Consider the following 72,089-nt stretch of genomic DNA (forward strand, 5'->3'; position numbering starts at 1 on the left):
CTATTCCTCTTAACCCATGGATGACCCCTGGTCTTCTAAAGAGTTGGAGAAGAAAAAATAATCTCTGGAAAGCTCTTAAGTCAGCAAAGCCATCTTTGAATGCTGCACGTCTTCAGCAATTCAAACTCTACAGGAATGTTTTCAATTCTTTATGCCGGAAGGCTAAATTCCTTTATTATTCTAAAAAATTCTTGGATTGTGGGAAAGATATTCGAAAAGCCTGGAAAATGATCAATTTTGTCCTCAAACATTCTTTTCCAGCTCCTTATATCCCTCAAAGTCTTTTTGTTGGGGGTTGGGATATTGAAGAATTTTTTTCTGTTTAAGAAGCATTTATATTATATTTTCCCAATATTGGGAAAACCACTGCTTCTTCAGTAAGGTCTTCACAGTCACAACCAGATTACAAATCTTATCTTGGTCCGCCTTGTCTGAAATCGATGGTGTTATATCCGGCTTCTGATGCTGAAGTAGCCAGGATTGTAAATAGCTTGAAGGGTTCTTCGTCGTCTGGCCCTGACTATATTCCAACTATGGTAGTTAAGTTCATTCTTCCCTCAATTATTTCTCCATTGACAAAGCTTATAAATCTTTCTTTTGAAAATGAGATTTTCCCCAGTTCTCTTAAGCGAGCTAAAGTATTTGTTTTATATAAAGGTGGACCAAGAAGTGACCCAGCCAATTATCATCCTATATCTTTGCTGTCTGTTTTTAGCAAAATTTTTGAAAAGACCATGCTTTCCCGCTACTTGCTTTTCTAGAGGCTAAAAGATTTTTTCATGATTTTCAGTTTGGCTTCCGAGCTAAACATTCTACGGAGCATGCGTGTGTAGCTCTTTTAAATTTTCTCCACACCGCGCTTGACTCTGGTTTGATTCCTGCAGCTATATTCCTAGATGTCCGTAAGGCTTTTGACTCTTTAACTCATGAGATTCTGCTGTATAAGCTATCACACAATGGTGTAAGAGGACAGGCTCATGTTTGGTTTGATTCCTATTTGTCAGGTAGAACTATCTCCGTAGATTCCCTTTCCCACTTTTCGTCTGAAGTTGAGTTTGGTGTTCCTCAAGGTTCTGTTCTTGGACCGTTTTTGTTTTTGATTTATGTTAATGACCTTTTAGTTGCGGTTATGAATAAAAAACCTACAGTTTTCTGTCGCCTATTTCATCCTGAACCTTTGAATGCTAAAAAAATCCATCATTTTCGCAGGATGTGGACACTCTCGTTGCTTTCGCTGATGACAGTACCATTGATACTGTAGTGGGAAATGAGTCTGAGATGCTTCCGAAATTAATTGATGTTTTTAAGAGAGTTATTCTTTGGTTTTATGCAAATTGCCTTGCCCTAAATGTTGCCAAGTCAAGTTTTTTAATTTTTTCTCGTATATCTCTGGTGTACCCTGACTTAACTAATATTCATCTTTCAAGAGGCTCTCTCAGTAGACCTAAGGATCGATGTGTCCGATTTCTCGGTATTCTTCTAGATGAAAACCTTTCATTCAAACATCATGTTTGACTAATTAATATGAAGATCTCAAGGAGTCTAGGAATTTTGAGGAAGCTAAAACACATTTTTCCTGGGTCAGTTTTAAAAATTCTGTTCCATTGCTTAGTTCAGTCCTACGTCTCTTATTGCCCTACAATATGGATGTCAACTTTCTCTTCTTTTTTAAAACCACTTTCTAAGTTATATGATAAGGCAAGAAGGCTTATACGGGAAACAATTTGTTCTACAACTAACCCAACTAGCCTATTACTTGATTTGCAGTCTCTCTACACTCTTTCGTGCGCGTCTTTCACTTTTCATCAAATTCATGGTGATGTTCCCACAGCCCTTCAAACTACTCCTTCTTTCGTCACTAATAGGTCTTTGCATCATCTTCGCAGTACAAGGAATATTAATATTTTATTTACTCCATTGGTTAGTTCTGACTCCAATCCATTAACTGCTTGTCATATCGTTTGGAATAGCCTACCTGAGTCAGCTCAAGAATGTCACTCGTTGGGTACTTTCAAAAGAATCCTAAGAAATTTTTTAATATCTTGATTTTTCATGTTTAAATATATTTTTGTTAATTTTTATTATTATTATTTGGGGGGGGGGGGGTTGACACTAGCCTGGGTTGGAAAAATTTGTTGTGAGGGGTTTTGAGTTTGTTTAATATTTTTTTCGTGGTTTGGTTTCAAATATATATTTGGAATTTGGTTTATTTTATTGGATTGTCCTACATCCTTTTTTTTGTGGGGGGGGGGGGGGGGTCAAAAAATCTCTTTTTGTTTGTGTCTTTTAATTATTTTTTTTTCTCTCTTCTTTGTTTTGTTTTGTTTTGTGTGTGTGTGTGTGTGTGTGTGTTGAGTCTTTGAAAGGTTGAAATGCAATGCATTATATTGAAAATACTTGTATTTGTTTCATTTTTGTTTCTCCCCTGCTTTTTTCCTGGCCATAGAGCCTTACGGGGGAGTTTATATTGAAGTGTATTTTGTTTTGTTTACTAATTGAATAAATAAATTGATTGATTGATTAATCTGTCTTTTGAAAATAGACATTTTTCAAAAGACACGAACAAAATTGTCTAACGGAACCTGAAGTGCTATCTCTGACATTTCCGTTGATTCTTTATTCCCGTTACTTTCAGATGTAAAATTTAGAATATTATCGAATGGGTTTGGTTGTCCCCTCCCTGAATAATTCACATTTGGAAAAACCACCCCTGGAAAATTCCTCCCCCCTCAAAAAACATTTTCTTTTCCTGCTGATAATTCCCCCGCGTTAAATAACACCCAGCAGAAATTTCACAGTCGCGGAATATGCTCCCCCAAACATATTCCCCTCAGCTATTTTCGGATATTCATAAAAATAGAAGCTGAAATTTCTACTCAACTTTTTATGTCAGAAGCAATGCTATAGCGTTACCTAAGTAAAGAGCCATAAGGGTTAAATGAATTAATACTTATTTATTTTTCAAGGGGCACTTTATGTGGAAGAGTGGTCGCATAAACTTTGGAACGGGGTTCATTGAATTACAAATTAAAATTTATAGTGCCCTTACACCAGGGGCGGATCCAGGATTTTTTAGGGTAAATTGCAATCTTGCGTTAATTAAGTAAATTACATTACTTTAGACTACGTTAGGAGGGGGGAGCGCCCCTCTGGACCCTCCCCTGGATCCGCCACTGCCTTACACTCTCTGTTTCTTTCCAGGAGAGCAGATGCCTAATAGGTGTGTTTTAATACCAAAACATTCTAACTCTCACTGGGCCTTCAGGTATAAACAGAATTAGTTCAAAGGGAGGAGTGGGGAAAAAGGACGCGGGGGGGGGGGGTCTTTGCCCTTCGATTGATTTTGACTCGTAAGAGCTGGACAAGAACTTCCAATTTCCAATCAAATGAACCCTCTCTGAAGTTTATACGAGAATCCCTTCCTGCCACCGGGCCCTGGGGGGTTTTGTCGACGCCAGAGTTTTGTTACTTAACCTTTCAGCTATTTTTAACAAATTTTTATCTGATGCGTTTAGGGCGTGGAGGAGGGGGGGGGGGTGGGGCTAGTTGCCCTCCAATCTCTTTTGACTCTTAAAAAGTGAACAAGAACTTTCAATTTCCAATCAAATGAGCCCTCTCTAAAGTTTATACGAGTATCCCTTCCATAAAAAATAATATGAAGGATTCGGAAAATCCTTAAATTACCTAATTTCCAGACCTTAAAACTACGTTTAATAAAATGGCTGTCTCAAAACTGTGATTGGATGTGTTTTGGGAAAAGGTGGGCGTGAGAGGGGGGTTAGTTGCCCTCAAATCACTTTTGAATATTAAAAAGGGCACTAGCCCTTTGAATTTCCAATCGAATGAGCCTTTTTTGAGGTTTCTACGACACCAAATTATATAAAAACCTTATAAGCCCCCAGGGTATAACTTAAAACCCTTGCCTTGAGGGTTGTGGGGGAGTGTCCTCCTGAAAAACATATTTTCTATCTTAAAATCAACTACGCTGAACAAAATGTATATCTCAAAATTTTGATTGGATGTGTTTGGGGGTATTATAGGCATAGGAGGGGGCTAGTTGCCCTCCAATCACTTTCGTCTATTAAAAAGGGCACTGGCCCTTTCAATTTCCAATCAAATGAGCCCTTGTTGAAGATTCTTCGGCAATGCCTTCTACAATAACCTTATATGCCCCCAGGGCATAACTTAAAACCTTTGCCCTAAAGGTTGTGGGGGAGTGTCCTCCTCAAAAACACATTCTCTATCTGAAAATCAACTACGCTGAACAAAATGGCTATCTCAAAATTTTGATTGGATGTGTTTGGGAGAATGATGGGCGTTTGGGGGGGCTAGTTACCCTCCAATCACTTTCGACTATTAAAAAGGGCAATAGCTTTTTGAATTTCCAATCAAAGGAGCCTTTTTTGAAGTTTCTATGACAACGCCTTCTACAAAAACCTTATATGCCGCCAGGGCATAACTTAAAACCCCTGCCCTGAGGGTTGTGGGGGATTACTTACTTACTTACTTAAAGCTCTTGCTCGGCAGCATCGCCAGCGTAGAGGGAACCGGTCGTCAGCGCCGTCAGTCTTCTCCAGAGTGGTCGGTTCAGGGCGAGGGTTGTCGCTTCAGCCGGGTTGATGTTTCTGGAGGCGAGCCGATCACAGATGACGTCCGCCAATCTGGTGCATGGTTTTCCCCTAGGACGCCTCCAGCCGTTTGCAGCTGTGTTGAAATCGAAGATGAGCCGGGCGGGTGTTTGGGCAGGCAAACGGAGCAGATGACCATACCAACGCAGCGAGTGAGACTCAAGCTGCTCAGACAGGGGTGGGAGTTTGAAGGATCTGAGGATTTCCGAATTTTGTACCCTGTCGGACCATAGGGAGCGTTCGATTATTCGGAGGTGTTTCGTCTGGATGGCATCTACCTTCAGCGTCTGTGTCTGAGTCAGCGACCAAGTCTCGGCAGAATAGAGCATAACGCTGGCAATCGAAGCAGAATATATTCGTGCTTTGGTGAGGTGGCTGATCTGGGGTTTATGGAAGACTGTTTTTAGAAGGCGACCGAAGACAGAGTTTGCTTTTGCCGCTCTTGCTGATATTTCGGCATCTAGGCTTCCGTTTCAGCAGACAATTGAACCAAGGTAGGTAAACTGCTTGACTACCTCTACAGTTTGGCCACAAATTTCCACAGATGACAGGGGGTTGGACGGCGTTTTCTCAACGGGCATTATCTTGGTCTTCGACCAATTTGTTTTCAGACCGAGTTTCTCAGCGGCAGAGGCCAGTGTTTCCAGTGTAGTTTTGAGGTCACTAATGTTTTCGCATATTAGCGCCACGTCTTCGGCAAAGTCGACGTCTGAAAGAACTCTTCCAGCAAAGCCTATGCAAAACGGCTGCACTTGCTGTGTTTTATTCAGGATGTGGTCTATTACACAGTTAAAGAGCTCAGGTGCAGCGGCACATCCTTGCCAGACACCGTTTTTAATTTTGAAATATCCGGAAGGCCGTCCATTTACGATCACCGCACTTTCAGTGTTATTATACAGCCCTTTGAGAAGACGGACGATTTTCGTGGGTACGCCAGCAGACTGGAGGATTAGCCATAGTGACTGCCTATCGACAGTGTCGAAGGCAGATCGAAAATCGACAAAGGCAATGTACGCCTTCATCTTATATTCAAGAGTTTTCTCTACTAGCTGTCTAATCGTATGGATTTGCTCGGTGGTGGACCTGCCTGGCATGAAGCCAGCTTGCTGGGGGCGACGGAGGACATGAAGGTAGCTTGTTGCCCGTTTGAGAAGCAGCATAGTAAAGAGCTTTCCAGGAACTGAGAGTAAAGTTATGCCACGATAATTGCTACATTCTGCTTTGCTCCCCTTCCTCTTGTAGATTGGTACAAGTAGGCCCAGTCTGAGGGGATTTTTTCAGAGTGCCACATAAGGTTAAACAGCATTTGAAGCCAGAGGATCATGGCTGGACCCCCATTTTTAAGGAATTCCGATGTTAGGCCACATATTCCTGGCGCTTTGTTATTCTTTAGCTTGCGGGTGGCAGCTTTTATCTCCTCAGCTGTAAATTCAAGACCATCAGGAGCAGGTATGGTAGTAGCCGCAGCAGCCGCTAGCTCGTGGTCCGTCTGGTCTGGTGGATCTGAGTTGAGCAGTTTCTCAAAGTGGTCCTCCCAATGGCGGAGGCATTGTGATTGTTCGTAGATATTCTCACCGCTAGCGCTTCGAAGGTATGACGTAGTTTGAGTGGGCTGATCTGACAGCTCACGAAGAATCTTGTAGGTGGCTCCACTGTCCTTTTTCTTGGCGGCCTCTTTCAGTTCGGATGCCTTGCTGTCAATAAAAACCTTGCGATCTTTATGCAGCATTGAATTGCGCTCTTTGTTTAGCAGTCTGTATGTAGCCATGTCCCCGCCAAGACGTGCTTCTCGCCTGAGCTCTATGATGGCAAGGGAGTGATTACTGATCCAGTCCTTTTTCTTCCATTGCCTCATTTCAACAACGTCAGTTGCTGCCGCAAGAGTGTTCTCTTTGAAGGACTTCCATGTAACTTCACTATCATCGCATTGCCCGAGGACCTCAAATCTGTTGGATATCTCCACATGGTACCGCTCAGCCAGAGCGGGGTCCTGTTGGATGCGACTGGCATCAATTTTCCAAGAAGACTGGCTGTTCTTCATAGCTTTGGGGCGGAGCTTAATTTTGGCTGCTACCAACCGGTGGTCGGTGTTCCCGAGCTCAGCGCCACGGTAGGTGCGGCAATTCTGGGCAGACGACAGCCATCGTCGACGTACGATGATGTAGTCAAGCATCTTCTTTGTTGATCCATCATTGCTATACCAGGTGTACTTGGCTATATTTGGTCTCTGGAGCCATGTTTTCGCAATCGTTAGATTGTGGGCCAGACAACAATTCAGCAGCCTCTCTCCATTATCGTTTAGGCTATCCACTGTAGCAGGTCCAACAGCAAGATCCCACAGGCCTGATTCGTTTGAAACACTTGCATTCAAGTCTCCTAGGAGGAGGAGGTAGTCATGGGGAGGTACAGAAGATAGTTCAAAACTAAGCAGGTTATAGAAATCGTCTTTGACTTCTTCATCAGCGTCGTTTGTGGGGGCATAGCACGTAATGACAGTTATTTTGCCGTGCTTCCCATCCAGTCTTGCGGTCAGGAGTCTAGGCGATACTGGTGTGAATGACAGGAGGGCCCTACGTGCAGCACTGTTCAGTACTAGGCCAACGCCTCCTCTTCTTTGCCTACCGCCAGACCATAGCAATGTGCGTCCTTCACCTATGTCCTCTTCACCATGTCCAGGGAGGTGTGTTTCGGTGACTCCAGCTATTGTGACTTTATATTTTTTTTTAGTTCTTTTGCTAAAAGAAGCTTCGAAACGGGTTGGTTCAGCGTCAGGACGTTCCAGGTGGCCACATTGGTGCCACCTTGGTCAACGATGTTCAGAGGGGATCGTCCTTGGGCGGTCCGGGGTCGAGGCGGGATATGAGAAGACATATCCGAGACTGAATTAAATCTGATTCCATTCGTACCAATAAGGGTTTCGGGAGGAGGGCTGCCAACCCAACCGTACCTAGGTGCATTTGGTTCCGCGGTGGCTAGCCAGATATCCAGAGGCACGTGGAGGGTCGTTCATCATGCACCAAATTGCATGGGAACTATCTCCGGACGAGCACCACTACCTCCCTGCCCTTTTTAATAGTCGAAAATGATTGGAGGGCAACTAGCCCCCCCCCCCGCCCATCATTCCCCCGAACACATCCAATCAAAATTTTAAGATAGCCCTTTTGTTCAGCGTAGTTGATTTTCAGATAGAAAATATGTTTTGAGGAGTACAATCCCCTAAAACACTCAGGGCAAGGGTGTCAAGTTATGCCCTGGGGGCGTATAAGGTTTTTATAGAAGGCGTTGTCGTAGAAACTTCATAAAAGGCTCATTCGATTGGAAATTCAAAGGGATAGTTGTCGTAGAAACTTCAAGAAAGGCTCATTCTATTGGAAATTCAAAGGGATAGTGCCCTTTTTAATAGTCGAAAGTGATTGGAGGGCAACTAGCCCCCCCCCCACGCCCATCACTCAAAAACATATTTTCTATCTGTAAATCAACTACGTTGAAAAAAATGACTATCTCAAAATTTTGATTGGATGTGTTTGGGGGAATGATGGGCGTGGGGGGGGGGCTAGTTGCCCTCCAATCATTTTCGACTATTAAAAAGGGCACTAGAACTCTCGATTTCCAATCGGTTGAGCCCCCTTTGAAGTTTCTACGACGACCCCTTCCATATGAAGTGCCTCTGGGAAAAAAACTATAATAATAAAACATTGGAGCCGTATGGCCTTTACTATAGGTAACGATACAGCGTTGCCTATAGTAAAGGTCATACGGCTCCAATGTTTTATTATTTATTATTATTATTATTTGTTTTTTCCCAGAGGCACTTCATATGGAAGGGGTCGTCGTAGAAACTTCAGAGGGGGTTCATTCGACTGGAAATCGAGAGTTCTAGTCCCCTTTTTAATAGTCGAAAGTGATTAGAGGGCAGCTAGCCCCCCCCCCCCCGCCCATAATTCCCCCAAACACATCCAATGAAAATTTTGAGATAGCCATTTTGTTCAGCGTAGTTGATTTCCAGATAGAAAAAATGTTTTTGAGGATGAAACTCCCCCAAAGCCCTCAGGGCAAAGGCTTTAAGTTATGCCCTCGGGGCATATAAGGTTTTTATAGAATGCGTTGGTGTAGAAACTTCAAAAAAGGCTCATTCGATTGGAAATTCAAAGGGCTAGTGCCCTTTTTAATAGTCGAAAGTGATTGGAGGGCAACTAACCCCCCTCTTACGCACACCTTTTCCCCAAACACATCCAATCAACATTTTGAGAAAGCAATTTTGTTCAACGTAATTTTAAATTCTGGAAATTAGGTCTTTGAGGATGACAACTCCCTCACAGCCCTCAGGGCAAAGGTTGTAAGTTATGCCCTGGGGGCATATAAGGTTTTGTATAGAAAACATTGTCGTAGAAACTTAAGAAAGGGCTCATTCGATTGGAAATTTAAATGGCTAGTTCCCTTTTTAATAGTCGAAAGTTCTAGGCGACTAGAACTTTCTAGGGCAACTGACACTCCTTCTACGGCCACCATTTCCCCAAACACATCCAATCAAAATTTTGATATACCCATTTTGATCAACGTAGTTGGAAATGTTCTGGAAATTACATTTTTGAGTAGGATACTCCCCCAACACAGTTTTCAGGGGCAAGGGTTATAAGTTATGCCCTGGGGGCATATATGAATCCTATAGAAGGAATGCTCGTATAAACTTCAGAGAGGCCTCATTTGATTGGAAATTGAAAGTTCTAGTTCACTTTTTAAGTGTCAAAAGATATTGTAGGGTAACCAGCGCCCCCAAACCCTTTTATTCCCAAATGCATCCAATAAAAATTTTAAAATAGCTATTTTGTTAAAAATAGTTCAAAGATCATACAACAAAAATTCCAGTGTCGACACAACCCCCTAGCGCTCGGGGTCAGGCGTTGTAAGTTATACCCTGGGGGCTTATATGGGTCCTATGGAAGGGATGCTCGTATTAGCTTCAAAGAGGGCTCATTTGATTGGTTATTGAAAGTTCTACTTCACTTTTTAAGAGTAAAAAGAGATTAGAAGGCACCTAGCCCCCTCCAAGCCCTTTTCCTCAAACCCATTTGATAAGAACTTTGAGATAGATTTTTTTATATAGTTCAAAGACCATATAATGAAAATTCAGGGCCAACACCCCCCCCCAGGGTCCGAGGGCAGGTGTTGTAAGTTATTCCCTGGAGGAATATATGGTTCTTATTGAAGGGATGCTCGTAAAAATTCAGAAAGGGCTTATTTGATTGGAAATTGAAAGTTCTAGTTCAGTTTTTATAGAGTCAAAAGAGATTGGAGGGCAACTAGCCCCCCCCCATGCCCCTTTTTCTCCAAATGCATCCAATAAAAAGTTTGAGATAGACATTAAGTTAAAAATTGCTCAAAAGTCAGATAACAAAAACTCGGGTGTCGTCACAATCTCCCCGGGCCCGGGGGCAGGCGTTGTAAGCTATGCCCTGGGGCATATATTGTTCGTATGAAAGGGATGCTCATATAAAATTCAGAGAGGGCTCATTTGATTGGATTTTGAAAGTTCGAGCTCACTTTTTAATGGTCAAAAGAGATCCGAGGGCAGCTAGCCCCCCCCCCCAACCCCTTCTTTTTCAAAACCCGGCTGATGATAATTTTGAGATAGATATTTTCTTAGAAATAGTTCAAAAATCGGATAAGAAAAAATCCTATGTCAATAACTTCATAGAGGAGTCATTTGATTGGAAACAAAAAGTTAGAGTTCACTTTTTAAGAGTCAAGAAAGTTAAACTAGCCCTCCCCCACGCTTTTTTTCCCCAAATCCGTCCACTACAAATTTTGAGATAGCCAGTGTTTTGGAAATTGTTCATAAATTATGTAACAAAAACTCCCCCAGACCCCGGGGGATAGGCATTGTAAGTGTTGTTCTGGGAGCGTATTTGGTTCTGATGAAAGGAATGCTCCTATAAACTTCAGAGTGGGCTCATTTGATTGGAAGTTGAAAATTCTAGTTCAATTTGTAAGAGTGCCTCGTTTCTGGATGCTTAAATTGCGCAGGCTTGTCCGAGGGCAACTAGCCCCCCCCACCACACACCCTTTATTCCCCAAGACCATATGATAAAATTTTTATAATAGCCTTTTTATTAAAAATAGTTCAAAGGTCAGATAAGAAAATTTCCAGTGTCGACGGAACCCGCCAGGGCCCGGAGGCAGGCGTTATGAGTAATGCTCTAGGGGCATATATACTTCTTGTGGAAGGGACGCTCGTATAAACTTTAGAGAGGGTTCATTTGATTGCAAATTGAAAGTTCTTGTTAACTTTTCAAGAGTCAAAAGAGATTGGAGGGCAACTAGCCCTCCCCCCCCTCCTTCACGCCCTAAATGCATCAGATAAAAATTTTGAGATAGACATTTTGTTAAAATAGTTCAAAGTTCTGATAACAAAAAACTCCGATGTCGACACAGCCCACGAGGGCCCGGGGGTAGGCGTTGTAAGTTATGCCTTGGGGGCATATAAACAATCAAACAATCATTAAATAAACAATCAATGCAAACAAACATAAATAGATATTAATGTAAATTAATAAATAAATTTAGTTTTTTAAATTAATTTTCTTATGTTACTAAGTTTTAGACAATAGAAATGTAAAGGTCATAAAGGCAATAAGGTTTCGATTCAAAAAAATTCAAAACTAAGACAAGCCTGCGCAATTTAAGCATCCAGAGAACGAGGCACTTTTCTTTAGTATATCTTTTCCTTTATGGAACTATATGGTTCATTTTTCATGTTTCACTGTCATTTTACTTGATTTGGGATAACTAGCTCCAATTTTGTCCTCACTCAGGATTGTGACGGAATTACGCAACTTAACAACAATTTTTTTTTGCCCCCTGTCTCCAAGGAAAAGCCATCCAGTTTTATACGTCTAAAAATTACGACTTGTAGAAACTTAACAGGAGAAAATAATCTATTAAACTTGTCAAGGCTAATGACCCATTCATAGAAATATAGTATGCTTTATACTTTAAAGTACTAAGAAGTCATCTTACTATGGAAAAAAAATTCCACTATTGAAAAGTCTGCTGTCCGTTTGATCGTGTTACTGACTGTATGCTCATAGACATTGAGAAAAAAAATGATGAGTACCAAAAAAAATCAATTAAGAAACAAAAGCATGTATAAACTGTATATACTGTTCTATTAGAACTACATCTTAATTGACTTTACATAGGATTATATATTATTAACAAATTTTGGCTTGAAATTTATAAATTTATTTTAACAATTTGCTTGTAATACATCTCATTAGTAGATTTTTTAAATGGAATTCTTTGAAAAATCTTTGGGCCGTAGGATTGATTTTATTCCAAATTTGTTCTATACAATTAAATAATAGCATTATGGTATGCTGTATGCTTTAAAGTACTAATATTTCATCTTACTATAGGGAAAAAATTTTCATTATTGAAAAGTAAATTTTCAATTTTGGAAATTTCTCAATGTTCATAGACATTGAGAAAAAAAAACTGATGATTACCAAAAAAATACATTTAGGAACAAAAGCATGTATAAACTGTATATACTGTTCTATTAGAACTACATCTTAATTGACTTTACATAGGATTATATATTATTAACAAATTTTGGCTTGAAATTTAAAAATTTATTGCAACAATTTGCTTGTAATACATCTCATTAGTAGATTTTTTAAATGGAATTCTTTGAAAAATCTTTGGGCCATAGGCTTCATTTTACTCCAAAATTGTTCTATCCAATTAAATAATAGCATTATGGTATACTGTATGCTTTAAAGTGCTAATATTTCATCTTACTATAGGGAAAAAATTTTCATTATTGAAAAGTAAATTTTCAATAATGGAAATTTCTCAATGTTCATAGACATTGAGAAAAAAAAACTGATGATTACCAAAAAATACATTTAGGAACAAAAGCATGTATAAACTGTATATAGTGTTCTATTAGAACTACAACTTAATTTAGTTTACGTGGGATTATGTATCATTAACAAATTTTGGCTTGAAATTTATAAATTTATTATAAAATTTTGCTTGTAATACATCTTATTAGTAGATTTTTTAAATGGAATTCTTTGAAAAATCTTTGGGCCATAGGCTTGATTTTACTCCCTTATTATTTTCTGCAGTTAAATAATAGCAATATGGTATGCTGTATGCTTTAAAGTACTAAGATGTCATCTTACTATAGAAAAAATTCCATTATTGAAAAGTCTGCTGTCCGTTTGATAGTGTTACTAACTGTATGTACATAGACATTGAGAAAAAAAACTGATGATTACCAAAAAAATACATTTAGAAACAAAAGCATGTATAAACTGTATATAGTGTTCTATTAGAACTACAACTTAATTGAGTTTACGTGGGATTATGTATCATTAACAAATTTTGGCTTGAAATTTATAAATTTATTATAAAATTTTGCTTGTAATACATCTTATTAGTAGATTTTTTAAATGGAATTCTTTGAAAAATCTTTGGGCCATAGGCTTGATTTTACTCCCTTATTATTTTCTGCAGATAATTATTAGCAATATGGTATGCTGTATTCTTTGAAGTACTAAGATATCATCTTACTATAGAAAAAATTCCATTATTGAAAAGTCTGCTGTCCGTTTGATAGTGTTACTAACTGTATGTACATAGACATTGAGAAAAAAACTGATGATTACCAAAAAAATCATTTGGAAACAAAAGCATGTCTAAACTGTATATACTGTTCTATTAGAACTACAACTTAATTGAGTTTACATGGGATTATGTATCATTAACAAATTTTGGCTTGAAATTTTTAAATTTATTTTGAAATTTTGCTTGTAATACATCTTATTAGTAGATTTTTTTAATGGAATTTTTTGAAAAATCTTTGGGCCATAGGCTTTATTTTACTCCCTTATTATTTTCTGCAGATAATTATTAGCAATATGGTATGCTGTATTCTTTAAAGTACTAAGATGTCATCTTACTATAGAAAAAATTCCATTATTGAAAAGTCTGCTGTCCGTTTGATAGTGTTACTGACTGTATGTACATAGACATTGAGAAAAAAACTGATGATTACCAAAAAAATACATTTAGAAACAAAAGCATGTATAAACTGTATATAGTGTTCTATTAGAACTACAACTTAATTGAGTTTACATGGGATTATGTATCATTAACAAATTTTGGCTTGAAATTTATAAATTTATTTTAAAATTTTGCTTGTAATACATCTTATTAGTAGATTTTTTAAATGGAATTCTTTGAAAAATCTTTGGGCCATAGGCTTGATTTTACTCCCTTATTATTTTCTGCAGTTAAATAATAGCAATATGGTATGCTGTATGCTTTAAAGTACTAAGATGTCATCTTACTATAGAAAAAATTCCATTATTGAAAAGTCTGCTGTCCGTTTGATAGTGTTACTAACTGTATGTACATTGACATTGAGAAAAAAACTGATGATTACCAAAAAAATCCATTTAGAAACAAAAGCATGTATAAACTGTATATAGTGTTCTATTAGAACTACAACTTAATTGAGTTTACATGGGATTATGTATCATTAACAAATTTTGGCTTGAAATTTTTAAATTTATTTTAAAATTTTGCTTGTAATACATCTTATTAGTAGATTTTTTAAATGGAATTCTTTGAAAAATCTTTGGGCCATAGGCTTGATTTTACTCCCTTATTATTTTCTGCAGTTAAATAATAGCAATATGGTATGCTGTATGCATTAAAGTACTAAGATGTCATCTTACTATAGAACAAATTCCATTATTGAAAAGTCTGCTGTCCGTTTGATAGTGTTACTGACTGTATGTACATAGACATTGAGAAAAAAAACTGATGATTATCAAAAAAATCATTTAGAAAAAAAGCATGTATAAACTGTATATACTGCTCTATTAGAACTACAACTTAATTGAGTTTACGTGGGATTATGTATCATTAACAAATTTTGGCTTAAAATTTATAAATTTATTATAAAATTTTGCTTGTAATACCTTAAACCACATTGGCCTGACATCACAAAAATAAATAAAAACTATCAAAATTTGGTTTTTTATTGGCAAAATTAAGATACTGAAAAAACAAAGCGAATATTTCGAGAGGACAAACGCCTCTCTTCTTCAGCGCGAAACGAAACGATGTATCAATAAAAGCCAAAAGCTAAAAGAATTAAAATCAACTACACAACAACCGTGAAATCGAGATATTCGCCAATATCCGCGATTTGCACAAAATCCAAAAAAACATGAACTGCCATCAACGGATACTAGCGAGCAACTGACAAAGAAGAGCTTTAAACAGCGATTCCGGTGATTTAAGAATAAACGAGTCATATTTCGGTTTTCTCAAAAGAGAAGCCAATACGTTAGTAATCCCTGAAATAAACTTTGAACTACTGACCCAGTCATCTAATAAAACCCGTTACCACCCCTTTAGGTCTAAAAGTGTGTCTGCAATAAATGCATTAATTAAAATCCAAAATCACATGATATAGTTTTCCAACTTATTTAATTGCTGGTTCGTTTTGTTTTTTCGAGTGAATGAATTGATTCCTTTCCTTTGTCAGTTGTTCGCTAGTATCCGTCGATGGCAGTTCATGTTTTTTTGGATTTTGTGCAAATCGCGGATATTGGCGAATAACTCGCTTTTATGGTTGTTAGGTAGTTGGTTTGAATTCTTTTAATTTTTGGCTTTTATTGATACATCGTTTCGTTTCGCGCTGAAGAAGAGAGGCGTTTGTTCTCTCGAAATATTCGCTTTGTTTTTTCAGTATCGTCATTTGGCCTATAAAAACCCCATTTTTGCTCGTTTTTCTTTCTTTATGTGCTTGTAATACATCTTATTAGTAGATTTTTTAATGGAATTCTTTGAAAAATCTTTCGGCCATAGGCTTGATTTTACTCCCTTATTATTTTCTGCAGTTAAATAATAGCAATATGGTATGCTGTATGCTTTAAAGTACTGAGATATCATCTTACTATAGAAAAAATTCCATTATTGAAAAGTCTGCTGTCCGTTTGATAGTGTTACTAACTGTATGTACATAGACATTGAGAAAAAAACTGATAATTACCAAAAAAATACATTTGGAAACAAAAGCATGTATAAACTGTATATAGTGTTCTATTAGAACTACAACTTAATTGAGTTTACGTGGGATTATGTATCATTAACAAATTTTGGCTTGAAATTTTTAAATTTATTATAAAATTTTGCTTGTAATACATCTTATTAGTAGATTTTTTAAATGGAATTCTTTGAAAAATCTTTGGGCCATAGGCTTGATTTTACTCCCTTATTATTTTCTGCAGTTAAATAATAGCAATATGGTATGCTGTATGCATTAAAGTACTAAGATGTCATCTTACTATAGAACAAATTCCATTATTGAAAAGTCTGCTGTCCGTTTGATAGTGTTACTGACTGTATGTACATAGACATTGAGAAAAAAAACTGATGATTACCAAAAAAATCATTTAGAAAAAAAGCATGTATAAACTGTATATACTGCTCTATTAGAACTACAACTTAATTGAGTTTACGTGGGATTATGTATCATTAACAAATTTTGGCTTGAAATTTATAAATTTATTATAAAATTTTGCTTGTAATACATCTTATTAGTAGATTTTTTAAATGGAATTCTTTGAAAAATCTTTGGGCCATAGGCTTGATTTTACTCCCTTATTATTTTCTGCAGATAAATAATAGCAATATGGTATGCTGTATGCTTTAAAGTACTAAGATGTCATCTTACTATAGAAAAAATTCCATTATTGAAAAGTCTGCTGTCCGTTTGATAGTGTTACTAACTGTATGTACATTGACATTGAGAAAAAAACTGATGATTACCAAAAAAATCCATTTGGAAACAAAAGCATGTATAAACTGTATATACTGCTCTATTAGAACTACAACTTAATTGAGTTTACGTGGGATTATGTATCATTGACAAATTTTGGCTTGAAATTTATAAATTTATTTTAAAATTTTGCTTGTAATACATCTTATTAGTAGATTTTTTAAATGGAATTTTTTGAAAAATCTTTGGGCCATAGGCTTGATTTTACTCCCTTATTATTTTCTGCAGTTAATTAATAGCAATATGGTATGCTGTATGCTTTAAAGTACTAAGATATCATCTTACTATAGAAAAAATTCCATTATTGAAAAGTCTGCTGTCCGTTTGATAGTGTTACTAACTGTATGTACATAGACATTGAGAAAAAAACTGATAATTACCAAAAAAATACATTTAGAAACAAAAGCATGTATAAACTGTATATAGTGTTCTATTAGAACTACAACTTAATTGAGTTTACGTGGGATTATGTATCATTAACAAATTTTGGCTTGAAATTTATAAATTTATTATAAAATTTTGCTTGTAATACATCTTATTAGTAGATTTTTTAAATGGAATTCTTTGAAAAATCTTTGGGCCATAGGCTTGATTTTACTCCCTTATTATTTTCTGCAGTTAATTAATAGCAATATGGTATGCTGTATGCTTTAAAGTACTAAGATATCATCTTACTATAGAAAAAATTCCATTATTGAAAAGTCTGCTGTCCGTTTGATAGTGTTACTAACTGTATGTACATAGACATTGAGAAAAAAAAACTGATGATTACCAAAAAAATATATTTAGGAACAAAAGCATGTATAAACTGTATATACTGTTCTATTAGAACTACAACTTAATTGAGTTTACATGGGATTATGTATCATTGACAAATTTTGGCTTGAAATTTATAAATTTATTTTAAAATTTTGCTTGTAATACATCTCATTAGTAGATTTTTTAAATGTAATTCTTTGAAAAATCTTTGGGCCATCGGGTTGATTTTAGTCCAAAATTGTTCTATGCAATTAAATAATTATAATATATTTCTTTATGAGTGTGCGTAGCTGGGGTAATGCCAGGTGACTTGGTGTTGGGGTAAGTTGTTAGTAGTAGTAATAGTCAAGGCTGTCTTCATGGGAAGGATTGACAGGCTTAAATTCCTCCAATCGAAAGGTTTGTCAGACTCGTAAAAACGTAATAAAAATGCATGAAAATACACTTTTGACGTTTTCTTTAATTTTCCATTCTACCTCTCCCCGCTAACAAAAAAATTACCCCCCTCCACTGAACCAAAATCCTTGATACGGCACTGGTAGTAGTAAGAGTTTCAATTTCTAATTAAGACCGGTCATTTTCCTAGTTACCCACTGTACATTTTGAATTAAGACCCGTTATTAAATTTCTTCTCTTTACGTGTTCTGACTGGAATGCCCAACATGTGCGTTCGGATTTTACGTTTAAACTATTCGACAGAAAAATTAAAAATGAAAAATACTGAAAATGATTAAAAAAAAGAATACGGTGATGTTGAAAAGAAATAAATGTTATGTTTTTATTACAGAATTTACATCCAGAATTAATTGATGTAGATGTAGAGTCTATATTTACAGCCACCCCGCCCCTTCCTTTGAACAAATTCTGTATATGCCTGAATATCAATGAGAGTTAGAATGGTTTGTTATTAACACACACCTAGTAGGTATCTTCCCTCCTCCCTAACAAAAGAATCAAAAGAACAAAAAATCATATATAGCCTATACCGTGTGTCTTAACCTTTCTTGATTTTCCAAAATTCAAATACAAGTAAAACCAATAAATAGGATCAAAACTGGATATAAGATAACATTTTGTCATTGAAACGCTCTTTATTTCGTATTTTAAACGAAATTCTTGAATAAATACCAAAAATCACTGTATTGTTTTTACATTCAAATCGTAGTCAAATACGCCGTAAATTAGTCCAAAGGAATCAATAAAAATTAAAAATCAGAATTTAAGAAAATGAAGCGAAAATAGTGAAAATTTTTAGTTTATTTAGCAGTAACACAGGTCTTTAAACTCCCACTCCCCCAGAAGTCTCCCCCAACCGTCGGAAAATTTCCCCGGGAAAATCACCCATGGTAAAATTCCCCAATTTTTCTTTCATAAAAACAGCCTAGACCAGAAATACTCGCGAGAATCAAGAGGGATTAAATAGTAACCCCCACCGCTTCCTTTGGACTAATTCTGTTTATACCTGAAGGCCCAATGAGAGTTAGAATGTTTTGGTACTAACACATACCTATTAGACATCTGCTCTCCTCCCTAACAAGGAAAGAAACAGAGAGTGTAAGGCAGTGACAGATCCAGGGGAAGGGCGAGGGGGCCGCCCCCCTAACGTACTCTAAAGTAATGAATTTTACTTAATTACCGCAAGATTGCGTTAATTAAACTTGCTCCTAACGCAATTTAATCGGATCAACCTATTTTGCCCCCCCCCCTAAAAAATCCTGGATCCGCCCCTGGTGTAAGGACACTATAACTTTTAATTTGTAATTCAATGAACCCCGTTCCAAAGTTTATGCGACCACCTCTTCCACATAAAGTGCCCGTGGAAAAATAAATAGCCTAAGTATTAATTCATTGAACCCTTATGGCTCTTTACTTAGGTAACGCTATAGCATTGCTTCTGACCTAAAAAGCTTCCATTTTTATGAATATCCGAAATTATCTGAGGGGAATATGTTTGGGGGAGCATATTCCACGGCTGGAAAATTTCGGCTGGGGGGAATCTAACGCGGGTCAATAATCAGCCGGAAAATAAAAGGTCCATGGCGGGGGGAGGAATTTCCCAGGGGGTGAGTTTTCCAAATGTGAATCACTCAGGGAGGGGATGACTAAACCCATTCGATAATATTCTAAATTTTACATCTGAAAGTAACAGGAATAAAGAATCAATGGAAATGTCAGAGAAAGCACTTCAGGTTCCTTTAGACGATTTTTTTCGTGTCTTTTGAAAAAAGACATTTTCAAAAGACAGATTAATTTCATTTGTACTACTTTCTCTGTGGCTGCTCGATTATGCATGTGAGGGGGGAGACTTCCCCCCACCACTGTCTATGCTAAGGTTACGCTACGCTAAACACCCTTATTGAAGCAATTTTTTCAATCCATTCATTGTTGTAAATCGCTGTCCACAAGTTATGCAAGCTGTCTATTGTTCATATATAAGGTATTTATCAAAGAGGTAATCCTATAGACATTGAAAAAAGCCTCATTCGATTTAAATCGGAAGTTCTAGATCCGTTTTTTAAAGTCAAGAATAATCGGACAGTAAGCAACCCCCCCCCCTAATGCCATAAAAAATTGAAACTTTTTGTAATAAAAAAAGAACAAAAATTAATTAAAAAAAAACTTTCCGAAAAAAAGTTTTTCAAAGAAAAGTAAAGGCCATTATAAACCTAAGCTCAGCAGATACAAATACATGTTAAAATTCAAACTCAAAACGACCATAAATTACTATTACAGAATAAATGAAACCCAAAACGAACAGAAATTAAATAAACAATCATATCAAAAAACATACAACAAGTAATAATATAAATGAATAAATAGACTTTAAATAAATAGACATTGAATATGAAAATCAAGCTTAAAACAAAAACAAAATATTTTGCTATTAAAGTATAAATGAAACTTAAAACGAACAGAAATTAAATAAACAATCAATAGGAACAAACATACAATATATATTAATGTAAATGAATAAATAAATCTTAAAACGAGTGAAACTTAAATTGAATATGCAAATCAAGTTTGAATCGAATAAAAATAACTACATACAAGAGTTTGGGTATCGCTTCACTGCAGAAGCCTAAAACCTACTGCTTCAGAAGAGCAAGGTGTTGAGGAGGGGCAACCCCTTTCATATGCGTAATAATTTCTGTTCGTTTTAAGTTTTAACTTTGCTCCTTACTTTCAGTTTAAAAAAAAAATTGTTTTATTTGATTTCTGATCGTTTTTTAAATAATCCCAGGAAATCTGGTCCCACCTCCATGGAGAAGCCCCCTTCTCACAGGAATATCCTCTAGATAATTCAATCCCTGTGAAAATTTACCCCGGACAACTACTCTAAACCACTCCGCGCATAAGGTTGAGACGAAAAAGAGAAAGCAAGACATGCAAAAATAATTTTGTATAAGAATTCTCACAAATTCCCGCTGTGTGTAATTTCCACTGACAAATTTACTCACTGGAAGCTTCCCTCCCCACGAAAAAGTACCCCGTAGAAAAACCCCTAGCAGAAAATTTGTCCCCCCCTACCCGAAAATTTATGCATGCATCCTAATAACAAATACTATGCGTAAACAATGGGCATAATTTATAACTTAAAGACCTTTCCCTGGAGCTGTGGAGGGGGGTCTTGTTATATCCAAAGGTATATTTGTTGGGCCTTTCAACTATGATGAAGAAATGGCTACCTCAAAATTGATCGGAAATGAAAAAAAGAATCGGAAGATTTTGGGTAAAAAAGGGGCGGGAGAGGACGCTTAGTTGCCCTCCATTTTTTTCACATAAAAACGGCACTAAAAATTATAATTTCTTGTCGATTGAGCCCTCTTTCGACATTCTAGGATTACTGGGTACACACGATCACCCCTGGAAAAAAAACAACAACAAAAAAACAAACAAATAAATATGCATCCGTGATATTTCTTCTGGCAAAAAAAAAAATCCATATTTTTGCAGATAGGAGCTCGAAACCTATGCAGTAAAATTCTCTGATACGCTGAATCTGATCGTGTGATTTTTATTAAGATCACTTGATTTTAGGGGATGTTTCCCCCCTTTTTCTAAAATCAGGAAAATTTTCTCAGGCTCTTAACCTTTGACGGGTGAGGCTAAACTTAATGAAATTAAATATTTGAAATCAGCATAAAAAGTCGATTCTTTTGATATATCTATTGGTATCAGAATTCCGTTTGTTAGACTTTTGGTTACTATTGAGCCGGGTCGTTCCTTACTTACACTTCGTTACCACGAACTGTTTGAAAAGTATCGCAAATAAACTACTTATGAATCAAATACATGTGGTTCGAAACTCACATTTTCACTCAATTCTACACATTGGCTGGATAGATATATTATAGAATCTGTATCTGACCGAAAACCTGTCCCTCTAAGTCCTTAATGGTAGACCAGCGGTTCTTGGGATTTTAAGGGACTTCCCACGAATTGTTTTTTTTTCTAGAAAAACAATTCCCCTTTTCGGTTGCTTCCACAGCTTTTGGAAATCCCAGAACATAGTTTGTGACACTGAAAATAATAAGTAAATTGTCTTTGATTGAGATATGCTTGTAGAAAAAAAAACTGAAAAAACGGATGGGGCAGTTGGGATTATGCGGCAACTCCAGGAAAGCAAAGAAGATACCATCACTTGGGTATGACTGTGTTCTGGTAACGAGTGCTACCATAGAGGTCAGAGATCAGCACTGATTGAACTTGAGTACCAAGAGTCTGTCATCAATTCATTGTCTATAGGCCCTTTTGAACCGTGAATATCTCCAAGGAACTTAACATTTCTTTTATGGTCAGGTGCAGTGAAGTCCCATTTTGTCTTCACATCTCTTCTCGCTTTACAAGAAAATATGTTTACATAAGGGCTTTGCGATATTAATTAAAAGGAAAAATTTCACAAAACAAGTTTTTCAAAGAAAAGTAAAGAACCTCATTAAACCAACAATCAGAAGAATAAAAGTCAAATACTATTTCAAGCGTAAAACTACCAAAATGAACAGAAATTACAATAAATAACGGAGCCAGACTCAAAACAACTAGAAACTAACATGGCGCCCTGCCTTCTAAAGACCAGTACATAATTTGTACTTTACTGAAAACAAAATATATTTTATATGTTTTAACTTTAATAAATAGAAATTTATTAAGACTTTAAGAAATAAATATCAGTATATGTAAATGATACTATCAACTCCCATTTATTTTTTTTCGGTAAAATGCAAATTATGTTCTGGTCTTGAGAAGGTATGGGAGGTGCTTTTTAAATTAATCTCTGTTCGTTTTTTCTTGACATAGTCTTTTTCATGGAAAAAGGAAACGATATTTTAAATCTTTTTAGTGTTTTTTCTATAAGATTTTATAGTTTGGCTTTCTATTTTGTATGTTCGAGAAAATTTTTCAACAGTTTTTAACAAAATTCACCCTCTTGAAAATTTGCACCAAAATAGTACTGTTTAATTTAACTTTATACCTCCTCAAGTTGACATGAAAAATAAAACAAAACATTATTCCCAAAAAATTGTATCTATGCTCTTTGACAGCCTGGATACACTTACACCTTTTGATTTAGCTAAATTGTAAGAACAGAAGTAGTAATAGTAGCAGTCCTGAAAGTTTCATCTTAACATCCTCGGCGGTTCTTGGGATATTGAATATTGCATATAATAATAAGGCTGATATTCCAATTAGTAAGATCGGGTACCTGCCAGTGGTTCCCCACTCTCCCCCTAACCCAGCATTTGTGAAAGAAGCCATTAAGACTTTACAGAAAACTTTCAAAAAACTAGGACTGAGTTACACCGTTGTCATATATGACCAGGTTGTATGTGAAATTGTGCATGCCTTAGGAGCCAAATTTCCAGCATAATATTCTGACATTGTCCTCAGAATGGATGGTCTTCATATTTTAAGAATGTTATGAGTGTAATTGGTCAAGTAATGACGTGTGCTGGTTTAGACAAGCTCATTTATGAGGCTGGAATTCTACTAGAAGGAGCCAGAAGAACCGTAAAATACAGTCGATAACCGTAATATACATCCCCCGCTGCTTATATCTTAGTTCTCGTGGCTATGTCTCGATACTATGTCGACGAGGCTATATCGAGAATCCTAGTTAACGAGGCTAAGTCTGTTCTGGGAAGCTTTTGAAGATTTTTGGATTGAATCAGACAATTTATGATGCATTAACTTTGTTTTATGAAATTAGAGACTTGCTGCCAAACTTCGAAATCTCAAGAGAGGATACTCCCATTGGTGAGAGTCTTCAATATCTGAAGAAAAAATTTACAACACTATCCAGTGCAAGCTCTGGAAACAGTACAATGACAACCTGTGGTTCCTTATTTAGTTGCAAGTGGTCACTATAAATACGGGACTTGCTTGATAGTACCTGGCAGAATTGAGGGACTTACCCCCAAGGGTAAGCCCCGCATCTTTCATGCTACTTCTTTCATTCTAAAGCTGCAAAAAGCTGTTGATAAATTGAAGTCTGTTCTGAAAAACAGGCTCAATTCTTGTCGATGCAGTGATGACAATTTCCTAAATATTCACACTCTTCAGACTGTCCATAGTGAGATTACTGATAGTCAGTAGAATGGCCTTATTGAGCCCCATTGCTCGCCCCTGCTGCCACCTATAACTTTTTTTTAACACCATATATGGTCATAGAACCACGTGGTTTATGGTTTTTTGTCAATGAGAATTAAAAAACAGGAATTTTGTCACATTTATGTATGTTTTCTTGGATGGTTATGTGTGTCGGTCGATTTATTTGATGTTTTTCATGGATGTTTAATGGTTTTTGTCAGTGAGAATGAAAAAACAGGAACTTTGTCACATTTATGGATGTCAACAGCAATTCATGTCTTTTTTATGGTTTTCTCACTGAGAATGAAAAAACAGGAATTTTCTCACTTGGATTTACATAATCGCTAGGGGAAATTATTGATTCACGAGGGGGGAATTAAGAAACAAACATGGTTTCTTTGTTGTTTGGTTAGCCTAACCTGAGAAATTGATGTACATAATCGCTATGGAAATTATTGATTCACGAAGGGGGAATTAAGAAACATTATGGTTTCTTTAATCTTTAGGCCTGAGGGATTTATTTATTATTGTTGTTTTGGACAAGTGCATGCTAGGGGTGAATGTCGAGGTGTCCTGGAATAGGAAACCGGAAGTAAATACATCCTTCTCAGCCAATCAGAGAGTCGGATACATCCTCCTTCTCAGCCAATCAGAGGGCTGGTTACATATGATTTCCCCGTTACATAACAATTCACCCTTGAGATTTCGTATATAACGGGCATGCAATGTGATTAAATTATCAGAAAGTTCCAGAACACAATGCATAGAACACATGAAATTATTGATGAACTTGAAACCTTGGCAGCCACAATTAGCAATGTGAGTACATTTTCATTTTTTATTTTCAAAATAAAATTGTTTTTCGTGGTTACCCTATACTATATTCGGGTAACCCCCCCCCCACAGACAATACAAACATCACTTTACAATCTTTATACTCACTAGGAAAACATAAAAAATACTCTTTTACCCTCAAAACCTAACCCCATCCCCCATTGTTTTACAACCAAAATTCTAGCAAAAAGAAATAATTTTCTTTCGAAAAATTATAGCCTTTCTCTATTGTGATTTAAAGTGTCTACTGACTTCCGTCACTGTTGTTATTAACCCGCTCTGGTTTTGACACAAAGCTCCAGCGCGAAGCCTATAATTAGCTCTGACCCTTTTTTAAAGCATTGATCCTGGTCGTTAGCAGTTTAGTTTCCATAGATTTCACAGATTCAAAAGGACGCGACTAAAAACATGTTTTTATTTATTGGATAACTGAAAAAGAACCATAGCTCAGATCACTGCTTCGATGTTTGACTAAATATTCACATTTTCAACGTTTAGTATTAGGGGGGATTTTCTTCAAACAAACTAGGCCGGCTTTTGAACGACTCAGTGAGCCGTAATTCTAAGATTCAAAGGGATGCAATATCTGTCGGTGGGGGGAGGGGATATTTTTCCATGTCTTTTCTCAGGGATATTTTCCGTGGGGGTTATTTTCCGTGGGCTGTTTTTTCTGGGGGTGTGATAAATACCAGCTATCGAAAAAGGATATGGAAAGATAAAAAAAATACCGTTAATACTTTAAATGCATCAAACAAGACATGCTCAATGCAGATTAAAACCAGAAAAGAACAGAAACGCCTAAAAATAAGAAATTAGGTTGACTTTTATAGACTGAATTTTGAACGACTCAGTGAGCCATAATTCTTCTTTCTCAGATTCAAAAAAGGATGCAATTAGTATATTTCACGAAATTTTTTACGTTGTGCTTTCTTAGTGATAAATGCTTTGTCTAAACAAAATTACATGGATGATGATACTAACTTTCTTTCTGTAAAAAAGGGGCAAATTATTTCAATACTAACTTTTCTCTTCTTTTTAAGGCAAATTGTGAAGAATGCCAATCACCTCAACCTACTAAGAAAGTAAGGGTTAATAATGCATGCCATGCGAGGGCTAGTGTCCGGCAATATGGTAGCTGGTCGAAGCCTCCTAAACAAGTGGTGCCTACCCAAGGCGTATTGGCATGTAACAACGCTTGCCCTTCCGCTTTTCATGTACCTCGAAGAGCTGCCCCATCATCGATAGGTCAGGAAGTTACCCTCCAGCATGCACTACCCGGACCTTCGGGCACCCAAGCACAGATGGATTTTGCAAATGTAAGCATTTTTTTCATAACTATCATATAGAAATATCTATCAATCTCATCCAACTTTTATAGGCCATTTCTACATGCAACATTTTCGAACACTGCGTAAAAGTATATCTCAGCGGGAATATTGAAAGATTTTTTCTCCCCAAAGGAAATATAATGTTCCCCCTTTTGAATCACGTCAAGTGCATGCATTCACCCTTTTGCTAAATTAGATTAGTGAAGCCAAAAAAGGCACTATATTTTGGTCATAGTAAGGTTTGATAATTTTTATTGCGATATAACCGAATGGTTCACCTTGCCTCTACAAATATTAAAAAAAAAAAAAACTTTATATCTGAATGAGTTGTGTATCATGACAGGAGAAGGCTATCCATTTCAAATCATATTTTTTTTTACAAAGCAAATAAAGAGTATTAATATGACATTTTATTTGGAGGAATTGTTTGAACAAAATAAAAACCTACTATGTCATGTTTTAGATTTTAAATATCTTATATTAGGGTGGGGCTGGCGCGGAGTCCAGGAAGGGCCCGGGAAGCACTGCGGGAAGCGCCCCGGGGACGCGCCACGAGGACCGGCTCGGGGGGGGGGGGGTTAAGAGGAGAACGTGGGCAGGGGGTGAGGTGTTTGAACAAAATCAAATTGTCAATTATATGTAAAGCGGCGTTTTAGATTGTAAATATAAAATATTAATTTTGTAATTTGAATATTAATTCTATAGATAATTGAAGTGGAACAGTGAATTAAACAAAATCTAATATGTGCATAAGGCTACTACTACTACTACTACTACTACTACTACTACTAAGTACGTTTTTAAAAATACGTTAATAATAATACAAATTTTAAACAGTAGGGGATGATTTGAACACTTTGAAAATAAGCTATTTTTCATTTATAGGTTGGAGTATTGGTCCCATACTCACCATCTCCCCCATGCTCGTCAGTAGGAGAAGGAGAGGACGCGCTTATGGGGAGTTACAACAATGAAGCATCTGCTATCAGTGAATTGCATGGTAGTTCCCTAGAAATACCCTTTAACATTGACGACCTTTTAAGTGATTTTTTTTTTAATGTTGATAATAGCACAGCTGAGCAGGGTAATGTAGATAATTCAGATTCAGACTTAGCATTGCTAAGTCCAAATACTATGCAGCTTTTGGATGATTTTGTCGGTGAATTGAGGGGAAACCCTTCCCCCTCAGATTACATGAACATTTCCCCACTTCAATCGAATGAATCGGCTTCCCATAGCCCTATTATTGAACAACTTGGGGGAGGGGATAATATACAAGAGGGGAGGGGGGTACACCATTCTCAGACTTTCAGCTGTCCAACAGAATTTTAAATAATATAGTTGTTTTTACTGCAACGTTTGGGGACCCTTTTACTATACGACGGGCGATGAAGTTTGATTTTGACCCTATAGAGATTGTGCAAATAGATGTAGAAAAAATTCGTGCTCTTCTGGAGAACCAAAGTCAGGTGTGGGGGGGTGGGGTTTCAATTAATGCCTCTACTGTTCGATAAGTGTTATCTTTAAATGAGGTGAAAAGCGAGGTTTATTATCATTATGTACATTCCGAGATGCGTTTGGTTTATTCAAATTTAGAAAATTTTGGGGGTGTTTTCATAGATTGGGTCGATCAAATTATAACGCATCTTGAGAACTTTAATGAAAATGGAAGTGGCTCTCTTGTTCTTTTTGTTGAAAATTTAAGTATAAATATATGTAAATTTAAGAAAGATTTTATTTTAAGAGGGGGGGCTAGGTCTGAGAGGGATACTATTTTAAATTATAATACAGATCTAGTAGGTTGTCGTGGTGTCCAGAAGATCTGTTTTGAAACAGATCAAAAGTGTTTCAGATATGCTTTCCTCATATCAGCATTTGAGCCTCTAGCTCGGGACGCTACCAAGACGAATTTAGACAATTGGGCTGTACATGGGAAGGAAGGGTCCGTTTTCCAAGTTGTAGATTTTTCTTGCTTAGGAAGAAAATACCCAGCAACGCTAAGATCCATTGACATGTTTGAAAGGGCTAATGCCCACTTAAATATCGGCGTTACTGTGGTACATTATGAAACAGAATTTGAAGATGGAACTCGCTCTAAAAAGAAGGGGGTGGTTTTCCCAGTAAGGGGTCCCTCAGTTGATTTGGTTAAACACTGGGTTTGGTTGCTCTACACACCACCTAGTCAACCGAACACAATCGGTCATTTTAACCCTATCACTGACATTAGTAGAGTTCTGGGGGAGGGTAAGCTTAGGGGGGAATGTTTCTACTGTCCAACATGCCTGTCTAGATTCCGTAGTGATATAAAACTACGGGATCATATGAAGCACTGTAGACGACATGGATATCAGACAGTGGAAACGGTTTCAGGGGATAGGGCAATTCTACGTTTTAAAAATTTTCAAAATACTCTTCTCCAATGAAATAAAATATCTTTAGATTGTGAAGCTAATTTGGTGGAGGTGAACGACCTCCAATTTCCAAACCTAGTTAAAGAACATCTGGTCATTGCAGTGTCCTACGCCCACGCACAAAGAGACAATTATAACACCATGCGGTTGTTAGAAATAGTTGAAACATTGGATAAGGGAGAGTGCATGGACAAGGCACTGACTAAACTGATTGGAACGGCTAATGGTACTATTTCTCGTTTGAGAAATACGCATTATCCAATGGTGTTGTCTGCAGAGGATCGTCTCGCGATTAAAAAACAAGAATTAGGTTGGGTTTGCAAGGGGGAGTTTGCAGAGGAGTGGGCTAACGGGAAACGTGGGGGGAGGGGGAAAGTCAGAGATCATGACCATTTGTGGCAGGAAATATCCTCGGGAGGTAGTAATTTTAGAGGGGTTGCGCATCAATCGTGTAATTTAAATGTTAGCCAGAAGTTTTTTATCCCTGTTTTTATTCATAATTCAAATTATGACTTAAAATTTATTTTACCGGCACTGGCACGTATGCATAGGGAGGGAGGGGGAGTAGATTGTCCATGGGTAAATAGTTCATTTATCTACAACATAATTCCCAAATCAGCTGAGAAGTTATTGCTTCTCGAACTGAAATGGCAAGTAGTGGATAATGGGCGTATGTGTTGGAATAAAATCAGGTTTTTAGATTCCTTTAGTTTTTTCCCCAAGGCATTGAGTCAATTGATTCAAGTGCAAAAAAGCGACAATTTTGATAGCTTTCCCTTGCTTAAACAGCACTTTCCAGACAGTGAAATGTATGACATGTTGACCTGCAAAGGTATATACGCATACGACTATTACTGTTCTGGCGCACGCTTAAGTGAGGAGAAACTACCTCCAATTGAAGCTTTTTACAATTCACTGACCAACAGTGAATGCACAGCCGAGGAGTATGAGTTTGCCAAGAAGGTGTGGTCCAAGGGGAGTTGTAAAAATGGGTGGGATTATTGTAGACTGTACTTGGCCAGTGACGTTTTAACTCTGCTGGATATAGTCTGTAAAAACACGGACCAGATCTATTCAGAATTCGGGTTAGATATAGGCTACTATTTTTCTACACCCAATTTAGTGATGGATTTAATTTTAAAAATTAGCAGGGAGTAAATAGGCCTAATCACCGACGTAGATCAGCACCTTTTTGTAGAGCGTTCAATGAGGGGAGGGTATGTTTTTCATGGGGACCGCGTCTTATCAACCGATCCGAGCGGACAAAGCACCGGTGTAAAGTCAAATGCAGTGTTCTTGGACATGAACTCGTGGTACCCCTCGGCAATGTCACATTACTCTTTGCCGTGTGGGAACTATCAATGGCTTGAGAATCCTTGTGAGTTCCCCGACATTACCACCGTCGAGGACAATGGGCCACAAGGATGGTTCTTTGAAGTTGACGGTCACAGTCCGCTGGCGCTTCACGACTCAGTCAAAGATTTTGTCTTTCCCTGTATCAATCGGCCCGTGAGCAGTGACTCTCTGAGCCCCTACAATCGTTCATTGGTTGAGGATATGGGGATGCACTGGACTCCCTCCAAACAGAAGCTGATTGCTGATTTGAACCTTCAAGAGAATATCGTTGTTCACCATGTGCTTTTGCACTGGATGGTGAGCATCGGCTTAAAAATCACTAAAATAAATAGGGTCCTACTGTTCAATCAGTGACCTTACTTGAAAACGTTTATCGACACTTGTGTCGATAAACGCTCTAAGGCAATCTCAAAGGTGGAGAAGGACCTGTACAAGCTCATCCTAAATTCAGCGTTTGGAAAAATGGGGAAAGCGTTCGTAATAGATCTCGCTGCGACGTCGTGACTGACCCTCTAGAGTGTGCACGAATTATTGCCGACCCCAATTTTACATCGTTCACGAGCATAGAAACTTGCATGGTTCTTCTACACAGGCGAAAGTGAAACGTGGTACTGAACAAGAGTATTGGAGGAGGCAGTTCAGTACTAGAAATTTCAAAAAAGCTCATGTTGTCGTTCTTTTACAATGTGTGCAAGGTGCAATGGCCACGGGAGGGGAGGTTCAAGTTTACTATGGTGATACAGATTCTCTGCTGTTAAAGGTAAATGGGACTGAATTGGATTTATTGGGTGATTTGCAAAATGGGGTGCACATCAGCTCGCGGATGGATTTCACCAACTAGAATCCGACTCTCTATCCCGAACTGGTGAAACGTCAAGCCCCCAACCAACTATTAAAATTAAAATCAGAGACGGGGAGTGATTTAATCTCCAGGGGGGGTGTTCCCAGGCCCCACAGTTTATTGCGTTGAAACTCATAGTGGGGATGAAAAGAAGGCGTGTAAAGGGGTGCCTACACACTTTGTAAAGAGCAATTTCAACATGAGCGTGTACAGAGACTGTGTAGAAAGTAGCCTAGTGCCGAGAGCACAAGTGCTTGCAATTCGCTCTCTGCAGTATAGAAATTATACTATGAGAGTGGAGAAGAATGCAATGTCATGTATATCTGACAAAGTCTATGTGCTCGAGAATGGTGTGACAGTCCTACCCCACGGCCACTACCGTATTTCAGACCGAGTTGAATGCATTGACTATCGCAATCAACTTGGTCTGGATAAATTAACCTAATCTGACTAACCACTAACCACCACCACTCAACCTCTCATAAATTAAATGCTCCAACCTGTACATAAATTAACTAACCTGACCCAATTTCACTACCTTAACTCAACCTCATCTAACCCAAGCACTAACCACCACCGCTAACCCAACCACTAACCTAACCCGTAGCAGTGATGGCAACTATTCTTTTTCACCCCGCGGCCCCCGGGGGGGGATCCCTTCCCGCGGCCGCCCCGGGGGGGGGGGTCCCGCCCGTGGTTGGCCGGCCTTCGGCCCCGCGGTCCCCGGGGGGGGGACCCCATTTTTAAATTCATAACGTTCAACTGTGCTAGTTCAGGTTCCAAGTGTATTTTTTTACTGTTGGATTGACAGTGTTATTGTACAGAAAAGTGTTGTACAAAGATGTTGTACGGAAAAGTGATGTACAAAGATAATGTAGCGAAAAGTGTTGTACAAAAAAAAGTGCTGTAGATGGACGAAAGTCTTTAAAGACAAAAAGTGTTTTTTATTTTACATAAAGTGTTGTACAGAAAAGTGTTTAAAGACAATAAGTGCTTATTTATAAAGTGTTATCATTGCCCTGTCTTCATGTTGAACAAATAGAGTTATCATTTTGACCACCATGAAATTTTGTCAATTGTTCTTGTTGAACAAGTGTTATTTTTATCGTTGTGCAGTTCATGTTGACTGCAAATATTTGTTTTCATGCAGTGTCGAAATAAATGCTGCCATGAAATATTGTTTTTTTGTTGTTCTTGAATAGATAGATCTATGGGGAAAATTACTACTTATTCATTGAGCACATATGATTTACAGTTAGTTGTAGTCCGACTGTTGTCAACAGCAGCAGCAGCATGTATAAATTTAAAACACTCTTCAGATCGTTTCTGTGTGGTCCGTCAATGTCGGGGAAAACAACACTTTTAGCTAGAATAATTCAAAATTGCGATAAAATGTTTTTGGAGAAGCCGAAAAAAATCTTCTATTGCTATAGTATTTGGCAGGAGTCCTATGATAAAATAAAAGCTATTGCCACAACCATACCAATACAATTCATACGGGGACTTGATATTTTCAATAGTATTGAATCGAACTCGTGGGTGATTATTGATGATTTGGCTGAATCCATTGAACAGTTCTCACAGGAAATGCTACAATTGTTCACTGTTCGCTCCAATCATGAACACATTTCTATTACTCTGGTTCTACACAATCTATTTCATCAGAGCAAATGTGTGTGAATCCTTGCATTGAATTGCACTGTCTATATTATCTATCGAGTCGCGCGGTTTTAAATCTCGCGCAAAAAACAAAAAAAGCAGATAAAACTCCGTACGCCCAAAATTATTTTTTCAGCGGAAACACAGGCGACAAGCAAACCCAACCGGTAACATTTTCTGGATCTTAATAAGAGCACACCCGAGGATCTACGTGTAATCACCGACATTTTCAACAATGAAATTACAGTATATCTTCCGGTGAACAGTAGAAGAGACTATTAGTCGCCATTATGACACTGAAGAAACTCACGAACAACGGCATCTGTTTTCCGTTTTAGGCACTTCAAAACCTCCGCTTAGGAAGGCCATACTCAAACATGGGGTTGACAATTATTTCATTAATCTAATATCTGAACTTTGTTTAAATTTAACCGAGGGCAATGTTCAACTGCCAGATGGTGTTATAAAAAATAAAACGAAAAGTCGTGCCAGTGTCCGCATATTATCTTTTAAATAAAAGGTACAAAATTTTAAAAGGACACGGCCCCTTCAAGCAGGTGGTAGCTTCTTCACACTTTTACTGCCGATAATTGCAGGAATTGTAAACAGTTTTCTCTAGTGAGACTGGCAAAACCCTATAAATTCACACCATTTGAACATGTCCTCTCACCCTTCGAAAATTTCGAAGACAATCTAAGGAAATTCATTAACGACGAGAATATTGCCGATAACAAAAAACTGCTTTATCTTTAAGATGCATTGCGACGTCTGGAGAAACATAAACCTTATCGTGAACGACCTGCCACTGTCTTCACTGATCCCTCTAACCATGAAACATCTGCTCAAGATTCTGCAGTGCAATCAAAGGAGAGGGAATTGAGTTCGATTTTATTGAAAATTGGAAACCTATTGCCACTTACCTATCTAGAACAGAGTAAAAGAGTATTATCTTATCTCATGTTGGAAACTGGCGATCAAGTTCAAGTCGAGAGCACTGGGAAACGAATTATAATTCAGAGAAAAAGTTATAATCTAGTTGATTTAATCTGTGATATGGTGTCGAATCGTAAAGGACTTATATCAATTGGCGATAATCTATACACCTTTCTGTGTGTATCAAACTTCTCCAAAAGTCTTATTATACATAAGAAAATTCTTCAGAAACTAAGATAATAGAGTCCATTGCGACCACAATTAAAAAAAGAAGAAGATTCAATACTTGGAGATATTAGCAGCATCACTGCTATGAAGACACAAAGTGCTGCTATTCGTAAGTAACGATTACTTTATTCGTTCTCCAGAGGGCAAAAGCGGAGTGGACATTACACTACGTGTTTACGCTCAAAATGGATGACGTTTTGAAAGGTGTCTATGAAAATATTGGTGAGGTGGGGAGTTTAAGTTCTCCCAAAACGCTTTCCAAAGCTGTCTCCGGCACCACAATGAAAAAAGCAAAAGAGTATCTAGAAAATGAACCGAGTTACACACTGCATCGAAATCACAGGCTTCGCAGTAAACAATATCGACAAACTAAAGCCTTTTTCCCTCTGCATATAATGCAAATGGATCTTTTAACTCTAGACGCACTTCAACAACGTCACAATGCCCCCTACAAATATATTCTAGTGGCAATCAGTATCTTTAGTCGCTATGCCTATGCCATTCCACTACGATCAAAGAGAGGTGTTGAAGTTGCTCGGGCCATTGAAAGTATTCTAGAACAAGATTCGTATAGAAAAATTCAATCGGATCGTGGCAGTGAATTTGTTAATCCCCATGTGCAAAGGGTTCTATTGAAATATAATACAACACTTTATCATAGTCAAAGTCTTATAAAGGCTGATTTGGCTTAACTATTAATAATAACTATTCTTATTTTATTTTAAATATTTTTAAATTTTAAAAATACACCGGATTTTTTTATTTATTTATATAAAATCTTTTTTTTTTATAATCAACGACCCCATCGATCTCTGTCCAACTCAAGCCCTCGGGATGTTCACTATAGTGAAAATACATTTGATGCTTTTCTAAAGCAATACTTCAATGGCAATGAGAAGAAGAAAAAGAAGAAGAAATTCAATGTTGGTGATAGTGTTTTAATTAATAGAACCACCAATATTTTTGAAAAAGGGAATTATTCATGGAGCACTGAACTTTTTAAAGTGTCCAAAATTCTAGACACCATACCGATAACATATTGGCTGCGAGACACCAAAAATGACGAGATTCTCTGCGGTTTTTATGAATATGAACTGCAAAAAGTTAGAAACACTAGTGAAAGTTATCAAATTGAAAAGATATTAAAGAGTCGTACACGCCATGGCAAGAGACAATTGCTTGTTCGCTGGCTAGGATAAAACTCAGATTTTGATTCTTGGGTCAGTGCTGAAGATATTGACAATGCCCAATTATTTCTATCTGACTTTCATGTCCAATGTTTCTGATCCTTTCTAAAATGACTTGAATAGAACAAGTGATTTTTGGACGAAACTTATCCCCAACATCAAATTTGACAACGGAAAGTATGAATTGGCTCTTGTCAACTGTTTTCTCAAAAATATTTACGAATTCCTGAGAAATGATCGAAAATATGAAATAAAAATTAGACCATATGATTGGCCGCCGCCACCAACAGGTGATCAAGAACAAATTCAGAAAATAAATTGGTTTGACTTTCCATACATTGAATTACCCTACGAGAAACTCACTTTTATGAACGATTTATGTAGTTCCATTAATGAAAGAATTTCCCCACGTAAAAAGGGGGCTTTTCATTTCAACTATTCAAAGGCGGAGGGTAAGATCTACATTAGTTCACCTATTGCCAGTGAAAAGGTTCAATCTAAAGGATGTTCTTGGCTTTAAGCTCAATATAATCAATGGTAAAAGTGCCGGAAACACTAATTTCATTTTTGCTGACTATCCGCCTGCCTTCTCCAAAGACACCTGTATATTTCTCTACGCTTCATTTGTGGAAACATCTCGAGTTGGTAATTCAAATGTTCCCCTCCTACGAGTTCTTGAACGAAAAACCAATCAAGTACATATTCACCACTACAATATAAAGCATCTTCAGTATATTCCCGTAAACACTTGCTATTTGGAACTCTGTCAGTTAACACTAAGAGCCGAATTGGATGATCCCATAGCAATTTCAAAAGGTTTGGCTGTGATTACATGCCATTTTCGACCCATTGTTCAAAAGCGAGAATTCTAATAAAAAAGTGGTATTCACTTGTCCTAATATTGACTGCTATGTTAGTACTCTTGGCCCGAGAGATCATGGCAATGGAATGGATAATTACACAGGTCGCTCATCAATGTCTGGATCCGGTATTAGTGGTTGGTTTGCTAAGCTGTTTCGCTCTTCACTACCAATGGCTAGAAAATATCTTGTACCGGCTTCGACAGATTTTGCATCCTCTACACTATACGATTGGGGCTCTGTCAATGATTTAAAATAAAGTGCTTCAGAAAACCTTAGGTCCAGTGCGCGAACCCTTGGCGAGAGATTAAAACAAAATGGCAAAGGCTTCAAAAGGTCACGAAACAATGCATCCCTTATCAATCTCCGCTCAGGTTGGAAACGAAAGACATCATCCCTCCTGTCAAAGAAAAGAAGGAAAAAGCCGACACGTGCTGTAAACAGAAGTCCCAGGAAGAAGAGAATTGTCAGATCGAAACTAGATTTTTTCGCCTAAATTGTTCTACCTACCTCATAAGGATTCTCAACCTTCAATCACCGCCTCATTGAATCTATTCAATGCTGAAAATGTTGATGTGAGTGTCAAGCATGGATACTATGAACAATTTTATCCACAACAACCCCTCTCCGATAATCTCCAATTTCAAATTTATTCCAATGAAGACTACTTTATTAACTTGTCTTCAACATCGATAGATTTACAAATGAAAGTTCGGAAATCCGATAATACAATGCAAAGTTGGACGGATAGGATATCCAATGAAAAATGTATAATACAGAATTTATTTCGTCAAATTAATGTCTACATCAATGGCAAGTTGGTGAGCACAAGCAACACTCTCTCAAATTATACAAGCTATATACAATTCATGCTGATGACACCCAAGTCATACAAGGAGTTGAGAGGCGCCTCCAATGGATATGAATATATTACTAATACTGATAGTACAGATGCACTTAAAAATGCTACAACTAGTGAATTACATCTAGTTTGAAAAATATATCATGAAATATTTAATATACCCCACTGGCTGCCGCCCAATGTTATAGTGGATATAAAACTAACGCTTGCACCCTCCAATTTCATATTGAGAAAAGAACTAGCTGCCAATCCTGATGTAAGTTTCTCCCTCACCTCGGCAATACTTCATGTACGCAAACAACAGGTCATGAGTTCTGTTGCTTTGGCCGTGGAAAAACTGAGAGCCAATGGCAACAATATTAAACTACTTGTTCCTCATACAATCACCAATCAGCGTCATATTGCAATGGGCTCACGCACCTTCACCGATTCATCATTTATCAATGGTGAAATCCCGTCAAAACTAGCTTTGGCCTTTGTAAAAAGCGCCAGTGCAATAGGATCATGGACTGAATGTCCACATAAATTCGAGATGTTTGGACTTTTATCTCTTGTGTGCAAAGTAAACGGCATTCCACTCTACAATCTATCTTTTGATAAATCCTATAGAACATTGTACGAGTTGACCATGCAAACCCTAGATCATGACTCTCAACTATTTGAAAATGGTATAACCGAAGATATGTTTGCTAAAACACATGGTATCATTGTACTGGATTTGTGTGGCACACAGGATATGAGTATAGTACGTACGGGGAGTGTGCTTTTAGAGTGTACATTTGCCGACCCATTGGCTGAGATTATTGCACTAATCTCACTAAATTAATATGAAACCTATTGGGAAATCACTCCCGAAGGCAGTATTCTACTAGACTTAGTGCCATGAACACCAGTCAAATAATAAGTGTATTTAATATTGATACCTATATGTCCCAATACATCTATAAACGTGTACCATTAGACTATTTTGGAAAAATTCAATGTCATAACAACATATTGATAAGTGTTAATAGCGGTCCGTCAACTGAGTTGACAGGCAATTGTTTGTGCATCTATCAAACAAAGAAAACGATTGAGTTTTTTTACCTCTTGGCCTACCCTATACATTCTACACGCCTCACATCAGCAACTATATTGAGAGCAGAGGGAAAACTTTTATTCAAAATCAGAAGAGGGCTCAGGATCTAACGACTAAAAGCTGTGGTTTCCATACACTACTATATTTTGTGTTCCGATGTCGCGGCTATACTTACAAGCAGTTCCTCCACATTTATGTTGACAATCCACGTCGGAACGACTTTCTAGTGGAAAATATCCTCTCAGACCTATATAGTATTGATTTCAGGGCCCTAAGAGTAAAGTGCTTAAAAAATGTTTGTGAATTTGTTTATTAATAAAATGCATATATATAAATACAACAATGTCTTTAAATCTTCACTTTAGATTTCTCCATCTTCGATGTATAGGCAACTGTCGTGAACCACTAATGATGGTAAATCATTTGGATTCACTGTATATTGATCTTGATTGACTGCAAAGTCAGGGTCACATTTTCTACAGTACAATGTAACTTCACTCTTGTCATATCTCTGTGTATAGTCAATGATACTATTTGCATTCAGATTATGAAATTCACGAGTTTCAATCTGTCTATTTGAAGCAATATCACATACAGTTTTTTCAAATGGTGAATCACATTCGGTAACTGCCAAATAAAAATCACTTGGTTTATATTCATAGTAGGTAGTGTCATCACAACGATGACGTAGAAACCAAATTGTCTTGTTACACCAACAGTTGAATCGTAGACCAGATTCCTCTTCCCAGAATAATTTAAATCCACGACGATACCAATCTTCTAGAAATAAACTAAAATCACGTTTGGGATTCTTTCCAATCATAGCGGGGTAAGTATTCTCCCACTGATCACATTTATCATAGTGACAATTGTAGCATAGGTGTCCTCTAGGATGAGAGTCACACACCTCCTCAAGACACGAATTACATCCTTTAATTTGTACTGCATAGCCTCTATGTAATTTACAAGGATTACATAATCTACACTTTTCACTATAGTCATCAATAATTGTACAATTCTCACATTGATTCCAACTGCCAAGAGTGTACATGCACAATGGACATATATAGAAAATTGTTCGTTGTCCGATGTCAACTCACTCACAGCTAACATGAAAATCATCCACTTCGTTTGATAAATTCAACAAGAGTGAACCTGGGGGAAAGAGGAGTAGCTCTGCGAAACTACACCTATTGATTAATGGGGGGATCTATCTAAAGTGAATCCAGTGACAATGTTTTCAAAAGCATATTCACACTATGATTTCGCTTTGTTTCAATTAATATATCAATAAAATGACTATAAGCATTTGAGTCGCATTTTAAAAGTTTCATGCAATAGTCCAATGGGGGAGAATCACTCCTCATTATATTGTCAAGTGTTCCCGGACAAGAGAATATCCTGCGTTTAATAGATAACTCGAGAAAATCATCATCCAAAATCAAATGTTTTTCCATAAACACTAGATTTGATCTAATTCTCTCTTTCTCAAATTTATTCATTTTTCAATCCTTTCACTCTAACGGCTGACTCTAGACTGTCCCCGACTCGTTTGCTATAACAAGATAGGATAGGGTACATTTTTGATTTCAAAACAATTCTATTGAATAATTACAACAACAGCAACCTCAAGAATACAGAGCATGTACAATAAGCAATACTGTTTATTGTCTTCATATGTTTCACCGATGCACTTAAAGCATATTGAAGTCTATTCACATGTGCTATATCAACTTTAGCGGCGAAACATAATTGATCCTCCATTTTAAATTTGCTCAAGGATATCACATATCTTGCATATACTGCATCCCATTCCAGACAAAGCCGTGAACCTTTCGTGATTTCCACCGCAATGTTTGGTGCTCTTGTACTATTATCATCAACTCCACTATCAACTTCTAATAGGGTAAACATTCCACTCATCGCCATCACAAATATATATCCAAATGAGTAAAGTCAAACTGTTCTTCTTCTCACTCCTTGAATTCTATTCACAGACTAATAAAACTCTAGCAAAAATCCTTTCTTTATATTCACTCCGCCGCTAATATGTAACCAAGCCCTCTGATTGGCTGAGAAGGAAACATGTGATCTAACTGTTTCCGGGAAAGTCATAACATTTGGCTTGAACAACAACATCAAATACTATTTCTGCATCATCCATATAACAGACATGAAAAACATCAAATAAATCGAACAACACACATAACCATCCATGAAAACAGACATAAATGTGAGAAAGTTCCTGTTTTTCAAATTCTCACTGACAAAAACCATAAACATCCATAATTTGATGTTGAAATCCGAGAAAAACACCAAATAAATTAAACAACACACATAACCATCCAAGAAAACAACCGTAAAAGTGTGAAAATTCCTTTTTTTTAAAGTGAGAAAATTCCTGTTTTTTCATTCTCACTGAGAAAACCATAAAACAGACATGAATTGCTGTTTACATCCATAAATGTGACAAAGTTCCTGTTTTTTTATTATCACTGACAAAAACCATTAAACATCCATGAAAAACATCAAATAAATCGACCAACACACATAACCATCCAAGAAAACATACATAAATGTGACAAAATTCCTGTTTTTTCATTCTCATTGACAAAAAACCATAAACCACGTGGTTCTATGCCAATATATGGTGTTAAAAAAAGTTGTAGGTGGCAGCAGGGGTGGGCAATGGGGCTCAATAAGGCCATTCTACTATAGTCTTCTCGATGTGCGAGTGACAAAAAACAGAGCGCTTGAAAGGAACATGAACACAGATAAAGCTCCATTTAGCAAAGTGAAGGTGAGTACTTTTAACACGAGTAATGAGCAAGCGAAACAGAAACAGAAAACCCGGACTTTTAGTGCTGTAAATAGACTCATTGATGACATTGCTAGCGACATAGGACTTCACCATCTGAAGAATTTTCTTTCCCATGAGCTTTTTTCAGATGTACCTTCTATATTTGAGAAAGGTGGCATCTCCGGGAAGGTTGTACTTTGGTTAAGAACCAAGTCAGTTCTTCTGGAGTATTTGAAAACAAAAAGGGATTTGAATGAGTGACCTGATAATGTCGAGATTAGTAGTAAGTTGACTCACTCAAGGGTGGTAGAAGTAGTATCTATATAGGGAATACTAAACTAGATGGTATAAAGGGACCAATCCCTCTATATTATAGACATATAAAGCGATCAAACACGTCATATTTGGAACTAGGAATGAGATTGTGTAATGCAATCGGACGGGTTTCTGAGCTAGCACGCATTTTTGGTGCCAATCAGAGAGAGCGGAGGCTACACGGTAACTTGATTAGTAATTGGATTCAAATAAAAGGAGTGATTTTTATTGTAGTTCATATTAGTAAGAGAATTGAATTCAGAGAATAGTTTATTTGAGACGATATTAGTAAAGAAAATGAGTGGAACATTTGCACTATTGGAGCTTGATGGTGGAGCAGGTAGCAACAGCAATGATACAATGGCGAAAGTGCCAAACGTGGTTGTGGAAAAAACACGAGGATGTATACTAAGCCTCGAATGGGGCGATATGTATGCTAGATTAGTGATATCATTGAGCAAAATTAAATTGGAGGAGCAATTATGCTTTGCTGCGAAACTGAACATTGTGCATATAAATAGACTTCAGGCAGCATTAGGTGCACTAATGAAGTATATTGATGAAAACAAATTGAATCAGTGATTATTATTCTTGTAATTATGCTCAATAAAACTGTTTTTAAATCAGAGATATGTTTCTTTCCATAGTAGGCTAGCTTATAATTTTTTAGAGTAGAAAAAAAAGAAAGAATCCAGATTAGTCTGAAGTTGGTTGTTAGAGTGTTAGGACCTAAAAAATGGATAGATTTGAGAAAAAGCGAATCATGGGGAATCTTGTGTTTATTGAAAAACGTTTGATTCTAGATGATGATTTTCTAGAGTTATTTATTCAAAGGAAGATATTTTCTCAGGGAAGGTTTGTCGGTATAATGAAAACTAATTCACCATCATTAGACTATTGCATTAAGTTTTTACGTCGTGGTCCAAAGGCATTTACACAATTTATTGACATATTAATCACGACACAGCAAAATGATATTGTGGATATGCTTTTAAACACTAGCTTATAAATTTAGGACTTTTTTCATGAGAAAGATGGTGTTCAAGGATTATTTACTCCTCTCTCTCTCTCTATCCCACTCAGTTTTTTGATATTAGCTCAGTTTCAATTTGGCGGTGAGAGTGTCAACACATGAAAAAATGTTTCATACATGTCCACTATGCATGTACACACTGGGTAGCTGGTCATCGTGTGAGAATTGTACAATGATTGATGAGCATGCTGAAAAGTGCAGTTTATGCAACCCGTGTAAATTGCATAGAGGATATGCTTTACAAATGAAAGGTTGTAATTCCTGTCTTGAAGGGGTGTGTGACTTTCATCCTAGAAGACTCCTATGCTTGAATTGTCACTATGATAAATGTAATCAGTGGGAGAATACATATCCTGGTATGATTGGAAAGAATCCTAAGCGTGATTTTAGTTTATTGCTAACAGATTGGTATCGTCGTGGCTTTAGTTTGTTCTGGGAGGAGGAGCCAGGTCAGCGATTCAACTGTTGGAACAACAAAAGAATTTGGTTTCTAAGTCATCGTTGTGACGACAATGGCTACTATGATTATAAGCCGACTGATTTTTATTTGGCTGTGACGGAATGTGATTCGCCACTTGAGGACACTGTTAGTGACATTGCTTCAAATAAGCAAAATGAAACATGTGAATTCTACAGAATGAATGAGAAAAGTATAATTGACTATACAAAGAGATATGATAAGAGTGAAGTTACACTCTACTGTAGAAAATGTGACCCTGACATTGCAGCACATCAGGATCAGTATACCGTCGATTCAGATAATCTACCTGCATTAGTTGTTCTCGAAAAGTACCTATACGTAGTAGAAGATGAAATCTAAAGAGTAGAAAAGTCATTTTTATCATGTATATACATTATTTTTATTAATAAACAATTTGACATACAATTTTATAACATTTTATTCGTAGGGCACTAAAATCAATATTAAACACGCTTGTAAGTATATTTTCCACTAGAAAGTCATTCAATCAAGGAAAGTCAACGTAAATGTTGAGAAACTGCTTGTAGGTATAGCAACGACATCTGAACATGAAAAAGAGTAGTGCATGAAAGCCGCATGTCTTAGTCGTTAATTCCTGTACTCTCCTCTGATTTTGAATAATAGTTTTCCCACTGCTCTCAATAAAGTTGCTGATGTGTGGAGTGTAGAATTTATATGATAGGCCAAGAGGATCTAAAAATTCGATATTCTTCGCTGTTTGAAAGATGCATAGCCAATGGTCTGTCTTCAAACTCGATGGACTGCTATTAGAAATGATTAGGGTATTGTTAACACTTGGAATTTTTTGAATGAAGTCCAATGGTATGCAATAGGACTTGTACTGGGACATGTATGGATCCATATTAAATACGCTGATTATTTGGTTTGTGTTCATGGTGCTAGGTCTAGTAGAAAACAGCCGTCCGGTGGGATTTACCAATAGGTTTCAAATTGACTCAATGACATTAGCGTGATACTCTCAGTCAAAGCATTGGCGAACGTGCAATCTAAACGTACATTCCCTGTTCGTACTATGTTCATATCCTAATTTCCTGACAGGTCCAAAACGATAACGCCATGATTTTTTGAAAACATTAAATCGGTTATTCCATTTTCAAATAGTTGTAAATCATGATCTAGGGATTGCATGTTCAACTCACAGAGAGTTCCATAGGATTTTTTTATCAAATGATAGAGTGTACAGTTGAATACCATTCACTTTGCACACAAGGCTAGATAGACCAAAAAAATTAAAATCATGGGGGGATGCAGTCCAGGATCCAACGGCACTGGCACTCTTCACAAAGGCCAAAGCAAGTTTTGATGGGATTTCTCCATTGATAAATGATGAATCGGTATAACTACGAGAGCCAATGGCAATGTGACGTTGATTGGTGATCGTATGGGGGACAAGAAGTTTAATGTTGTTGCCATTGGCTCTTAGCTTTTCCACTGCCAATGCAACAGAGCTCATAACCTATAGTTTTCGGACATGAAGAATTACCGATGTGATAATGACATTTGCATCGGGTGCTGAAGGAAGTGTTTTTATCAAAATGAAATTCGATGGGGCTAGTTGCAGCTTTATGTCAATCTTGACATTGGGGGGGGGGGTAACCATTGGGATATATTTAATATCTCATGATTTAATTTTCCAACTAAATGATACTCCTGGGTCACTGCAGCAGTTAACTCACCGTCAGTATCAACACCTGATCGATAATCATAGCCCAATGACTGTCCTCTCAACTCCTTACATGCCTTTGGTGTCATCATCATAAATTGTATGTAGCTTGCATAGTCGGATAAATTATTGCTAGTGCTCACCAATGTTCCATTAATAAATACATTAATTTGTTTGAACAAGTTGTGTAGGATACAGTTTTCATAGGACAGACCATCGGTAGCATTTGGACTTGTATTATCTGACTTTTTCATCGCCGAAACATTTAAATCAATAAATGTTGATGACAAATCAATGAAATAGTCTTCATTAGGAAATATTTGAAAGTAGATATTTTCCGAGAGGGGTTGCTGGGGATGAAATTGTTCATAGTAGCCATACTTGACACTGACATCAATATTTTCAGCATTGAACAGATTCAATGAGGAACTGATTGATGGATGCGATTCCTTGTGGGGGATATAAGTCATCTTAAGAGAAGAAATCCTTCTTTGATCCAACAATATTTTATTTTTTCTCCTTATTGGTCTTCTTCGTTTTATTCCTCAAAGTCCTTGTTGATATCTTTCGCTTCCCGCCTTAGTAGAGACTGATGAGTGAATTACGCGCACGCATCTTTTTCAATCCCTTCCCATTTTGCTGAGATTTTAATTGTTCACAACGGCTCTTGCTGAAGATCGAATATTTTCCTTAACACTCTCCTTGAAATTTTTACCCGACCCCCAGTCCTGTAGTGTTGAGGCAGTAAAATTTGATGCAGCAGGTATAAGATATTTTCTGGCAAGGGGTAGTGCAGAAAGAAATAGCCTAGCAAACCTTATACCAAGACCATAGCCAGACATTGTAGCACGCCCCTTGTAATAGTCCAATCCATCACCTATTTGACGTGGACTCAGAGCACAGAGATAGCAATTGATATCCGGACAGACAAATGGAATTCTTCTATTGTTCATTTTAGGTGGTGTCGACGACGATGGGTCGAAAATGACATGTAATTACTGCTAAACCTTTTTTTCTTGCTAGAGGATCACCCAATTCACTTTTTGGTGTTAACTGACAGAGTTCCAAACATGAAGTGTTTACAGGAACATACTGAAGATGCTTCATATTATAGTTATGAACAAGTTCGTGGGTTTTGTGCTGTTCAAGAGCACGTAGGAGGTAGACATTTGATATTACCAACCTTAGATGTTTCTACAAAGAATGCCTACAGAAATAGGCAAGAGTCCGAGGTGAGACCAGGCTGATAATCATTAAATATAACTTGATCCATCCCGTTAACAGTACCAGCGTTTTCCCCATTGATCATATTCTGTTTTAAACCAAGAACATCTCTCAGATTATCATTGAGATGAATCATTTCAGTGTCAACAGGAGAGGTAATGTAAATCCTATCGTGTTCCAGTGACTAATTAAAATGGAATGTACCATTCCTACGATATGAGATTTTTTTATTGATTGTACGACACAAATCCGTCTTACTATCATATTCTATATATTTCAATGTAACACGTGGATATTCACTAGATTTAAGTGCTTCAACCCATTCATACTCGACAAAGAGTGACCAGTCGAATGGTATAGCTTTTATACTACACAAACGACCCCTTTTCAGGATATCTTATGTATTTTTGAGAATACAATCGACAAGAGCAACTTCATACTTCCCGTCATCGAATTTATTGGCGGGGGAGAGTTTCGTCCAAAAATCACTTGTTTTATTCAATTAGTAGTGGAGAAGATCGGAGACGTTGGACATCAACGGTACATAAAAATCATTGGGCATTGTCAATATCATTAACACCGATCAAAGAATCAAAATCAGGATTGTATCATAGGAATAGAGCAAGCAACTAATTTTTACCCTTGCGAGTTGAGGTCTTTAATATCTTTTCAATTTGATAGATTTCACTATTATTTTTAACTTTTTGTAGTTCATAGTCGTAAAAGCCACCGAGAATCTCTTCATCTTTGATATCTCGCGCACGATAAGTTATGGGTTTGGTGTCTAGGATTTTTGCCACTTTAAAAACTTCTGTAGACCACAAGTAATTACCCTTTTCAAAAACATTAGTTGTTCTATTAATTTGAACATTATTAACAAAATTGAATTTTTTTCTTCTTCTTCATAATCTTTTCTTTGCAATATTGTTTAAGATAAGTGTAAATTGTATCATGATCAGAATGATAAACTTCCGCCGGGATTGAGTTTGGAAATGATCGATGAGGTCTTTGATTATAAATCAACATGATTTTATCTAAATCATGAATATAAGCAGTTGTATTTTTCAATGTACAATATCTTGAAATTTAAAGTCGAATAGTTCTTATCAATCGTTCGGCCAATACATCCTTTATAGGACTATGACGATGATAGAGCATTGTATTATATTTCGTTAGTACTTCTGCAACATGGGGATTAACATATTCACTACCGCGATCCGTTTGAATTTTTTTATACGAATCATGTTCGAGAATACATTCAATAGCCTGAGCATCTTCAAAACCTCTCTTTGACCGCAATAGAATTGCATATGCATAACGACTATAAACACTGATTGCAAGTAGAATGCACTTGTACGGTGTATTGTGACGTCTTTGAATCTCATCTACAGTTAAGAGATCTGCTTGCATTATATGCAATGGGAAAAAGGCTTTAGTTTTTCGATAATGATTAGCACGAAGCCTGTGATATCTATGCAGAGTGTAACTTGTTTCATTTTTCAGGTAGTCTTGTACATTTTTAGTGTGACATAAACACGTTTCAAAACTTCAATCATTTTGAACGTAAACACGTAGTGTAACGTCCGCTACCCTTTTGTATACTAGGGCTTGATGATGGTGGTTGTGACGTTGACATGATACGTCTTCGCTTTTGTCTAGCTATCAGTGGTGTGCTCCTCCTCATTGTCAAATCAATGTTTCCACTAGGTGAGCTAGTTTTCCTAATTTGATTTAAAATCTTCTTCTTCTTTTTCATCATGTCTTGATGAAGATGAGGTCGCATGTTCATTTAATTTTTTTTTAGAATTTGTTAATTGCTAATAAGGCTTTTGGGGAAGTTTAATGTATTTAGAAAGTTGCATAGGTCAGTGTCAAATGATAATAGTCCTTTACGATTTGTACCCATATCGTATATTAAATCAAGTAGATTATAGCTCTTGCCCTGAATTATAATCCCTTTCTCATTGTTGTCAATTTGAATATGATCTTGACCTCTTTCCATGAGATATATTATGAGTCGTTTAATTTGTTCACGATATGAGTGTGGCATTATATTTCCAATGCTCGATACTATTGAATCCAATTCCTCCTCCTTCTTTAATTGTGTTCCACCAGTGATAGCAGAAGAATCATGAGGAGATGGTTCTTTTTTGTGATCAATGCCACTGGCCTTCGCACGATGGGGCTTATGTTTGTCCACTCGGCGAAGTGCATCTTGAAGTAAAAGCAGTTTTTTATCATCCTCAATATTCTCGTTGTCAATGAGTTTACTCAGATTGTTCTCAAAGTGTTCCACGGGTGAGAGAGTGAGTTCTATTGGAGTCAATTTATAGGGTTTAGCCATCTAAAGAAAACTGTTTTCAAGTCCTGCAATTATCGGCAGTAAAAGTGTGAAAAAGCTACCGCCCGCCTGCAGAAGACATTTCCTTTTAAAACTCTTTCCTTTCTTTTTACAGGCCAATGTACATACAATGGAACGATGTTGCTTTGCCTGTTGCTTTACTACTTCCGGCAGTTGAATATTTCCCTCGGTCAAATTTAAACAAAGTTCAGATATTAGATTAATGAAATCACTGTCAATACCATGTTTGAGTATGGCTTTCCTAAGTGGAGGTTTTGAAGTGCTTAGGACGGAAAATAAAGGTCTATTTTCATGTAGTTTCTTCAGTGTCATGATGGCAACTAATAACCCTTTTTACTGTTCACGGGAAGATATACTGTAATTTCATTGTCAAAAATATCTGTAACTACACGCAGATCCTCGGGTGTATTTTGATTAAGATACTATTTTGATATACCCGTAGGGTTTATTAGTTGCCTGACTGTATGCTGAGAGCAGAAATTTGGGGGTGCCGGGGTATATTTGTTTATCGAGAGTTATTAGCGGGCTAAAATCACGAACAACTCCGTAGATGATATAGTAAGCGCAGTTCAATGCAAGTGTTCGCATACATTTGCTCTGATGAAAGAGGTTCTGTAGAACTAGAGTAGCGGAAATATGTTCATGATGAGAGCGAACAGTGAACAGTTGTAGAATTTCCTGGGACCATTGTTCAGTAGATTCAGCTAAATCGTCAATAATCAACCAAGAGTTTGGTTCAATAAAGTTGAAAAATTCAAGTCCCTGTATGAATTGTATCTGCAACAACCCCGATATAGCAATTGCTTTTATTTTATCGTATGACTCCTGCCATATACTGTAACAATAGTAGATTTTTTACGGCTTTTCCACAAACATTTTATCGCAATTTTTAATTATTTTACTTAAGAGTGTCGTTTTGCCTGACATTGATGGACCACACAGAAACGATCTGAATGGTGTTTTAAATTGATACATGTTCCCTTCAACAGTTCACCTACAACTAACTGTAGACTATAGATGTCTAATGACTAAATAATTTCCCTATTAGTACTACTAGTCCGTTTAAGAATAATGAGAACAAAATTAATAAATAATCACATTTTTTTTTATTATATACATAAAAGTAGTAGCACTTTATAAATAATACATTGAACATGAAAAAAGCACATTAAACAAGAAAAATACACTTTTTTTATTTATAATAAAAATATAAAATTTATTTTACAGAAGCACTAGAAAAAACACTTTAATAAATACACTTTTTTTTAATTTATTTATAAAAAATACAATATTTATTAAAATTATACACTTAAAATAATATCACATTTTTAATTTGAAATGGGGCCCCGGGGGGTGGCTGCTGCGGTTGCCGAAGGCAGAGGGGGGCATTAAATCATTTTAAATAGTGGAAATTATGAAGAAGAAATAGCTCTGCCTTGCACACACATACACACACACATTGAAAATTGTTTGATAAAAAGAAAAAAGAATTTAAAACACGTGAGCTAATGTACTAGCCATTTTCCAAATCATTCAATAAATTTTCAGTTTCAACTTTTAACAGGAGTGAACCAGTGTCCCCGTAATACACTTGAACTTGTCCCTCAATCGGCCATTGTACCTTGCATACATTATAATAAAATGACAACATGAGTTTTTTAGATATATCCGTTATTGCACTCCCGCCTGCAATATTTTTATTTAAAACAATGTTTCTTTTCTTACGATGTAAAAGCACAATATCAGAGTCTATGATTGTGAACGATGTGAAGTTTGGATCCGCAATGATTCGAGCATAATCTTTGGGATTGGTTACAATGTCACATCTACTTCTGTTTCGTAAGTTTTCGCTCATTTTACCGAAGGCTAAGTTCAAAATGAGTTTATAGATTTCCTTCTCAAGTTTTATTTTAGCTTGTGAACGTTTACTGACAAAGGTGTCGATAAACATTCTCATATAAGGATTTTGATCAAATCGGAGGGATCTATGAATCTTTGTGACTTTGAAACCATTAAACAACATTCATTTCTATAGTACGAGATGAACAACGATATTCTGTTTCGGGTTGAGGTCGACAAATAGTTTTGTTTTGAAGGTACCCAGTGCATAATCCCATCCTCTACTAAAGATAAATTGTAGGGGCTCAGAGAGTCCCTACCCACCGGTCTATTTATGCACGGAAAAACAAAGTCTTTTACCGAGTCATGGATTTCCATGGGTATTTCACCGTCAATTTTAAAAAAAACCATCCCTGTGCCCAATTCTCCTCAACGCTGGCAATGGTGGGGAAATTCGAAGCGTATGGATTGTTAAGCTATTTGTAATTGCCACATGGCAAACAGTAGTGAGGCAATACCGATCGCTAAATGAAATTCATATCCCAAAAAAACTACGTCTAACTTTTCATCGGTGTGCTGTCTTGTCGGATCAGTTTTCATGATACGGTCCCCGTGAAAAACATATTGATCTTTCTACAAACAGATGCTGATCCACATCGGCCATCAGACCTATTTCTTCTTTGCTCCACCCCTCATTGATCTCTCTACAAACAGATTCTGATCCACATCGGCAATCAGGCCTGTTTCTTCTTTGCTGATTTTAAGTATCAAGTCCATCACCAGATGAGGAGTGGAAAAATAATACCCTAAATCCAACCCAAAGTCCCCATAGATTTTATCCGTATTTTTGCACACAATGTCCAGAAGAGTGAGTACGTCACTGGCCAAGTATAGTTTACAATAATATCACCCATTTTTACACCCGCCCTTTGCCCAAACTATCTTAGCAAATTCATAGTAGCTAGTGGTGCACTCATTATCAGTAAGAGAATTGTAAAAAGCTTCAATGGGCGGTAATGACACCTCATCTAGCCTCGAGGCAGAGTTGTAGTAATCATATGCATATATGCCCTTACACGTTAATAAATCATAAATTTCATCGTCGGGGAAGCGCTGTTTAAGGAGGGAGAAGCTATAAAAATTGTCGCTTTTCTGTACCTGAATCAATTTACTTAAGAATTTGGGGAAGAAGCTGAAAGAGTCTAAAAAACGGATTTTATTCTGGCACGTGTTACCCTTATTAACTGTTTTCCACATGAATTCTAGCAGTAGTAGCTTCTCTGATGATTTGGGTATGATATTATATGAAAAAGAACCATCTTTCCATGCGTTCTCTACAACTCCCCCCTTGACAATGCAGGCCAACGCCGGTAAAACAAACTTTATGTGGTAATTGGAATTGTGTATAAAAACCGGTTCGAAATATTGCTGAATAACGTTTAAATTGCACGACTGATGTGCAATCCCTCTAAAGTTACTCCCTCCCGATGCAATTTCCTGCCACAAATGATCATGGTTGATCACCTTCCTCCTCCCCCCATTCCAAACACTATCATCAAATTCTCCCTTGCAAACCCAATATATTTTACGATTTTTAATGGCCAATGTGTCATCTGGTGATAGGAGCATAGGGTAGTTTGTGTAACGAAGGTGCGAAATTGCACCGTTTGCTGTTTTGATTAGACTGACCAATGCCGAGCGCATGCATTGTTCACCGCCCAACGACTCAACTACATCCAGCACTTGCATGGTATTACTGGAATCTCGTTGCACATGAGCGTAAGAGACCCCTATGGCTTCATGTATTTTAACACGATTTGGATTTGACAAATCGTACACGTCTGTGAGTCTCGCCTCGCAGTCCAAAGCGATCTTATTGCTATGTAGAAGCGTGTTTTGGAAACTCTTAAAACGTAAGATCGCTCTATCTCCGCTTAAAGTTTCCACAGCCTGGTATCCTTGACGTTTACAGTGTCTCATGTGATGCTTTAACTTTAAATCAGAGTGAAATCTTGAGAGGCATGTCGGACAATAATAGCATACACCATCCCGCTTCTTACCCTCACATAAGACTCTACTAATATCTGTAATTGGATTAAAATGTCCAACTGAATCAGGCTCTGTGGGCGGTGTGTATAGTAGCCAAACCCAATGCTCCACTGATTCAATTGACGGAGCCCTCACTGGAAATAATACACCCTTCTTATTGGAACGCTGCCCCTCCTTAAATTCTTTTTCATACTGGAACACCGTGACACCAATCTTTAAATGTGCATTAGAACGCTCGAAAATATCTATTCCTTTTAATGTCACGGGAAATTGACCATCTAAACTATTAAAATCTACTACGGGGAACTTTGAACCCTCCATCCAATTAACTGCTAATTTGTCCAACTTTTTCTTGGAGGCATCCTTCAACAGGGGTTTTTAGGCGCCAATCAAAAACACAGACTTCAAACACTGTAGTCTCTTATCGAAACATATTCATTGTACCCCCTGACAGCCCTCTAAATCTGAATGATATTTTAAAACTATAGAACCCTGTCCCTCCCCACCACCTCTTAAAATAAAATCCTTTTTAAATCTACAGATGTTAAAGTTTAAACACTCAATAAATAAGACCACCGAGCCACTACCCCCCTCGTTATAATTATCCAGTTTAGTTTGAATGCTATTAACCCGATGTAAAAAAACACCTCATAATCTGATAAATGCGGGCGAATTGCTATCATCTCTGTATGCAAGTATTTCGAATATAGCTTGCTCGCATTTTCATTAAAAAAAATATTTTTAGTGCTATTGATGCTTTTAAACTGCCCCTTTTCCCCACACCCCCATCTGTTGTTCAAGAAGGGCTCGAATCTTGTTAACATAAAAATGAGTAATGTCCAGGGAAGGTATTATTATATACCCTTACACTAAAGAGTTAAAGGGGTCACCGAAACTTGCGCTGTAGACTTTTGTATGGTGCAAGGCAGAGTTAGAAAGAAAAAAATCTGGAAGTGGGAATACTTGTGGGGATATTGTATCATTACTACTACTACTAGTATCATTAACCTCAATGGTGGGGGGTGGCATATAATCGTCAATAACACCACCCCCAGTCTGTTCAATTGCATTAGTTGGACCTGGTGTGAAATCGCCCAGGTCACTCAATATGCCTTCCAGGGTGTTTCGGGATAGCTGATCAAGCCAGCCTGTATTGTCTTGTGATGGAATTTCTTTATGAGGACCCGTTTTAGATGTACTAGTACTACTATCACCTAAATGCTCCTTCATAAATCTATATGTCCATTCCGGGTCTTCCACCATGTCTATGTCACAAGTTAGTTCATATAGGCTGGTCATGTCCCCAAAACAATCATTTAGGAAGACCCTATGCCACTCCATATTATCAATAACTAGAGTATTCTCATCCCTGAACTCCACTGGCAGTGCAATGATTGACGCAGGTCCACTAAAAATAGATGCTTCATGACTTGATGGTGGCGGCGCTAATTCAGTGATCTTAGTCTATAAGAATAGACTTTTTTCCATGTACAATATCCATTATTTTATAAAGTTAAAAGACTATACCAATTTTTCACCCCACTGAAAACATAGTTCCCCCTCCTAGCTTTATATTGGCTAAATAGTTGCCCCACCTTTCATCCGTATAAGTAGCCAAATTGAGCTTCATCAATTTTATATTTCACCATTTTTATGATATTATTTTAACTGAAAATAAATGAGCAGAAAAAAGCCCGATACATATTCACTACTTGGTAAGACACACACAACACATCGTTTGGCTAATAGCAATAAAATACAATAAAAAAATATCTGTCGAGGGGCTAGCATTAGCTCAGTAAGAAGTGGTAACCTATTTTTCATGAACTATTTCAATACAATTCCACTCACGTGTTTACCAGATACTAAATAAGTATCAAAAGTCATGTAGCAAAGTTATGGTTTATTCCCCATCCCCCAACCCTTTTCTAAAACATCCCTTTATAAAGTTAAAAGACTATACCTCTTTTTCACCCCACTGAAAACATAGTCCCCCCTCCTAGCATTATATTAACTAAATACTTGCCCCCCCCCTCACCCATCTAAAGTAGTCAGATAGAGGATCGTTAATTTTATATATCACCATTTTTATGATATTATTTTAACTGAAAATAAATCAGCAGAAAAAAGCTCGATACATATTCACTAATTGGTGTGACACACACAACGCAACGTTTGGCTAATAACAATAAAATACAAAAAAAATATCTGTCGAGGGGCTACCATTAGCTCAGTATGAAGTGGTAACCTATTTTTGATGAACTATTTCAATACAGTTCCACTCTCGTAGATAATTTCGGAGACCACACTGCCTTTCTATGACGATAAATAAAAGTTCAAATAGGGATAAAATCCTTTTAATAGACACTGATGATGATAACAGAGATAGAAATTCACAAAAATACCAGATATTTCGGTCACATATACAGTGACCGTCATCAGTAGTAAAACTACTGATGACGGTCACTGTATATGTGACCGAAATATCTGGTATTTTTGTGAATTTCTATCACTGTTATCATCATCACTGTCTATTAAAAGAATTTTATCCCTATTTGAACTTTTGTTTATCGCTCCACTCTCGTGTTTACCAGATACTAAATAAGTATCAAAAGTCATACAGCAAAGTTATGGTTTTTTTCCCATCCCCCCAACCCTTTTCTACAACATCCCTTTATAAAGTTAAAAGACTCTAAATTTTTCACCCCACTGAAAACATAGTCCTCCCTCCTAGTTTTACATTGACTAAATACTTGCCCCACCACTAACCCATATAAAGTAGCCAGATAGAGCTTAATCAATTTTATATTTCACCATTTTTATGATATTATTTTAACTGAAAATAATTGAGCAGAAAAAAGCTCAATACATATTCACTAGTTGGTAAGACACACACAAAGCAACGTTTAGCTAGTAGCAATAAAACACAATTAAAAAAATACCTGTTGAGGGGCTAGCATTAGTTCAGTAAGAAACGGTAACCTATTTTTCATGAACCATTTCAATATAGTTCCACTCTCGTGTTTACCAGATACTAAATAAGTACCAAAAGTCATGTAGCAACGTTATGTTTTTCTCCCATCCCCCCACCCTTTTCTATAACATCCCTACTCCTTTTTCCTATACGAAGTTGTGAGTACATTATAAACTTGAAAACTATCTGATAAATGGGGGTTACCTTGGAAATTACAGCAAGGTCGGTAGAACCATTTCGGGGTGCGAAGCGGATTACACCATCCCTCTTCAAGTTCATGGTTCTGATTATGTCCGTGTCAGTGCTAAATGGGCCGGCATCCAGCTTCGGCCGCTTTTGACTGGGTGTGTCACTAGTTTTTTCACTAGGTAAATTGTAGGCTTATAGGCTTAAAGCACAATCTAATTAAACTCATAGAAGAAAGAACGATAGTCCTTAGTGGAGCCTAAGCCGAATATATTCTATATACAATGCCTAAGTAAGAGAAATGAAAAATTATTTTGATTATTTTGCTTATCTGTTTTTTATTCAGAATATTAATGGGGGTCGCCCCCCCCCCCAACTCCTCTTTTTTGTATTTCTTCTTCAATAATTACTCTCTTGAGTAAACACACACGGTTACATACAAGTAGCTGATTATAAATTATTAGCCGAGTAAATGGTGATCGTCTCATAAAGTTTGCTTAATTAAGACCGCAAATGAAATATGAACAAAATTTCACGAGGAGCGACTAAGTACCCTTTTAGTCAGAATATCTAAACAGATGTTATAGGGCATGCGAAATTTATCGTAGATATGTAATTTTGATTGTTCACTTCGTCTAGTGTTTATTCAGAATAGTTATGGGGGGAGCTGTCCCTTCAATTCCACAATACCCAATCCCAAAAGATGACAATTACAGATCTTTTTTAATTATATATGGCAAACAAGTTAATTACTATCTGTTGAGTTGATATAGAAATATTTATTTGTGAACTAGCTTTTTTAGCCTGATACCTTTATACCTGGACATCTGGTATGACACTAGCGAAAAATATTCGGTCCCCTGTCAATCAGAAAAGTATTACAGCTAGTAAAATGCCGGCTATAACGAAAAACCATTGGCTAATGCTTAAAGCAAATTCAGATTTGGATAAGGTTAAATGTTATTTATAATCAGTAAATCAAACAAAATCCGAAAGGGGTATTGGCAGATACCTATAGGAAAAAAAGATCCCGTTTTTTATGATAATTCAAGAATAATGTATATTTACTTACCATCCTGATTCTTTTACTGTTCTCCATTAGAAAAACGAATAAATTTAATTGTAAAAGGATCAATACAAGTTCTATTATTCAACTCATACAGAAAGACCAATTTGCTCTATATTTATAGCAAAAAAACATGAATTTAAGCCCTCCGGCTGAAAACCAGTATTTCTAGAAAATTACCGTCTTTTGAAGATGTAATATAAGAAACTTTAATTTTGAATATTGAACCAGGAAAAAAATTTGTTATGATGATAGATGAATTAACTTGGTAAAACATGTGTCATCTAAACCCGTCTGATTGCATTACACAATCTCGTCCCTAGTTCCAAATATGACGTGCTTGATCGCTTTATAGGTCTATAATATAGATGGATTGGTCGCTTTATACCATATAGTTTAGTATTCCCTATATAGATACTACTGGTAGACTTGATTCCGTACCTCAGAAGCGAGAAACATCCGTACCTCAGACTGCGTTTTTTTGTCGCGTGTCATGTATTGCCGAACGAACACGAAATATACGAACAAACTTTTGTTCCTAATGTTTCGGATCCTAAACACAGCTCAAATACGAGGACAATCAAAATGAGTTAAAAATATCTAAGGGAGGAGCATTTGATACGCATTTGCTTTAAACAATAAAATGTTCACTTCAAATGTTCACTGAACTTGTTAAACACGTTAAGAAAACATATAAAAACCGCAACTACCCACTAATTACCTTTATTGCACGCGAAAAAGGCGTAAGGGTAAAGGCGTATATCTCTGTACACTTGATCTTTCAAAGGCTTTTGATTCTGTTGTTCATAACCAGCTTTTCTTTTCTTTGGCTTCTTCTGGTGTTAATTTTTCGGTTATTTACCTTCTACGGTTTTGGTATTCTAATTCTTACCTCCGCCTGAAATCTTCTCCAGAAACAACTATTAAAGTGCTTCGTGGTGTTAGGAAGGGAGGTGTTTTATCACCAACCCTGTTCAAAATTTGTATTTCTACTGTTCTTGAAAAGATCTCAGGCACTTATTTTTCTGGTTCTACTGATGTTTCTTACATTGCCTATGGTGATGACATTCTGTTGATTAGTCGTACTAAGTCTGCTCTTTCTGCGATGATTTCCTTAATTTCTCAGTCTTTCCTAAATATTGGTCTATCCCTAAATCTTGACAAGTGTGAATTCTTATCTTATAATCTGTCTTCGTCTACTCCTCTGGTATGTAATGAATTTTCTGTACTTTCTGTCTCTTCCTTTCGTGGCTTGGTATTACTGTTTCTAATTCTCTAGCTCTCTTTCGTAAACAGATTGTTGCTGATTCAGTAAGAAAAATTCAGTTCAGTTATTCAAAAATTGTAGCAATCCGTGGAAAATATAACAGAAGAGCTCTTGGGCGCTTATTCCCGACTTGTTCTGATCATTCTGTGCTTTATTTTTCGGGTGTTCATTCTGTTCATAATCTAAATGATTTAAAAAAAATTAAAGTTACTTATTTCAACTTTTGCAAATTTCTTATTTCTCTGCCACCATGGACTAGAAATCGGTATTTAGTTAAAAATTTCTATGTTACGGATGTAACTCAAACGCTCAATGACCTACACAAAATGTTTTCAGCAGATGCGTTTTGTAAATTTGGCCCTGACACGGTCTTTTACAGTTCTTTTCGTAGTTTAATTTAATTGTTAGTGTTTGTTGAGTTTTTTTTCTGTTTCTATTTTTTATTATTATGTACTCCGCTTGTACTAATTTTCGTCAGTTGTGGGTAATAAATGATTGATTGATTGTAAAATGCTTTTAGTTAAGCACTCTAGAACATTAGTGTAATGAGGGAGGGACTGAAGAGGGAACATGTCTCCTTTTATAGGGAGCACTTTCGCTCATTTTAAGTTTTTATCTCGCTCCTCACTTTCATTTGAAAAAAAAAATTAGGAACAAATGTGCATAAATGAGCAATTTTTCAAATGAACCAACTCATCCAATTTCAATTTTCAAGATTATTTCTCTAATAACCATTTATTTTATAAGTAGAGGAGGAGGTGCTACTCCGAACCCTCACCCCTGCTGCCACCTACAACTTTTTTTAACACCATATATTGGCACGAGAACCACGTGGTTTATGGTTTTTTGTCAATGAGAATTTGAAAAAACAGGAATTTTGTCACATTTATGTATGTTTTCTTGGATGGTTATGTGTGTTGGTCGATTTATTTGATGTTTTTCATGGATGTTTAATGGTTTTTGTCAGTGAGAATTTGAAAAACAGGAACTTTATCACATTTATGGATGTCAACAGCAATTCATGTCTGTTATATGGTTTTCTCAGTGAGAATGAAAAAACAGGGATTTGCCAACTGTTATGACATTCCCGGAAACAGATAGATCACGTGTTTCCTTCTCAGCCAATCAGCGAGTCGGATACATCCTCCTTCTCAGCCAATCAGAGGGCTGGTTACATATAGTTTCACCGTTACATAACAATTCGCCCTTGAGATTTCGTATATAACGGACATGCAATGTGATTAAATTATCAGAAAGTATTTTGACACCGTGTAAACAACTAAAATGGATAATATTGATGAATTAGAAGCCTTGGCAGCCACAATTAGCAATGTAAGTTCCGTTTTATTTTCAAAATTATTTTCCTTGTACATCCTCCAGTATGTTCAGCTAAAACCCCCTCCCCCCCCCCTATACCCACGCCACTATATGATGTTTATACTCGATAAAAAGTGTAAAAATACGCTCTTTTTTCGTTACGTAAACCCCAACCTTCCTTCCCCCTCTGTTTACAACCTTAATTCTGTTTTTGATAAATTCCGTATCTTATCTAAAAGCAACTGTCAACTTTCTGTCATTCCCTTAATATACAATCCGATATGGCTTGACTTACAGATTTCTTGCAACGATTTAAATATCTGATAATTACTGACACCCCTTTAAAGGACATCCGACTTTGCTAAATATACAAAAATTTGGATAGCGGCTTAACAAAAGGTTTCTCTGAGACGGTTAGTTTCGCGTGAAAAAAGAGATTATTGTTAATTAACCTTGTGTGGTTACAGGCTTTGCGTAATTCTATGTGGTATGGAAGCATGGAAATGAGTTATTTTCAAAATTAATGCCTAACAATATTTTTAGGACATTGGCGAAAGGGGGGGGGGTTGACAAGGCCTCAAGTCTAACACCTACATTGTAAGTTGAAAACAACCTGTTTCTTCGCTTTAAAAGTAAGAGGAGTGGGTTTAAGAAAAAGATACATTGCATTATTATGCGTAAATTGAATAGCATTTTTACCATATCTTTCGGTGGGAGGTAGGGGTCTTTTTCCATGTCTTTTATGCGGGATATTTTGAGTGGGGGCTATTTTCCGGGTGCTGTTTTTTTTCTGGTGGGTTGATAAATATACACACTCGGCCGGATTTTGACCGGTTCAGTGAGTCTCATTTATAAGATTCAAAAGTCCGTGAGACCTGTCGGGGGGGGGAGGGGTTATTTTTCCCGGTCTGGTCTCCGGGATATTGTCCGGGGGGTTTATTGGGTGTGGGCTGTTTTTTTCTGGGGGTGTGATAAATATATAAGCTAGGCCGGCTTTTGAACGGCTCAGTGAGCCGTAATTCTTATTTCTCATATTCAAAAAAGGATGAAATTAGTATATTTCACGAAATTTTTTTTTACGTTTTGCATTCTTAGTGATAAATGCCTTGTCTAAACAAAATTACATGGATGATCATAATAACTTTCTTTCTGTAAAAAAGGGGGCAAATTATTTAGATACTAACTTTTTCTCTTCTTTTTAAGGCAAATTGTGAAGAATGCGTGCCCCCTCCTTCCAAGAAAGCGAGGGTTAATAATTCGGGCCATGCGAAGGCTACTGTTCGGCAATATGGTAGCTGGCCGAAGCCTCCAAAACAAGTGCAATCATCTGTACAAGAATATAATGCCACCGGCCCGTCCACCTTCCATCATACGGTGCCTGGGCATTCAAGAGCTGCCCCACTTATGCAAGGTCAGGAAGTGGCCCTCCAGCATGCACTACCTGATCCTTCGGATTCCCAAGTGCAGCCGGGATATGTAAATGTAAGCATTTTTTCCTACCTTTCATATAGAAATATCTATCAATTTCTTCCAACTTTTATAGTCCTTTTCTACATGCAACATTTTCGAACACTGCGTAAAAGTATATCTCAGCGGGAATATTGAAAAATTTTTTCTCCTCAAAGAAAATATAATGTTCCCTCTTTTGAATCACGTCAAGTGCATGCATTCGCCCTTTTGCTAAATTAGATTAGTGAAACCAAAAAAGGCACTATATTCTGGTCATAGTAAGGTTAGATAATTTCTATTGCGATATAAACGAATGGTTCACCTTGCCTCTACAAATATTAAAAAAAAAATTTATATCTGAATGAGTTGTGTATCATGATAGGAGATGGTTATCCATTTCGAATCAAGTTTTTTTTCCAAAGCAGATAAAGAGTATTAATATTAAATTTTATTTGGAGGAATTGTTTGAACAAAATCAAAACCTACTATGCCATGTTTTAGATTTTAAATATCTTATATTAAGGTGGGGCCGGCGCGGCGTCCTGGAAGGGCCCGGGAAGCACTGCGGGAAGCGCCGCGATGACCGGCTCTGGGGGGGGGGGTTTAAGAGTGGAAATGGGGAAGGGGTGGAGTTGTTCGAACAAAATCAAAGCGTCAATTCTATGTAAAGCGGCGTTTTAAATTGTATATATAATATATTAAGTTGGAAAATTGAACTTTCAGACTATCGATAGTTGAGGGGACCAGTGAATTAAACAAAATCTAATATTTGCATACTGCTTATATTACTACTACTAAGTACGTTTTAAAAAATACGTCAATAATAATCCAAATTTTAAATAGTAGGGGATGATTTGAACACTTTGAAAATAAGCTATTTTTTCATTTATAGGCTGTCCTGGTTCCATACTCGCCATCTCCCCCCTGCACGTCAGTTGGAGAAGGAGAGGGATCGCCTATGGGGATTTACAATAATGAAGCATCTACTATCAGTGAATGGCATGGTAATTCCCTAGAAATAGCATTTAACATGGATTACCTTTTAAGTGATTTTTTTTAAAATGTTGATAGTAGCACAGCTGAGCAGGGTAATGTAGATAATTCAGATTCAGACTTAGCATTGCTAAGCCCAAATACTATGCGGCTTTTGGATGATTTTGTCGGTGAATTGAGGGGAAACCCTTCCCCCTCAGATTACATGAACATGTCCCCACTTCAATCGAATGACACGCCTGCCCATCGCCCTCTTCGGGCACCAGGGTGGGAAGTGGAGCCTATACCCGCCAGGGAGACAACTCTCCCAGACTGTCAGCTGTCCAACAGAATTTTAAATAATATAGTTGTTTTCACTGCAACGTTTGGGGATCCCTTTAATACACTAATGGGGGGAAAATTTGTTTTTGACCCTGTAGAAATTGTACACACCTATGTAGACAAAATTCGTGCACTTCTGGAGAATCAAATTCAGTTGTGGTGAGGTAGGGATTCAATTAAGGTTTCCATTGTTTTAAAAGTTTTTTATTTAAATGAGGGGCAAAGTGAGGTGTAATATCATTATGTACATTCCGAGATACGTGTGGTTTATTCGAATATAGAAAATTTTGAGGGTGTCTGCATATATTCGGTCAATCAAGTTATAACGTATCTTGAGAACTTTAATGAAAACGCTAGTGGCTCTTAAGTTTTATTCTCCGAAAACGTCATCGTAAAAATATGAAAAATTAATAAATAGTTTATTTTAAGAGGGGAAGCTGGTGGGGGGTATGAAAGGGATACAGTTTTAAATTGTAATCCAGATCTAGTAGGTTGTCAAGGTGTCCAGAAGATCTGTTTTGAAACAGATCAAAAGTGTTTCAGATATGCTTTCCTCATCTCAGCATTCGAGCCTTTAGCTCGGGACGCTACCAAGAAGAATTTAGATTACTGGGCTGTACACGGGAAGGAAAGGTCCGATTTCCCAGTTGTAGATTTTTCTTGCTTAGAGGGGAAATACTCAGTAACGCTAAGATCTATTGACATGTTTGAAAGGGCTAATGTCCACTTAAATATCGGCGTTACTGTGGTACAATATAAAACTTAATTTGAAGATGGGGTTCGTTTAAAAAAGGTTGGGGCGGTCTTCCCTGTCAGGGGCCCCTCAGTTTGTTTTGCTAAACACTGGGGTTGGTTACTTTACACACCACCTCGTCAATCGAATGTACACGGGCATCTTAACCCTAACACTGCCCGTCTGCGCGGACTGGGGGGTGTTACCCATAGGCCGGACTGTTTTTACTGTCCAACATGTTTGCCGCAATTCCGTAGTGATATAAAACTACGGGATCACCTGAAGCATTGTAGACGGCATGGCTACCAGACAGTGGAAAGAATTGGATGAGGGACCTGAGTGCATGGACAAGGCATTGACTAAACTGATTGGCACGGCTAATGGTGCTATTTCTCGTTTGAGAAATACCCATTATCCAATGGTGCTGTCTGCAGAGGATCGTATCATGATTAAAAATCAAAAATTAGGTTGGGTTTGTAAGGGGGAGTTTGCCGAGGTGGATAAAGGGACTCAAGGGAAACTGGGGGGGAGGGGGAAAGTTAGAGATCATGACCCTTTGTGGCAGGAAATATCCTCGGGGGGGTAGTAATTTTAGGGGGGTTGCGCATCAATCGTGTAATTTAAATGTTAGCCAGCAGTTTTTTATCACTGTTTTTATTCATAATTCCAATTATGATTTAAAATTTATTTGACCGGCACTAGCACGTATGCATAGGGAGGGAGGGGCAGTAGATTGTCCATGGGTAAATAATTCATTTACCTATAAGATAATTCCCAAATCAGCTGAGAAGTTATTTCTTCTCGAGATGAAATGGTAGGCAGTGGATAATGGGCATATGTGTTGGAATAAAATCAGGCTTTTAGATTCCTTTAGTTTTTTCCCCAAGGCATTGAGTCAATTGATTCAAGTGCAAAAAAGCGACAATTTTGATAGCTTTCCCTTGCTTAAACAGCACTTTCCAGACAGTGAAATGTATGACCTGTTGACCTGCAAAGGTATATATGCATACGATTATTACTGTTCTGGCGCACGCTTAAGTGAGGAGAAACTACCTCCAATTGAAGCTTTTTACAATTCACTGACCAACAGTGATTGCACAGCCGAGGAGTATGAGTTTGCCAACAAGGTGTGGTCCAAGGGGGATTGTAAAAATGGGTGGGATTATTGTAGACTGTACTTGGCCAGTGACGTTCTAACTCTGTTGGATATACTCTGTAAGAACACAGACCAGATCCATTCAGACTTCGGGTTAGATATAGGCTATTATTTTTCCACACGCCATTTAGTGATGTATTTAATTTTAAAAATTAGCAGGGAGTAAATCGGCAAAATCACCGACGTAGATCGGCACCTTTTTGTAGCGCGTTCAATGTGGGGTGGGTATGTTTTTCATGGGGACCGCGTCTTATCAACCGATCCGAGCGGACAAGGCACCGGTGCAAAGTCAAATGCAGTGTTCTCGGACATGAGCTCGTTGTACTCCTCGGCAATGTCACACTACTCTTTGCCGTGTGGGAACTATCAATGGCTTGAGAATCCTTGTGAGTTCCCCGACATTACCACCGTCAAGGACAATGGGCCACAAGGATGGTTCTTTGAAGTTGACGGTCACATTCCGCTGGCGCGTCACGACTCAGTCAAAGATTTTGTTTTTCCCTGTATCAATCGGCCGGTGAACAGGGGCTCGCTGAGCCCCTACAATCAATCATTGGTTGAGGATATGGGGATACATTGGAACCCCTCTAAACAGAAACTGATTGCTGATTTGGACCCTAAGGAGAATATCATTGTTCACCATGTGCTTTTGCACTGGATGGTGAGCAATGGTTTCAAAATCACCAAAATACACAAGATCCTGCAGTTCAATCAGCGACCCTACTTGAAAACGTTTATCGACACCTTTGTCGATAAATGCTCTAAGGCAAATTCAAAGGTGGAGAAGGAAATGTATAAGCTCATTCTAAATTCAGCGTTTGGCAAAATGTGTGAAAGCGTTCGTAATAGATCTCGCTGCGATGTCGTGACTGACCCTCTAGAGTGTGCAAGAATTATTGCCGACCCCAATCTTACATCGTTCACGAGCATAGAGGCCGGCATGGTTCTTTTACACAGGCGAAAGCGAAATGTGGTACTGAACAAGAATATTGCAGGCGGCAGTTCAGTACTAGAAATTTCAAAAAAGCTCATGCTGTCGTTTTTTTACAAAGTGTGCAAGGTGCAATTGCCCCGGGAGGGGGCGGTTAAAGTTTACTATGGTGATACAGATTCTCTGCTGTTAAAGATAAATGGGACTGAATTGGATTTATTGGGTGATTTGCAAAAGGGGGAACACATCAGCTCGTGGAGGGATTTCACCAACTGGAATCCAACACTCTACCCCAAGCTGGTGAAACGTCAAGCCCCCAACCAGCTATTAATGTTAAAATCAGAGACGGGGAGTGATTTGATTTCCCGAGGGGTGGTCCCGGGTCCCAAAGACTATTGCGTGGAAACTCATAGTGGGGAAGAAAAGAAGGCGTGTAAAGGGGTGCCTACACATTTTGTAAAGAGCAATTTCAACATGAGCGTGTACAGAGACTGTGTAGAAAGTAGCCTAGTGCCGAGAGCACAAGTGCTTGCAATTCGCTCTCTACCGTATAGAAATTATACTGTGAGAGTAGAGAAGAATGTGATGTCATCCATATCCGACAAAGTCTATGTGCTCCAAAATGGTGCGAGTGTTCTAAACCATGGCAACTATCGTATTTCAGACCGATTTTAATGCGTTGAATATCACATTCAACTTGATCTAGATAAACTAACCTAATCTGACTAACCTCCAACCACCCCCAACCAGTTCATAAATTAACTAATCCCAATCTCACTACCTTAACCACTGACCCACCCACTAACCTGTAGCAGCCGTCGCAGTGACCGGACAACTATTGTAGTGTTTTTTTCCACCGCCGCGGTCCCCAGGGGGGGGGGGTCCCTTCCCGTGGTCGCCCAGGGGGGTGGGGGGGGGTCCTACCCGTGGCTGGTTGGCCTGCGGCCCCGCGATCCCTGGGTGGTGGGGGGATCCCACACCTTAAAATTCACCATAATCAAGTTCAACTGTGCTACTAGTTCCAAGTGTGTGTATTTTCTGTTGTACAAAAAGTGTCAGGTATAGAAAAGTGTTTAAGTTGACAAAAAGTGTTTTTATTGTACATATAGTGTTGTACAGAAAAGTATTTAAAGACAATAAGTGCTTTATTATAAAGTGTTATCGTTGTTCATGTTGAACAAATAGAGTTTTCATTTTGACCACCATGAAATTTTGTCAACTGTTCTTGTTGAACAAGTGTTATTTTTATCGTTGTGCAGTTCATATTGACTGCTAATATTTGTTTTCATGCAGTGCCGAAATAAATGCTGCCATGAAATATTGTTTTTTTTTGTTCTTGAATAGATAGATCTATGGGGAAAATTATTACTACTTATTCATTGAGCACATATGATTTACAGTTAGTTGCAGTCCGACTGTTGTCCCCAACAGCAGCAGCATGTATCAATTTAAAACACCCTTCAGATCGTTTCTGTGTGGTCCCTCAATGTCGGGGAAAACAACACTTTTAACTAAAATAATTCAAAATTGCGATAAAATGTTTTTGGAACAGCCGAAAAAATCTACTATTGCTATAGTATATGGCAGGAGTCCTATGATCAAATAAAAGCTATTGCCACAACCATACCATTACAATTCATACGGGGACTTGATGTTTTCAATAGTATTGAACCGAACTCGTGGCTGATTATCGATGATTTGGCTTAATCTATTGAACAGTTCTCACAAGAAATGCTACAACTGTTCACCGTTCGCTCCCATCATGAACACATTTCCGTTACTCTGGTTCTACACAATCTGTTTCATCAGAGCAAATGTATGCGAACCCTTGCTTTGAATTGCACCGTCTATATTATCTATCGAGTCGTTCGTGATTCTATCGAACGCATAAAAATCAATAATCAGATATAACCCCGCGCCCCTAAAATTATATTTTCCGCATACACACAGGCGACAAGCAAGCCCAATGGTTACATTTTTCTGGATCTTAATCAGAGCACGCCCGAGGATCTAAGAGTAGTCACCGACATTTTCAAGAAGGAAATTACAGTATATCTTCGGGTGAACAGTAGAAAAGACTATTAGTCACCATTATGACACTGAAGAAACTACAAGAACAACAGCATCTGTTTTCCGTTTTAAGCACTTCAAAACCATTGCTTAGGAAGGCTAAACTCAAACATGGGGTTGACAATGATTTCATTAATCTAATATCTGAACTTTGTTTAAATTTAACTGAGGGCAATTTTCAACAGCCATATGGTTTTAGAAAACATAAAAAGAAACATCTTTCCAGTGTACGCGCTTTGGATTGGAAAAAAAAGGGAAAAAAAATAAAAAGAACACGGCTCCTTCAAGCAGGCGGTAGCTTTTTCACACTTTTACTACAGATACTTGCAGGACTTGTAAACAGTTTTCTCTAGAGAGAGAATGGCAAAACCATATAAATTGACACCATTTGAACTTGTCCTCTCGCCCATTTAACATTTTTAAGACTAAGCAAATTCATTAACGACGAGAATATTGCCGATGACAAAAAACTGCTTTTACTTCAAGATGCATTGCGACGTGTGGAACAACATAAACCCTATCGTGAGAGACCCACCGTCGTCGATCCCTCTAAACAGGAAACATCTCCTCAAGATTCTGCAGCACTGCAATCAAAGGAGAAGGAATTGAATTGAATTGTATTGAAAATTGGAAACCTTTTGCCATTGACCTATAGAGAACAGAGTAAAAGAGTATTATCTTATCTCATGTTGGAAACTGGCGATCAGGTTCAAGTCGATATCACAGGGAAATGAGTTATAATTCAGGGAAAAATTTATAATCTAGTTGATTTAATTTGCGATATGGTGACGAATCGTAAAGGACTCTTATCCTTTGACAATAATCTATACACCTTTCTGTGTGTATCAAACTTTCCCAAAAGTCTTATTGGCAATAAGCAAATTCTAAAGAAACTAAGAGAATATAGTCCTCCAACAACACCATTTAAAAAAGAAGAAGATTCAATATTTGAAGATACTAGCAGCGTCACTGATTTTAAAACACCTGTGGCTGCTAGTCAAAAGCGAGGACTAATTGATTCACCCGCCAGTGTGCAAATGGGGAGTGGACATTACACAACATGTCTACGCACTACATGGATGAAGTTCTGAAAGGTGTCTATGAAAATATTGGTGAGGCGGGGAGTTTAAGTTATCCCGAAACGCTTTCCAAAGCTGTCTCCGGCACCACCACATTGGAAAATGCAAAAGAGTATCTAGAAAATGAACCGAGTTACACACTGCATCGAAATCACAGGCTTCGCAGTAAACAATATCGACAAACTGAAGCTTTTTTCCCTCTGCATATAATGCAAATGGATGTTTTAACTTTAGATGCGGTTCAACAACGTCACAATGCACCATATAAATATATTCTAGTGGCAATCAGTGTCTTTAGTCGCTATGCCTATGCCATTCCACTACGATCAAAGAGAGGTATTGAAGTTGCTCGGTCCATTGAAAGTATTCTTGAGCAGGATTCATATAGAAAAATTCAATCGGATCGTGGCAGTGAATTTGTTAATCCCCATGTGCAAAAGGTTCTATTGAAATATAATACAATACTTTATCATAGTCACAGTCCAATAAAGGCTGCATTAGCTGAACGATTAATAAGAACGATTCGTCTATTAATTTCAAGATATTGCACATTGAAAAATACATCGGCTTTTATTAATGATTTAGATAAAATCATGCAGATATACAACCATTGACCCCATCGATCTCTGTCCAACTCTACACCATCGGATGTTCACTACAGTGAAAATACATTTGATGCTTTTCTAAAGCAATACTCCAAGGGTGAAAAGGAGAAAAAGAAGAAGAAATTCAATGTTGGTGATACTGTTTGAATTAATAGAACAAGCAATATTTTTGAAAAAGGTAGTTATTTTTGGATCATCAAAACTTTCAAAGTGTCTAGAATTTCATTATCCAAACACGCAACATTTTATCGGTGAGATCAAAAGGACGATAAGATGCTCAGTGGTTTTTATGACTATTAGCCGCAAAAAGTTACGCCTGTTCGTAAAAGGAATAAAAATAAAAATATATTAAAGAGTCGTACACGCCATAGTAAGAGACAGCTGCTTGTTCGATGGCTAAGATACAACTCGGATTTTGATTCTTGTGTCAGTGCTGAAGATATTAACAATGCCCAATGATTTCTATGTGACTTTCATGTCCAATGTTTCTAATCCTCTCTACAATGATTTGAATAGAACAAGTGATTTTTGGACGAAACTCTCCCCCACCATCAAATTCGACTGAAAGTATGAAGTGGCTCTTGTCGACTGTATTCTCAAAAATACCTATGACATCCTCAGAAAGGATCGTAAATATGAAATAAAAATCAGACCATATGATTTGCCGCCGCCACCAGGTGATTAAGAACAAGTTCAAAAAATCAAGTGTATTGATTATCAATCCTGTGAACTCCCCTATGAGGACCTCACTTGTCTGAATGAGTTATGTCGTATTATTAATAAAAAAATTTCCGGTCGTAAAAAGGAAGCTTTTCATTTCAAATATTAAAAGGAGGAGGGCAAGATCTATATTAGTTTACCCATTGCCAGTGAAAAGGTTATTCTCAATGACAATCTAAAGGATGTTCTTGGCTTTAAGCTGAATATAATCAATGGTAAAAGTGCCGGAAACACTAATTTCATTTTTGCTGACTACCCGCCTGCCTTCTCCACGGACACTTTTATATTTCTCTACGCTTCATTTGTGGAAACATCTCGGGTTGGTAATTCAAATGTTCCCCTCCTACGAGTTCTTGAACGAAAAACCAATCAAGAACATATTAATCACTACAATATAAAGCATCTTCAGTATATTCCCGTAAACATTTCCTATTTGGAACTCTGTCAGTTAACACTAAGAACCGAATTGGGTGATCCCATAGCAATTTCAAAAGGTTTGGCTGTGATTACATGCCATTTTCGACCCATCGTTCAAAAGCAAGATGCCTAATAAAAAAGTGGTATTCACTTGTCCTGATATTGACTGCTATGTTAATACTCTTGGCCCCAGACAACAGGGCAAAGGACTGGACTATTACAAAGGTCGCTCGTCAATGTCTGGCTACGGTCTTGGCAGGTGGTTTGCTAAGCTGTTTCGCTCTTCACTACCACTGGCTAGAAAATATCTTGTACCGGCTGCGACAGATTTTGCATCCTCTACACTATACGATTGGGGCTCTGGCAAGGATTTTAAAAAAAGTGCTTCGCAAAATCTTAGGTCCAGTGCGCAAACCCTTGGCGAGAAATTAAAACAAAATGGTAAAGGTTGAAAAAGGTCAAGAAACACCACATCACTCATCAGTCTCTGCTCAGGTCGGAAACGTAAGACATCCCTCTTGTCAAAGAAAAGAAGAAAAAAGCCGACACATGCTGTAACCAGAAGTCCCAGGAAGAACAGAATTGTCAGATCGAAACTAGATTTCTTCTCCTAAAATGTCCTACCTACCGCATAAGGATTCTCAACCTTCAATCACCGCCTCATTGAATCTATTCAATGCCGAAAATGTTGATATGAGTGTCAAGCATGTATACTATGAACAATTTTATCCACAACAGCCCCTCTCCGATAATATACACTTTAAAATTTATTCAAATGAATACTAATTTATGGACTAGTCTTCAACATTTATAGATTTGCAAATGAAAGTCCGGAAATCCAATAATACATTGCCAATTCGGGCCGATGGAATATCCTATGAAAATTGTATACTGCACAATCTAATTCATCAAGTCTGTGTATATAGAAATGATATGCTGGTGAGCACTAGCAACAGTCTTTTAAGCTATGATAGATATATGTGGTTCTTGTTGATGATGTGTAAGTGCAACAAATAATGGAATGGCACCTTCAATGTTTATGAATATATTGCCAATACTGAGAGTACAAATGCACTTAAAAATGCTACAACTAGTGAATTACATCTAGTTGGAAAAATATATCATGACATATTTAATATACCCCAATGGCTGCCGCCCAATGTTAAAGTGGATATAAAACTCACGCTTGCACCCTCCAATTTCATATTGAGAAAAGAACTTGCTGCCAATCCCGATGTAAGTCTCTCCCTCACCTTGGCAATACTTCATGTACGCAAACAACAGGTCATGAGTTCTGTTGCTTTGGCTGTGGAAAAACTGAGAGCCAATGGTAACAATATTAAACTACTTGTTCCTCATACAATCACCAATCAACGTCATATTGCAATGGGGTCACGCACCTTCACCGATTCATCCTTTATCAATGGCGAAATCCCATCAAAACTAGCGTTGGCATTTGTAAGAAGTACCAGTGCAATAGGATCATGGACTGAATGCCCAAATAAATTCGAGATGTTTGGACTTTCATCTCTTGTGTGCAAAGTAAACGGCATCCCACTCTACAATCTATCTTTTGATAAATCCTATAGAACATTGTACGAGTTGACCATACATACCCTAGATCATGACTCTCAACTATTTGAAAATGGTATAACCGAAGATATGTTTGCTAAATCACATGGTATCACTGTATTGGATTTGTTGGGTACACAGGATATGAGTATAGTATTTACGGGGAGTGTGCGTTTATAGTTTAAATTTACAGACCTATTGGCAGAGAGTCTTGCAATAATCTCACTAAATAAGTATGAAACTTATTGGGAAATCACTCTAGAAGGCAGTGTTCTACTAGACTTGGCACCATGAACACCAGTCAAATAATCAATGTATTTAATATGAACCCCTACATATCTCAGTACAAATTCTATTGTCTACCCTCGGACTTTCTTTGGAAAAATTCAACGTGTCAACAATACCTTGATTATTGTTAATAGCAGTCCGTCGACTGTGCTGATGGGTCATTGGCTGTGCATCTTTCAAACAATGAAGACGATTGAATTTTTTGATCCTCTTGGTCTACCCTATACATTCTACACGCCCCACATCAGCAACTATATTGAGAGCAGTGGGAAAACTATTATTCAAAATCGAAAGAGGGTTCAGGATCTAACGACTAAAAGCTGTGGCTTCCACGCACTACTAGTTTTTGTGTTCCGATGTCGTGGCTATACTTACAAGCAGTTTCTCCACATTTATGTTGGCAATCCCCGCCTGAATGACTTTCTTGTGGAAAATATCCTCTCAGACCTATATAGTATTGATTTCAGTGCCCTAAGAGTAAAGTGCTTAAAAAATGTTTGTGAATTTGTTTATTAATAAAATGTATATATATACAACAATGTCTTTAAATCTTCACTTTTAGATTTCTTCATCTTCGATGTATAGGCAACTGTCGTGAACCACTAATGCCGATAAATCATTTGGATTCACTGTATATTGATCTTGATTGACTGCAAAGTCAGGGTCACATTTTCTACAGTACAATGTGACTTCACTCTTGTCATATCTCTTTGTATAGTCAATGATACTATTTGCATTCATATTATGAAATTCAAGAGTTTCAATCTGTCTATTTGAAGCAATATCACATACAATTTTTTTAAGTGGTGAATCACATTCGGTAACTGCCAAATAAAAATCACTTGGTTTATAGTCATAGTAGGCAGTGTCATCACAACGATGACGTAGAAACCAGATTGTCTTGTTACCCCAACAGTTGAATCGTAGACCAGATTCCTCTTCCCAGAATAATTTAAATCCACGACGATACCAATCTCGTAGAAATAAACTAAAATCACGTTTGGGATTCTTTCCAATCATAGCAGGGTAAGTATTCTCCCACTCATCACATTTATCATACTCAAAATTGGAGCACAGGTGCCCTCTAGGATGAGAGTCAAACACCTCCTCAAGACATTAATTACATCCTTTAATTTGTACTGCATAGCCTCTATGTAATTTACAAGGATTACATAATTTACACTTTTCACTATAGTCATCAATAATTATACAATTCTCACATTGATTCCAACTGCCAAGAGTGTACATGCACAATGGACATATATAGAACATTTTTCGGTTTCCGATGTCAACTCACTCACAGCTAAAACGAGACTGATCCTCTTCGCTCGATAAATTCAATGAGAGGGAAATGGGGGAGAGAGGAGTAGCTCTGTGACGTTACCTCTTTTGAATGACGGGGGAGCCATCTACATTGAATCCATTGGCAATGTTTTCAAAAGTATATCCACAATATGATTCTGCCTTGTTTCAATTAATATATCAATAAATTGACTATAAGCATTTGAATCACATTTAAAAGTTTCATACAATAGTCCAATGGGGGAGAATCACTCCTCATTATATTGTCAAGTGTTCCCTGTCAAGAGAATATTCTGTGTTGAAGAGATAACTTGAAAAAATCATCATCCAAAATCAAATGTTTTTCCATAAACACTAGATTTGATCTAAGTCTCTCTTTCTCAAATTTATTAATTCTTAGATCCCTTCACACCGACTGCTGACTCTAGACTGACCCTGATT

General features: G+C 37.3%; 1 protein-coding gene across 1 annotated transcript; it reads right to left on the minus strand.

Moving 5' to 3' along the window:
* Nucleotides 1-1,197: 1,197 nt before the first annotated feature.
* Nucleotides 1,198-23,130, minus strand: LOC148954866 (protein CFDP2-like). Its single transcript, XM_089105399.1, has 3 exons — nt 23,051-23,130; nt 6,839-7,429; nt 1,198-1,255 (listed from the first exon to the last, which is right to left on the minus strand). Exons 1-3 carry the CDS (start codon nt 23,128-23,130, stop codon nt 1,198-1,200), a joined length of 729 nt encoding a protein of 242 aa, XP_088961525.1.
* Nucleotides 23,131-72,089: the final 48,959 nt, after the last annotated feature.

This window comes from Artemia sp. Qi Xiang Cuo, chromosome 2, assembly GCF_049724085.1.
Source record: "Artemia sp. Qi Xiang Cuo chromosome 2, ASM4972408v1, whole genome shotgun sequence".
Classification (NCBI taxonomy): Eukaryota; Metazoa; Arthropoda; class Branchiopoda; order Anostraca; family Artemiidae; genus Artemia; species Artemia sp. Qi Xiang Cuo.

What these genes read in the sequence shown, in the direction of transcription:
- LOC148954866 (XM_089105399.1), bottom strand. Translation starts at nt 23,130, where the DNA reads ATGTCAGAATATTATGCTGGAAATTTGGCTCCTAAGGCATGCACAATT. An exon ending in TGGTCATATATGACAACGGT is followed by an intron (nt 7,430 to 23,050) that starts GTAACTCAGTCC and finishes TCGTTGACCAAG; the next exon opens with GTGGCACCAATGTGGCCACC. An exon ending in CAGAGACCAAATATAGCCAA is followed by an intron (nt 1,256 to 6,838) that starts GTACACCTGGTA and finishes TTCCCACTACAG; the next exon opens with TATCAATGGTACTGTCATCA.